The sequence below is a fragment of the Triturus cristatus genome, chromosome 7 (assembly GCF_964204655.1).
Source record: "Triturus cristatus chromosome 7, aTriCri1.1, whole genome shotgun sequence".
Taxonomy (NCBI): Eukaryota; Metazoa; Chordata; class Amphibia; order Caudata; family Salamandridae; genus Triturus; species Triturus cristatus.
The window spans coordinates 1,806,310,780-1,806,382,868 of NC_140590.1; positions in this window are offsets into that span (position 1 = coordinate 1,806,310,780).

The window sequence follows — 72,089 nt, forward strand, 5'->3', positions numbered from 1 at the left end:
TACTAGGCCGACCCGCACAAGTGAGGTACCATTTTTCTCGTAGGACTTTGGGGAACGCGGGGTGGGTGGAAATTTGTGGATCCACGCAGATTCCAGAACTTTCCATCACAGAAATGTGGGGAAAATGTGTTTTTTTTGTCAATTTTTTACGTTTGCAAGGGATTCTGGGTAACAGACCATGGTGGGAGGCAGTCAAGTCACCCCATCCTGGATTCCCCTGGGTGTCTAGTTTTCAGAAATGCATGGGTTTGGTAGGTTTCTCTAGGTGCCGGCAGGGCTAGGGTTCAAAATCTACAGCTAGTCACTTTGCCAAAAAAAGGGTAATTTTTCACTGCAAAACCACGTTGCGTTTTGCGCCGTTTCCTGTCGCGGGCACTAGGCCGACCCGCACAAGTGAGGTACCATTTTTCTTGTAGGACTTTGGGGAACGCGGGGTGGGTGGAAATTTGTGGATCCACGCAGATTCCAGAACTTTCCATCACAGAAATGTGGGGAAAATGTGTTTTTTTTGTCAATTTTTTACGTTTGCAAGGGATTCTGGGTAACAGACCATGGTGGGAGGCAGTCAAGTCACCCCATCCTGGATTCCCCTGGGTGTCTAGTTTATAAAAATGTATAGGTTTGCTAGGTTTCCCTAGGTGCCGGCAGGGCTAGGGTTCAAAATCTACAGCTAGTCACTTTGCCAAAAAAAGGGTCATTTTTCACTGCAAAACCACGTTGCGTTTTGCGCCGTTTCCTGTCGCGGGCACTAGGCCGACCCACACAAGTGAGGTACCATTTTTCTCGTAGGACTTTGGGGAACGCGGGGTGGGTGGAAATTTGTGGATCCACGCAGATTCCAGAACTTTCCATCACAGAAATGTTGGGAAAATGTGTTTTTTTTGTCAATTTTTTACGTTTGCAAGGGATTCTGGGTAACAGACCATGGTGGGAGGCAGTCAAGTCACCCCATCCTGGATTCCCCTGGGTGTCTAGTTTTCAGAAATGCATGGGTTTGGTAGGTTTCCCTAGGTGCCGGCAGGGCTAGGGTTCAAAATCTACAGCTAGTCACTTTGCCAAAAAAAGGGTCATTTTTCACTGCAAAACCACGTTGCGTTTTGCGCCGTTTCCTGTCGCGGGCACTAGGCCGACCCGCACAAGTGAGGTACCATTTTTCTCGTAGGATTTTGGGGAACGCGGGGTGAGTGGAAATTTGTGGATCCACGCAGATTCCAGAACTTTCCATCACAGAAATGTGGGGAAAATGTGTTTTTTTTGTAAATTTTTTGACGTTTGCAAGGGATTCTGGGTAACAGACCATGGTGGGAGGCAGTCAAGTCACCCCATCCTGGATTCCCCTGGGTGTCTAGTTTTCAGAAATGTGTGGGTTTGGTAGGTTTCCCTAGGTGCCGGCAGGGCTAGGGTTCAAAATCTACAGCTAGTCACTTTGCCAAAAAAAGGGTCATTTTTCACTGCAAAACCACGTTGCGTTTTGCGCCGTTTCCTGTCGCGGGCACTAGGCCTACCCGCACAAGTGAGGTACCATTTTTCTTGTAGGACTTTGGGGAACGCGGGGTGGGTGGAAATTTGTGGATCCACGCAGATTCCAGAACTTTCCATCACAGAAATGTGGGGAAAATGTGTTTGTTTTGTCAATTTTTTGACGTTTGCAAGGGATTCTGGGTAACAGACCATGGTGGGAGGCAGTCAAGTCACCCCATCCTGGATTCCCCTGGGTGTCTAGTTTTCAGAAATGCGTGGGTTTGGTAGGTTTCCCTAGGTGCCGGCAGGGCTAGGGTTCAAAATCTACAGCTAGTCACTTTGCCAAAAAAAGGGTCATTTTTCACTGCAAAACCACGTTGCGTTTTGCACCGTTTCCTGTCGCGGGCACTAGGCTGACCCGCACAAGTGAGGTACCATTTTTCTCGTAGGACTTTGGGGAACGCGGGGTGGGTGGAAATTTGTGGATCCACGCAGATTCCAGAACTTTCCATCACAGAAATGTGGGGAAAATTTGTTTTTTTTGTCAATTTTTTACGTTTGCAAGGGATTCTGGGTAACAGACCATGGTAGGAGGCAGTCAAGTCACCCCATCCTGGATTCCCCTGGGTGTCTAGTTTTCAAAAATGTATAGGTTTGCTAGGTTTCCCTAGGTGCCGGCAGGGCTAGGGTTCAAAATCTACAGCTAGTCACTTTGCCAAAAAAAGGGTCATTTTTCACTGCAAAACCACGTTGCGTTTTGCACCGTTTCCTGTCGCGGGCACTAGGCTGACCCGCACAAGTGAGGTACCATTTTTCTCGTAGGACTTTGGGGAACGCGGGGTGGGTGGAAATTTGTGGATCCACGCAGATTCCAGAACTTTCCATCAGAGAAATGTGGGGAAAATGTGTTTTTTTTGTCAATTTTTTACGTTTGCAAGGGATTCTGGGTAACAGACCATGTTGGGAGGCAGTCAAGTCACCCCATCCTGGATTCCCCTGGGTGTCTAGTTTTCAAAAATGTATAGGTTTGCTAGGTTTCCCTAGGTGCTGGCAGGGCTAGGGTTCAAAAACTACAGCTAGACTCTTCGCAAATAAAGTGTAAATTTTCAGTATGAAAATGTGGTGCGTTCACCTTAGGTTTTGAGCCACTTCCTGTCGTGGGCACTATGCCTACCCACACAAGTGAGGTACCATTTTTATCGGGAGACTTAGGGTAGTTCAAATTTGTAAAGCAACTGTTATTACCTATTGATTTTTGATGCATTTCTCCCTTCCAAATGAAAGACATTGTGTAAAAAAAAAGTCATTTTGAAAAATGACCAATAATTGTCATGCAAATATGAGTATTCCCAATTTCGAAAATGTGCAAATATGCACTGTTTCTAAACTCTGTAATTTGTTCCCATTTCAGAAATACATAGGTGACTTTCATACCGATTTTTCCATGTATACATTTTCCCACAATAATTGCTATATACCCGGAACAAAAAAAAAAACATTACAAAATGCTGCTCAGTTTTCTACTATGGGTTCGTTGGGCTCTTGGTGAACCTACAAGTCCTATATGTCCCCACAACCAGGAAGGTCCACCGGATGTAACGGTACATTGCTTTCAAAGAGATGTCATAACTCGAAGAAGTTACAGGTGAAAACGTTGACTCAAAATGCTGCTTTTTTCAACAAATTTTTAATTTTTCCTATATTTACCTGTAAGTTTCTATAAAGAAACCTTGATGGATCTACACAAATGACCCCTTGCTGAATTCAGAATTTTGTCTACTTTTCAAAAATGTATAGCTTTCCAGGATCCATTATTGTTTTTGTACCCATTTCTACCGTTAACTGGAAGGAGGTTGAAAGCACAAAAAATAGCAAAAATAGGGTATGTCCCAGAAAAATGCCAAAACTGTGTGAAAAATGTTAGTTTTCTGACAAAATTCTGTCATTCCCTAAAAGCTGGAGAAATGGTGATTTCAGCCCCACAAACCATTTTTTGATACTATTTGCAGAGAAAAACCCAAAAGCTTTCATTTGCAGCCCGTTTTTCCAATTTTTCACAAACAAAACAAAATGTTGCTGTATTTTGACTAATTTCTGGGAACCCTGTAAGAGAATCCACAAACCCTGGGTACCTTTAGAATCCCCAAAATGTTGGAAGAAAAGGACGCAAATTTGGCATGGATACCTAATGTGGTCAAAAAGTTACAGGGGCCTAAGCGCGCACTACCCCAAATAGCCCAAAAAAGGCTTAGCACAGGAGGGGAAAAGGCCTAGCAGCGAAGGGGTTAACACTTCTATCGGCAACTTAGCAAGCATAACACTGCACCATATTAACAAAGATATGGTACAGGCTTACATTTCATTATGGATGTACATAACCAAAAACAGATCAACTGTTAGAGAGAAACAGAAACGACCGACATGGGGATGGAGAGGGGGGATAGATTAAGTAAGGTGTCATTCCCATTTTGGTGATGTGCCAGCCCAGTTGTGTACGGAGCTTTAACACCAGCAGAAAACCTTGTAATTACGTTAATTTACATATACGTGTCCTTTAGTACTGCAAACAACACTTTGTGTCCCAGAGAGTACTGTTTATAAAAATAAACACACAGAGCTTTATTTAGTATAAAAATAGCACATAGTGGGAGTGATTCGTTCCCCCCCACGGACTGGCTCGTATAGGGAGAGCTGCGTGCCGGCTCACAGAGGGAGAGCTGAGGGCCGGCTCATAGAGGGACAGCTACGGGCCGACTCGCATAGAGTGAGCTGCGGACCGTCGGCTTGTAAAAGGATACATATGACCGGTGATGTGCAGCGAGGGAGGGTGAAGGGAGTATCTGGCAGAGGGAAAGCTGCGGTATATTTCCAGTATTGGTTTGCATAGATACAACTGCAGGCCCGACAGCTCGCAGATGAAGAGCTGCGAACCGACCGGTGGGTTGAAGAGAGAGACTTGCAAGCCGACGGGCTGGCTAGTAGAGGAAGAGCTGCGAGCTGAGTGGCTGGCTCGTAGAGAGAGAGCTGTGGCCCATCGGCTCGCAGAGGGAGAGCTGCGGGCTGGCTCGCAGAGGAACAGCTGCAGGCCAACTGGTATAAGGAAAGGTGCAAGCCGTCCGCTTGCAAACAAACGGATAGCTGCGGGACAGTGAAGTAGAGAGAGGGAGCGTGAAGGGGTATCTCGAAGAGAGAGAGCTTTGATATTTTTCCAGGCTTGGCTTGCAGAGGTACAACTGCGGGCCCGAGGACTTGCAGAAAAGAGCTGCAAGCCGACCTGTGGTTCGCAGAGGGAGAGTTGCAAGTCGGCGGGCTGGCTCATAGAGGAAGAGCTGCGAGTCGACTGGCTGGCTCGTAGAGAGAGACCTGCAGCCCATCGGCTCGCAGAGGGAGAGCTGCATGCCAGCTCACATAGGGATAGCTGAGGGCCAGCTCGTAGAGGGACAGCTATGGGCTGACTCGCATAGGGAGAGCTGTGGGCCGTCGGCTTCCAAAAGGATACGTATGACCGGTGATGTGCAGTTAGGGAGGGTGAAGGGAGTATCTGCCAAAGGGAAAGCTGCGGTATATTTCCAGTATTGGTTTGCAGAGGTACAACTGCAGGCCTGACGGCTCGCAGACAAAGATCTGCAAGCCGACTGGTAGTTCGCAGAGAGAGACTTGCGAGCCAGCGGGCTGGCTTGTAGCGGAAGATCTGTGAGCCGACTGGCTGGGTCATAGAGGGAGAGCTGCGGCCCGTCGGCTCGCAGAGGGACAGCTGTGGGCCGGCTCGCAGAGGAACAGTTGTGGACCGACTGGTATAGGAAAAGGTGTGGGCAGTCGGCTTGCAAAGGGATAGCTATGCGACAGTGATGTGGGGAGAGGGAGCATGAAGGGGGTATCTTGCAGAGAGAGAGAGCTGCGGTATATTTCCAGTCTTGGCTTCAGAGACACACATCCAAGTCCAAGTGGACAGTGATGCCAAATGTTGACTGATGGGCAAGTGCCTATAGAAGGGCCAACAACAAGTGCATAATGGTGCATAACGGTGCATATCGTGCGGTATATTCATCCCATGATCGCAGATTCTCCTGGGTAATAAGGTAAAGAAACTCCAGTCACAAAGAAAAGTCTAATGGGCAAGTGCCCCGGTCCCGTATAAACCAATTGGTTTGTGTGTAGGTGAGGTGTAATTACCAAAACAGGACAAAACAAATCAAAAACCAGAACTACACTGATTAAGGGGCAAGTGCCCTAAGGCTGGTGACATAAAATACAAAAAGTCCATCCAGAAACATGGTCCTACTGTGGTCAGTTGTGGAGACATAGCCCTGTCCCCAAACGGTCCAATGCATACATACAGGATACAGTCTCCCTTATGTGAAAAAGTGCCCAAAGGGAAAAAGGGTAGGCATCCCGTGCAGGTGATTACAGGTGAGTGGGCCCCTTCCTTTACTCTTGTGTGAGACACAAACAGAAAAAGTAAAAGTTAAAAGAGTGTGGACACAGGTATCCACATCAAGTAAAAAGGAATATTGTGGGTACATAACAAGCAATAAACTTAGATGTTACTGTTCTACTGCTGTGAGGGAGGAAAAGAGGAACAGAACAGCATGTATATACAATATAAGAAGTGCAAGAGAGCATACGAGTTGTATGCCCATAGGCCTGTCTCATGCGAAGATCTAGCAGTTCAGAGAAGCAAGAGAGAAAAAAGAGAGAGAGGAGAAATGTTCCTCCAAGGGCATGTAGGTACTTGATTAGCTCTCGTTATGAACTATGCAGGGAACTACTTATATTTGAGGTGTATAGCTAGTTCCTCGTCCTGGTTGTGTCCCCCAGGGGTCTTGGTTTGGAAGTTGATGATGTGTTTGGACTCCCTCTCTCTCAGTGAGAGAACCTTGTTACCACCCCGGGACTCTCTGTTCACCTGTTCAAGGATGAAGAAGCAAAGACTGGATGTGCTGGAAAAATGCCTATCCTGAAAGTGACGTGCTGCAGGGTATTTTTGGTCCTGATTGGTAATTACTCTGTAGTCCTCTAGAATGCATTTTTTGGCCATCAGAGTGGTAGAGCCAATGTACCTGAGATTGCATGTGCATTCTATGGTGTACACGACAAAAGTAAAGCTGCATGTAAGGAATTGTGATATTCCCTATCTCACCCCGTTGTGCTCAACATGGTTGCGGAATTTACTATTTTTGCAGGCCTTACAATGACCGCAGGGGGAAAAAACCCTGATACCCTATAGGTTTCTGTCAGGATAGATGGTGATGTCGCTATGTACTAACAGATCCTTGACACTTTTGCCTCTCCTGTATGTTATGTTAGGTCTATCGGGTAAAGTGTCACCGATGACGTTGTCGGTTTTAAGTATGCTCCAGTTTGATGTCACTGGAGTCTGAACTGAAAGTCATAATCATCCTGATGTTTTCTCCATCACTAATGGTGCCTGAACCGGGTGTGTCAGCAATGGTCAGAGATCTGTCCATAGCCTCAGCCCTCTCCTTGGCTTTCTTGAGCACCCAGTTAGGGTAACCCCTCTCCCTGAATCGTTCAACCATGGTGTCCCTTTCTAGTTGGTATGCCTCCTCAGTGTTGCAATTTATCTTAGCAGCAGCTCCCCTTAGGGGATGCTCCATTTGAGAGCCTCTGGATGGCTGCTGAGGGCATGGAGAACACTGTTGCCTGCTGTTGACTTCCTGTAAAAGGCTGTATGGACTTGATTATGCTTTATCTCTAAGCTGACATCTAAGTATTCAGTTTTCTTGTCACTTATGTTGCCACTCAGCTTGATGTTCCGTTCGTTAACATTGAGTTTGTCAATGAACGATTGAGCCTCCTGTTGGGGACCTACCTAGATGATGAACAAGTCATCGATGTAGCGTAGCCACATCGATACATGAATGAGGTAATTCTGGAAATTGGGGTCAGAGAAAATGTCTTCCTCCCAGCTTCCCATGAACAAATTAGCAAATCTGGGAGCAAAGCAAGATCCCATGGCGGCCCCGGTTGTTTGTCGGTATAGGGTACCATTGAACATGAAGATATTGTTTTTGAGACAATAATCTATCATGTCCATGATCATCCGGCTATGTTCACGGAATCTCAAGGGTCTGGTATTGAGATAATGTGCGCATGCCTCAAGTCATTGCTGGTGGTCTATGATAGTGTAAAGACAGTGTACATCAAAGGTGATGAACCAATGGTCATCCCCCCACTCTATGTTCTTTATTCTTTTGAGAAATTCCTTGGTTTCCCTGATGTAGCTCCGAAGTGTGCTGACATGGTCCCTAAGAAAATGATCCACATATTTGGAAATGTGTTCTGCTACACTCCCCCGTGATGAAACAATCGGTCACCCTGGGGGGTTGCAGGGGTCCTTATGTACCTTTGGTAGGAGGTAAAGGACAGGGAGTACTGGATGATCCTTCTTAAGATAACAAAATTCCTCCCATTCGAGAACACCCTTGTCTCTCCACACCAAGAGCAAATCCCAGATGGTAGTGATACTGGTATTGTAATCATCCATGCTGATGGGCACATAAAACTTGGTATCATCTAGTTGTCTGTGTGCCTCAGCTATGTATAGATCCCTGTCCATGATGACAACATTGCCACCCTTGTCCGCTGGACGGATGACAATGCTGTCATCCTCAGACAGAGATCTGAGTATTTGTCTTTGTTCTAATGTAAGATTGTTGTCACCATTGTGTCCCCTCCTGTTTGTTTGATATCTAAATTTGTAGAATGCTCTGCCGATACAATCCTGGAATGTATCAGTGCAGTCGTGGGGTGAGCTGGGCAGGAATGTAGATTTGGGTCTAAAGCCCGAGGAGGCCGCGGTATCAGTCCTGATGTCATGTTCAGCTAGTGTTTGTGTGGTGCTGATGGTAGGATCAGATCCATCATCGTCCTGGTCTAGTTCGATCATAGTGATCAGAGTGTCAATGTCACCTATGTTGAGACCTATTTGCTCTGTAGTAGTACTGGTGTTGGTGTCCCTGCTTGTACCTGACCTCGTAAGTGTGTGCCTCTTCTTGGGTTTCAATTTGCGGACAAATTTGAAGAGGTCAATTCTGGCATTTGTGTAATTAAAGGGGTAGGAAGGACAGAAAGAGAGTCCTAAACATAAAGTTTGTTTTTCAACATCTTTCATGGATCTTTTCGAAAGATTGATAATCGTTCTATTGAACGTGGTTAAATCCATTAGAAGGCTTTCCTGGTGACTGTTTGTTTGTTTCCCATGCCGCCACGTCCTCTGCCTCTTCTGCCGCCGTTGTCGGATTCTTGCCCGTCTGTACCTACGTTTCCTCATCCCCTGCCTCGTCCTCGACCTCTCTGTCCCCTTGTTTTTGGGATCGGGGTGTCCCTTGTAGTCTGGCGACCCCGGCGTAGGATCCGATACCCATCTAAAAAAGTCAGTGTTTGTGTGCTACGTTCTTCCACTGGGGCATTGTTCACTGACGCTTCAGATTCACTCTCGCTGGCTGTTGATTCTTCTGTGGTTGTTGGTTCCTTGTTGTTTGTTGCGGTGTCTACTACTGTGGCCTGCTGTCTATAAAGGTGGTCATATTTTCTGCTAAACTTCAAGATTCTGCCGCTTTCGTAATCCCCAGAATAACGATTGAGCTTCCTTTGTTTGTACGCTTAATGTCCTCCTCATATTTCTTGAGGCGATCCTTCATGCTTGTAAGTGATTTATCTCCGTTTTAACCTTCTGCATATTTTAGTGATGGAAGGGAAAAAGACAGCCATGAGAGAGAGGCTGCCATTCCATAGCATTTCTTACAAGAAATATGCCAACATGATGGGTCAACTTACGGGCGATCCAAGGGCAGGCAGCCCACCTGATGAGTCAATTTGCACCGTGGCCAAACCAATCGGTGCTAACCATTTTGGGGAATTTCCCCCTCACATCCTGTGGACCACCAGCCCACCAATTTACTCACGCCCTTTGAAGGGGCAGAGGGTATCCAGGTAAGCCCCCGGCTGCTCAGGTTTACTACCGCCCGAAGGACAAACGGGGCACCATCGTTTCTCCACGGTCAAGCTGTAAGGACTTCCTGGGGTGTTTGGCATATGCACCCTTCTTGTGCTCCTGAAGCGGGTACCATTCAGCCTCTGGATCACTCTGCAACTCTGCTATAGCTCTGGGTGTGGCACCCAACACACCCAGGGCCCCCCACCAAGGCAGGCAGCTTTATTAGTGACACCCTTCTAACTCTAGGGCGTCACCCAGTTCCAACAGAAACAGGTCCATGCCCACTCTAGACAGGTGGACCCTATACACATCAAAAGATCCCATGGTCTTGGCATGCAAGAGTCCGTGTCTGATAAAGCCAAAACCCCTCTGTTCTGTGGATTTACGCATGGTGCTGTTTACTCTCCTATGAGAAAGTTCAACGGCCTCTCCTGACCTGGCCCCAAGCCAGACTAGCTGTGGAATGATCTCGGACCACAAAAACTCACATGTGCCTAATTGGTTACGTGACTTACTCATTATGGCTTTCATTGCTTGTAGCAGAACCTTTATACCCATGAAAGTCATGTCATTGCCTCCCATGTGGATGACCAAAATGTTAGGAGGGATCCACCTCCTGCTAGTCTGTGCCACAGCTTCTTCAGCAACCTGTGCCATCAGATGCCTGGGAACCCCAACCAGACTATCTCAGTGATGGAAAACCCATGCTTCACTCCTGCTTTCTGCCCATTGCACCACAATAGCGATGCCTGCATGGCCGATCCCCACACCTTTGATCCTGGCAAAATACAAACTGTCTGGAATGGCAACATTAATCAAACCCTGTTAGATCTGGGGGTCTCTAGTTGGCAGAGGTAAGTACCTTTGTCCAAATAGGGACCCTTACTTCTAGTCAGGGTAAGGGGAATACACACTGTTGATAACCCCTGCTCACCCCCTTGGTAGCTTGGCACGAGTAGACAGGCTTATCCCCAAGGCAATGCATAAAGTATTTGCACCAACACCCACAGTAACCTAGTGAAACACCACAAATGGACAACACACAGGTATTCATAAAAATATCAATATCTTTATCTGATTAGGCAAGACAAATGACGACAGAAATCTAACATACAAAAATAATCTCTCTCTAGGAATGTTCTTTGGTAAAAGCTCACTTTAGCAATGTTCTTTGATAAAAAGTTCACTTGAAAAATGAATTGCGGTAATCCTCTGTACCGTGCTTGCAAGCGTGATCAAATGCCAATTATTTAAAAATAAATTGCAGTTATCCTCTGCACCGTTCTTGCAAGTGTGATCAAATTCCACTTCTTAGTTTGGTTTAACTTCCATCAATCACCCCACCTTAATGCGTGAGTGCGGGCCAGCCAATACAGTTTGTAACACCACGATGCGGCCTACCAGCAGCGCGCTCATTCACAACCGCCTTGGGCGGAAGCTGTGGTCCTGTATCGGAGCCATTTACATGAGAGCAAGAAGGGGGCTGGGCAGTCCGGGTTGTCCGCTCTTTTCTCTTGTGAGGCAGCTTTCACCTTTGTGGCGCTCCCCGGCCTCGTGCACAGCTCTGCTCTCATTGATGAGCGTGGGGAAGCCCTGGTTGCTGGGGGATGCCTCGTGCTTCACAGGACTCGGCGTGGCTCTGCCTGGACGAGCCTCCTCATTGCCGGGTAACCCTCAACGCTGGGGCCAATCCCAGCGCGACTCTGTGCTGACGTTGATGGATTCCGGGCCATCGGCCATGAATGCAGGCAAAGTGATATCTTGGCTCCCGGGCCAGTGGTGATGATTGGGGTGCACACAGCGTTTTCAAGCTCCCAGGCCGACGGCGGTGATTTTCGCCCCTTTTGAAGGTCTCTGGTAGTGCACTGACACACACTCTCGGACACCGAGATGATCCCTTGGAGGGTTCACGCTGGAGGCAAGACAGACCTCACAATGAGCACCCGCTGGGTGCCGACCAGCACACCGAGTCAACAAAACACGACACGGGCAGGCAGTGTAGAGTTCACAAGGCCACAGTCTAGGTGTGGGGACATTCACACAGTGCTGCAAGATGGTTTTTCCCAGAAACTTTTGGATCCCTGAGTTTTCAACAGGAGGCCAGCTCATCTCAGGCCCTTGGAGACAAGTACACTTCAGAGGGGACAAAGAACACAGCACAGCTCCTCTTCAAGCAAGGGGGACACAGCACACAGGAGAAAGTCCCTTAGTCCTCTTCCTCAGCAACAACAGCAACTGCAGGTCAGCCCCCCAACACACAGCAATCGCAGCACTTTTACTCAGTCTTCCTGGCTGTTCTTCTTTGGCAGGGATACCTTTTTGATCACAAAGTTATTCCTAGTCTAAAGTTTAGGGGTTTCAGCCCAGATATTTATACCCCAAAAGTCTTTGTTCTTCATGTGTGATGGGTCCTGGACCCAGTCCAAGCCAGTTCTGGGTACACTTGGCCAGTGCACATCGTCTTCCTTTGTGAGTGTGGGCCAGGGCCACCAGACGTACCGCAGGAGGTGGAGCCAGCATTGTGGAAGGCAGGCACAGCCCAATTCAGACCCAGGTGTTACTCCTCTCACCACTCTACATGCAGATAGGTCTATTCAGCCTAGTGCTAACTCACCCAGCCTCCTGGAGCCACCCCAGCCCCTGTCACTCACAAACCAGTCAATCCTCAAGCAGGCAGAGGCGCACAGCAAGTTTGAACAAGAAAATAGCCAGTTTCTAAAAGTGCTATTTCCAAACTTTGAATTTAAAAACCATCCTCCCTAAAAGATGTGTTATTAAATTCTGAGTTCAGGGATACCAGATTCCAACTTTCTATCTTGCTGCTATGGGAAGGTATGCAGGTAAACATGTTATATAGCATTCCCATTCTATCTTATGGGCAAGATAGTCTTTCAATAGTGAAAAATGAAATTGGCAGTATTTTACTATAAGGACATGTTACCCACACTAGTATATGTCCTACCTTTCACATACACTGCACCCTGCCCAGGGGGGTACCTTGGGCCTACCATAGGGGTGTCCAATGTGTAAGGAAGGGAAGGGTCAGGCCTGGCACGTGTGTACAGTGGCCAGGACAACATGGCAGTTAACAAACTGCGCACAGGAACTGCAGTGGCAGGCCTGAGACACCATTTTAGGGCTTCTCATGTGGGTGGCACAATCAGTGTTGCAGGCCCACTAGTAGCATTTGAATCACCAGCCCTAGCACACTCAGTGCACTTTACTAGGGACCTACTGGTAAAATAAATATGCCAATCATGGATAACCAATCACAATAATAACTTGACCAGGAAGCACTTGCACTTTGGCACTGATCAGCAATGGCAAAGTGCCCAAAGCATCTAAACCAGCAAAAATGAATTCCAGGACAGTGTCAAAAACACAGGAGGCAGAGGCAAAAAGTCAGGGGAAAGCATGCCAAGGATGCCAGGTCTAACAAACCCACTCTATATGCGTGTTCCTGGCACTGTACCCATCTGCCCATGAAAGGCCAAAACAACGCCTAAGGCATTTCGCCGGCCCGCCTCGTATTCTGCTTCATTACATGACCCTATTGCATACCAGCCCCTCACCTTCAGACTTCGCTATTTAGCTGCTGTGGATGTGGCAAATGTACAGAATACATTGTAGCCTATTGTGTTTTAACACCTTGTGTCACCCAACACTTTGGACAGCAGCACACTTGTTAGATGACAGTTTCCACAGCCGGCCTAGCTACTAAGGCTATCAGGACGGGGAATTTATTGCTTAACTGAAGCAACCTGGTTCCAGAGTGCACATGCATTGCTGAATTTGACCAGACAATTGCACCGAAATGTCTGATTGCTAAACCATGGCAAAGCATAATGGTGTCAAATCTAGTTTAAGAGGATGTTTGTATTGTGCCAACTATTGCAGTCACCGCACCTTTTTTGTAGTGACAACTTACACAGCTCAGCCGGCTTGATTAACTGCAGTTCGATCACAGGTCCACACTACCTGCTAACCAGCTGTGACCCGAAGTGACCCGAAGTGCCTAGTTCACTTTGTTATTACCTTCTAGTCATTATGTAATCAGAGAGAATTGTGTATTTATTATCCAATGAAAATGTCAGAATCTAAGATTCCCGGTTCCATGTTCTGCCACAGCCCACATTTTTTGGGTCTGCTGGGACCCCTCTGCCTCGCTGCAAGTAACCTGGTAACTTAATACCGCTACCTTAATGCACTTGCCTGTCACTAAAAGACACCTGTCAAAAAAATGACGCACTGCTGCTTGGAGAAGAGGGATTTGAGAGCCAAACGTACCCCAGGCCGCGTTCTTAGCATTTAACTTTTGTAGCGGCTCCAGTTCGTATGAAGTGTGTGTCCATGCCCTGGGAAGGCATACCCCATAGCCTGATCACATTGGTGACTGACCTAGTATGATGTAAAAAGGTTAAACTATCCGATGCTTAGACAATTTGTCCTTAATCGATGATGTCCTCATGTACTTGTCTTGTATCCCTACTTTCTTAAAGGAATTTTGCCTGTTCAGTTTAATCTGTGGTATTTGTCCACAGGCTTCCCAGGATGCTAACTGTTCACAATGTGAGCAGTTGCTTACACTACTGACGGAATCTCCCAGTTACAACTGGAAATTCTTCACCCCCCACCTTAATGTGCTACGTTGAAAGCACTTTGGTACCTAACTTGGATCTCTTCCTGCTGAAAAGATACCACTGCTTAATGTGCGTGACCTGGGTACAAGGTCCTGTTCGCTTGACGCACATGCATGTGACTCAAGTCTAACTAGCTCCCAACCGGGGGTGCTGCTGCTGGCTGAATCCCATCCATGACAGCACAACTTCCGATGGGATGGCCTAAAGTAATGGAAGCCCCTGTGCCCTGCTAGACTACCTTGAGTAATCCTAGGTCATAGTCTGAACTTCTTACTTGTACCTTCCTTAGACAGAGGTGCACCTCTCACTACATGTGATCAGGGTACACACCGGATGAAGCTTTATCCTCTGTTTGCATTTTTGAGCTACATTGCTAAACCATCATAACAATCCAGAGGTTTCCTGCTTGATACCCTCGAGAGAGGCCAGTAATGCTCTCACGAGGTGCCATCCTGGGAACCTGGAATAGCAGCCAATGGAGGACCATAGTGCCCACTACTACACTGTCTAATGTGATTTAGATGTCCCCACGGGGAAATGACAATCTGCAATTTAAATATCTTAATAATAGAATTGGGGTAAATCTAATAAAAGTGCTGGGAGCAAACTGGTGGGGTGCTGTGGGTCTACTGCCCGCAATCCTCCCATGCTCAATCTGGGTTTCGAAGCCCCAGCTTCCCACACCTCGTAATACCCCCTCGGCTTTCACCAATTGCGCATCGACCACTAGGTTCAGCTATACTTTTACCATAAACTCTGCTGTCCGTTTGTCTGTACGAGAAAAGGAGTTATTCAATTAGGCACTCTATGATATCACTCAACAATGATATTAATTGATCTTAAAATAAAGGTCTGGAACCAGTCCTTACACATATCCGGATCTCAACTCATAACCCAACTGTGCACAAAGATTTCCCCATTATGCTGTGCCCCCTGGCCACCGCAGAGGTGCTCTGTTATTCACATTAGGGGTCCCCCCGGTCTCTAAAATTTGGATGGCCTCCCTTTCACATCTGAACTGTTTTGGATCTTTGTTAGGGACATTAGACGGGTGATTATTTTTAATATCCTTTCCAAGGTGGGCACCCCTTACGTGTTACATCGTACTACCCCATTACTATGTACCCCATTCCATCCCAGATCAATGGCTGATCTGAGGCCTTGCCTCTTTAACTTTTTTACAATAGTGAACTAAGGATGTTAAAAAGACTGTTGGCCAAGCAGTAAGGTATCCGGACAAATATACCTGCCCTCCCCTTTTCCCAGCAGTATGCCCAAGTGGCATGCAGCACGAAGAGTTTGTGCCCGAGCATTTGTCCGTCCCGGTTTTGATTCAGTCAGAGAGGCAGCTGCAGTTTCCCTGTGGCTAAATGTACCTCGGCTCTAAGACACATCTGTATGCCTAAGCCCCTCCCAGCTATTGTCATCCCACCATCCAGACAATGTCATGTCAAAATCTCTCAGGCCACCTACCCCAGTTACCGTACTGCCCAAGTGCCGACGCTGCATGGATCCACGTGAACATAATGTGACAAACATCCCAACAAAGGTTTGCCCATAGTAGCAGTACTGTCGGCCGAAGGGAGGAACCACAGTGCATCAGTGCCATCTGGTGGCCTAAACACCTTATGGTACCATGGGAGGTGGAAGTTTACAAAGGGCTCCGTGTGGTAACCGGGACGCATAATAAAAATCGCGTGCGGTATGCTTTAAACCACTTATGAGTATGCACTGATGGGAAGTCAGGCTGATTTACCCCATCCCTGAGATGATTCCTATACCTTATACACATATGATTAACAAGAATTACAACTACATGCGTGACCCCGGAAGTACTAGAACTGTGAAAGCACTGCATCACCGACCAAACCAATGAATCTTCCCCACGCCATCGGGCCGATGCCATAAAATTCTCACACCATCCAGTCTGTCACAGGTTCCAAACCAATCAACAACTGCTTCCGGCCCGACAACTAGACCAAGTGACCTGCCCAGAATCACAGGATAGAGGGCCGACGCTGAGACCCAAACCCGGGTCTCCAGCTCCACAGTTTCAAAAGCCACTGCTCTCACACCAATCAATCCAACACCTCAAGCCAGTTACTGGCGGCACAGCCCCACACCGCCACCCCCCAACAGAGATACACCAACAAGTCCGCTCAGCGCCTCCACTGCTGGGGCTTGAACCGTAGTCTTAGGGGGTGGCTGAATCCAGCACTGAAGGCGTTATATGTGAGTACAGCTCTGGCCTAACAGATGCACCTTGTATCGGATACCAACCGTACCACATCTAGCTGTAAGCTGCTCAGTGCTTTTGATGCATCAGCGCTCCCTGACCCAAAGCCAGCTCACCATGACACAATCAGCTCATGACTAGGACTTATCAGTGCGATGAGAGCACAAGACATACTTGCCTTGCACTAGTTCTTCAACCAAAATCGCCCACAAGAGCCCACCACAAGCCATGTGGCCTCTTAACATTCCCCCTCTGGGGCAGTTGAAAATGGACTGCAAACAACTCCTAGGCATTCTCTACCAGTGTTATAAATGGAGTTTCTGGCTGGCTAGGGTGTACACCTGGCTGAACTCACCACTCTAGTCAGGATAAGGTAGTTACTCACTTCAGCTAACGCCTGCTCACCCCCTTGGTAGCTTGGCAGAGCAGTCGGGCTTATCCCAGAGGCACTGTGAATTGTATGTGCCATATGTACACCTATAGTGGCACACCACACACACCACAAAAGAGACTCCATACAAGGCTATTTAAAATTATCCTTTGTATCCTCCATAAAAATAAAAACTTAGCTCCAACTGCATATATTACACTGTGCTACAAGACCTCGTCATGACTTCACAGGGATTACAGAAATCACTAGGCAAATCGGGCCACTGTCCTACAGATCAGTTAGCACAACCCAGTAGTTACTGGTAGGAACTGTAATTAGCATAACACATTATGCATCTACTTAATAAGCAGTACCCTACTCAACACTTGTAGCAAGGAGCATATCTTAAGTACCTCATGCCCAACTTAGGCATATGCTGATCCCCATGGTGGTGAACTCAATTGTCTTCATACAGGGACTAGGGTGCAGCTTCTACACCCTCCTATTGCCCTTTCTCTGGTAATAATCTTTTACGGTCAATTGAGGTAATAACTGCTCCCAACCGGGACTTTCAATATTTCCCCGGTTTTCTGGCTGAGGAGCGGGCCCCGTTAAGGTTCCACCCGTGGGAGCAAGATAATGGGACCAAGAATCGGCACCTCAGGCAGCTACTCCTGAGCTTGTGTTAGAGGTGCCAACCACTTGTGGGAAACACCAAGGTTCCGAGCCGGCCTCTTCCAGCCTGGATGCTAGGTATGGCTGGTCACACATGGGGTCATGGGTCATGCAGGCTCTCCCTGGAGTTTGGTGCTTGGTCACACAGCAGAAGCTGTGCACTCAACTATGGTGGATGTCTCCCCTCATTAGGAGAGGAGCCCCCCGGGGCAGCACAGCAGCTCACAGCCTCCCTTGGATCATCCACCCATTTCCCGAAAAGATCCTGCTGGGGCGGCACAGCCATTGTACAGCTACCGGCAGGAGAACCAATGAGGCGGCGGCGTCATGCCTCGTCTGCCATACACTACTGGAGTGCCCGCCAGTACTCTCTAAAGCCCACTCTCTCTGGCAGTAGCTTGTGTCTCCCGCGGACCCGCTGGTGGCCCGTACGTGCAAACCAGCGGTCAGGTGCGGCATTGAGCACCAATTATAAATTGAACAGCCCCAGCCTTGCCGAGCCCCCTCATGTCCGACCTGCAGTAGGTTGCCAAACCGCGCATCCGATCGATTATGCATGCCACCCCAGCATTGCCACGAGTAGCTGAGGTGTCCACAGCCAGGACCTGGGACAGGTGGGAGGCCCGATTGTTCCTGAGGCCTGCTTGCTGCAGCTGCACAATCCGTCCTCTCTGATAGCTGCCTCAGCCTACCCAAGTTGCCAGGGCGGGGTGCAGCCAGGGCTACGGCCAGATAGTGCGAGCATTCTATTGTTCGTCACATGATGCACGCCCCGCAGGTAGGTCATGAGCAGGGAGGCCAGCGGCATGCGGGCCACTCCTCAAGCAGCTACTCCATTCACCGGATGCATCCCTGGACAATGCCACTGTGGTGAGCAGCCCCCACCGGAGAGGTGAGCGTCGAAGCCTTTGGCGGGCGCTAACTGAAGCAATTCCCCCAGCCGTCCAGGCCCGCAGCCTCATACCCAGGTGGACAACATCAGCTTCCTATTGATACCTGCCTTTGGCTCTCCTGCGTGGGACCGACGCACAGAGGATTTGGGGTTTGGATCGAGGGCAATGTATTGATCCTCACGCCAACTTCACATGCCATAAGGGGACAGGGGCACGCAGCCCCCAGACAAACAGCAGCAAAATGCCCAGACTCACCGCCGCAAACCACCGCCTAGCGACCCAAGGACCCCCTCCTCCGCCATTTGGACTGCACTGGCGACATGACAAGGAAGCCTGGAGATAATGGGGATTGAACCCAGGGCCCAATACATTCAAAGGATGCACCCTACCACTGAGCTACATCCCTACGCCCTTTAAGATTTTGCTGGTGCATAAATGCTGCCGTGACCAAACTGCCTGCTCCTTTCACCCTCGGTGCACTAGATTAAAAAAGTGAAGTGTGGGGCAGCGGAGAACACCGATTACAAATGCCTGAAGGTGGGGGCAGGGGCATCCTGCCCCAAAACACAGTCTCAGGTGGTGAGAGACACAGTCCCAAAGGGCCCCCAGACTCACCACAGAAAAAACACTGACTCTGTCTCTCGAGCCTAGAAACCGACACAACACGGTACCAGGGGTCGACCTAGATGGCGTGTCCCGAGCCGAAGTGACCTTGGCGCTAAAGGAATGCTGGATGGGCAGGAGGGGAATGTCAACCTTGCTCCCCCCACTCGGTGTGCCGGAAGTGACACAGGCAATGCGTCGGACCTCAGGACCCCACTGGACCGGTTAGGTTCTGCCAAATGTGGCACTAAGGTCGCCACCCTCTGAGGGGCACCCCCTGCAATGGCCACGGGCAGCGGAGAACACCGAATACAAATGCCTGAAGGTGGGGGCAGGGGCATCCTGCCCCAAAACACAGTCTCAGGTGGTGAGAGACACTGCCCCAAAGGGGCCCCAGACTCACCACAGAAAAAACACTGACTCTGTCTCTCGAGCCTAGAAACCGACGCAACACGGTACCAGGGGTCGACCTAGATGGCGTGTCCCGAGCCTAAGTGACCTCGGCGCTAAAGGAATGCTGGATGGGCAGGAGGGGAATGTCAACCTTGCTCCCCCCACTCGGTGTGCCGGGAGTGACACAGGCAATGCGTCGGACCTCAGGACCCCACTGGACCGGTTAGGTTCTGCCAAATGTGGCACTAAGGTCGCCGCCCTCTGAGGGGCACCCCCTGCAATGGCCACGGGCAGCCTCAAAACCTTGAATGACATAAGTATGGACACTGGGGTTATGTGGCAATGGAGGATCAGATAATGCAAGAGGTTGGATACAATTATGCGGCAAGAAAAGTTACATTATGAGACTCAAGGTGGTTTATTCTTTGGCCTTTTTGTCATTGTAACCAATATTATTACTCTATGGGCAAAAGTTTTACTGATTACCGTAATCAGCAACTAACCGCCTACCACTTAACTTTCAAAGCCACCCTCCACATTTTGGCACCAAAAGCTGCAATTTTTTGGGATTAGATCCCTTCAGGAAAAAAAAAAAAATATGTGTATAAACTTTTTTTATTGAGCAGAGCAGATGGGCAGTTAATACAATATACAATAATCAATGATCAGGAATAATAAAAAAAACTGTTTTAAAAACAAGTGAAGTTTGGTAGAATCCTTTGATCAGTAATATTTAGCATCAATATTGATATGAAACAGGAGAAGAAAAACAATGTTCATAGTACCATAATTTCTAAAGTGCAATCAGTGTTAGATGTTAAAATATAGCAGGGATGACCGGAAGCCTATATTATTGTTGTTATTAGACTTTGCCCCCTAGTCCAGGTCGTGTTAGTTAAATAGATAAACATTCTATCCATTCTAAAAAAAAAACTGGTACATTACAGTACCAACATATCTTAGCTTACATAAATAACAAGAAAGTGCCCAGTGCTAACATTTCTACCGTCCCAGTTTAAAAAAATGCTAACAGTGCAAATTGCTAGAATATTGCAGGGTTAATCAGCCTTATTGCTGTTATTTACCTTTGCCCACCAATAAAGATATATTTCTTGATTGAGTAGACATTCTGCTTAGGCAGAGAGCCCTGCAGCTTTCTGCTGTCCCAGTTTCAAAAGTGCTAACAGTGCAAAGTGCTAGAATATTGCAGGGTTAAAACAGCCTTATTGTTGTTATTTACCTTTGCCCACCAATATATATGCATTCCTTGATGAGTAGACATTCTGCCTAGGCAGAGAGCCCTGCAGCATTTAAGCGCAATCGTGACTATCCTAAAATTTATAACAATAAAGTGCTGAGTGCTAAAGTGCTAGGTATTGGTCAAGGGCTGCTCGCTATTGGAGAATTTCCAGACAGTAGTAAACTTTTTCATTGCCCCAACTCCTTTGGCGTAGGCCTCTTCAAACCTTCTTGTCCTTTACATTTTATTTACCCATTTTGAGTAAGATGGTACATCCTCTGACCTCCAATTTTGGAGGATTAGGAAATGGGCTACTAGGGAACAGATCGCCGTGTATGTCTCTTCGGCTTTAGTCAAGTCAGATCTTCTTTTGGAAATGCCAAAGAGAGCAACCTCGGCTTGGGGGTCTGTCCATCAACTGTTGTATTTGCATTTGTCACCCCGAGTGGGACGGGTATGCTCAGACGTGAGTCCTGTGCTCTCCATGCCACTAGAATCAAGCTATCCTGGCTGAAGAGGGGTGAAACCCAGAAACCGGTCCTAGGATGCTTGTTTCCAGTCCAGGGAGGACATGGCTTGGCAGTTTGGGCTGGACTGTTCACATGAGGCACAGGGTCAAGACTGATTTGCATATGGCTGGGTTCAAACAGGAATGGCATGTTGAGCAAAAAAACGATGGATTTAGGCCCAGATCTCTGTACTGGGGTGAATGTATGACATTGTTCTGCATTCTGTCCATCAACTGTTGTTTTTGCACTCGGCTTCGGGGTCAAGCATCTTATTGATGGCCTGGCTCATTGAAGAAAAGATCTTACCCCAAAATATTTTGAGCTTTGGACATGTAAAAAATATATGGAGCCAGTCGCCCCCGTCTCGAAGCTGGCAACGAAAGCATTTATTTTCTACTCCCGGAAAGCGTTTATTAAAGCTTTTGGGGTGAAATAGGTCAACCAATGAGATAAAAAAGACATCCTTTTAAAATTGGCTGCTCTAAGGCCCTTACTTCCTAACTGAGCAATCTCCTCCCACTCCTGCCTCGAGAAGGAACAATTCGTTTTGCGGATTATTTTGGCCAGAACTTCTTCAACCAAAGGGGACTCTTCACCCTTTCTCAGCAAGGAATACCAGTTTCCCACCCCCCTCAATTTGGCTTTATAAAGGACGTTGGCCTGAACTGATGGCATCCCACATGTCAACAGATTATATTTATTTATGAAGTTTACAATCTGGAGATATTCCAAAAACCCCGGTTTTAATCAATTTTCAGATCTATCTAAGACCTCTTGCCATGTGATAAGTTTCCGTGAGGTAAGGAAGAGACCCAATTCTCCTAGACCACAGTCATTCCATCTTTTGAGCCTACTGGAATGGATTTGAAGCCCAAAGATTTTACACTTCTCTAATTTCAATAAGTAAAAGCCAGCGAACCCAACTTGTTTAAAAAAGGACTGTAGTCTATCAGAGAAATCCCGGATAGTCTTGTGTCGGGTCTTTTTGGGTAATATAGCTGTTTTTAGAAAAGTAGGAACTTGCGATCCAGACTCCTGTATCATTCTTTCATAAAAAAACAAATCTAACAGACCATTAGGATCCAATAAACATGCTACCAGATACAGGATCTCTGCCATGTAATAAGTGCAAATATTTGGTAGCGCTAAACCCCCTTGAGCGGTTCCCAACTGTAATATAGGTAGCTTAACCCTGGAAGCTTTCCTATTCCAAACAAAATCCCTGATCATTGACTCAATCTCTTTAAAGAAATGGGAATTAATCTTTAGCGGTACATTTATAAAAAGAAATACCAATAGGGGAAGTATAGACATTTTAATAAGTGCTATGTGTCCAATCAAAGTTAATGGTAGAAGAATCCATCTATCGAGTAAAATTTAAATTTTATTGCGCATCGCTAAATAATTCAAACTAAATATTTGTTCAAATTGATTGGAGAAATAAATACTTAAGTATCTAATAGGTTCTGCCTTTAGGGCTTGGGATTTTAAGTTTAAGGGCAGAAAATTACAATCCACATTCAGGTGTCGATTCCGATCCTGAAAAAACCGGGTACGAATCGTCGGACGGAGCGTTTTCTCCATCCGACCCGTACCCGGGAAAAACACCTTACAAACCCGCAAGTACGATTCATACAGAAACACCGTTTCCGTACGATTCGTACAAAACACCGACCGGCAAAAAATAACATACAAATCGGATCCGGGAAACCGCGGACGTGACGTCCGGACGGAGTCAGGCAGCGTTTCACGAACAAGCAAGTACGGTCCGTGCCCACGTCACTCCGCACGGATAATATTTTACGGCAGCCAAAAACTGCCAGGAAATCAGGACGACGCACAGAAGGAGCACCTGTACGCGTCGGACAGCCATGGACCCCAACCTACGTGTCATCCCGGCCCTCATAGCAGTCCACCTGGTGTACAGGAACCGACGCAGACGCCGCAGAAGGTCAGAACAACACCCAGGGGCAAAGGGGGGGCAGGGGCAGGAAACATAACCCCCACCCAAGTCAAAATTCATACATGCCCTGTACATACCTGACCCCCAGGGCATGGTCACTTGGGGGGCGGGGGCGTCTCCACCAAGGCCTGCATCCGCCACAACGGAAGTCGACATGGACGTGAACCGGCAACACAACAATTGTGGTACGCACCGTACCCACGCCTTAAGAGCGTGGGTACGGGTCGTACCACGCCCACCCCTACGTCAACCCAACAATGGCGGTATGGCCCGTACCCACGTCCCAAAGCATGGGTACGAGCCGTACCGCCGTACCCCTACGTCTCCCCAAAAATGGAGGTATGGGCCGTACCCATGCCTGTGGGACGTGGGTACGGGCTGTACCGCCATTGTTGGGGTGCCGTAGGGGTACGGCCCGTACCCACGCCTCAAAAGCGTGGGTACGGGTCGTACCACGCCAGTGGACAGACACATAGGGGTGTGGCCATCAGCCCCAGCAGTGCCCAGACACAGGAGGGGTGGGTGCAGAGTCCTCCCAGCAGTGCCCAGACATAGGAGGGGTGGGTGCAGAGTCCTCCCAGCAGTGCCCAGACACAGGAGGGGTGGATGCAGAGTCCTACCAGCAGTGCCCAGACATATGAGGGGTGGGTGCCTATCACTCCCAGCAGTGCCCAGACACAGGAGGGGTGGGTGCAGAGTCCTCCCAACAGTGCCCAGTCACAGGAGGGGTGGATGCAGAGTCCTCCCAGCAGTGCCCAGGCATATGAGGGGTGGGTGCCTAACACACCCAGCAGTGCCCAGACACAGTAGGGGTGGGTGCAGAGTCCTCCCAGCAGTGCCCAGACATATGAGGGGTGGGTGCCTATCACTCCCAGCAGTGCCCAGACACAGGAGGGGTGGGTGCAGAGTCCTCCCAGCAGAGCCCAGACACAGGAGGGGTGGGTGCAGAGTCCTCCCAGCAGTGCCCAGACATATGAGGGGTGGGTGCCTATCACTCCCAGCAGTGCCCAGACACAGGAGGGGTGGATGCAGAGTCCTCCCAGCAGTGCCCAGACATATAAGTGGTGGGTGCCTAACACTCCCAGCAGTGCCCAGGTACAGGAGGGGTGGGTGCAGAGTCCTCTCAGCAGTGCCCAGACACAGGAGGGGTGGGTGCAGAGTCCTCCCAGCAGTGCCCAGACACAGGAGGGGTGGGTGCAGAGTCCTCCCAGCAGTGCCCAGACATATGAGGGGTGGGTGCATATCACTCCCAGCCGTGCCCAGACACAGGAGGGGTGGGTGCAGAGTCCTCCCAGCAGTGCCCAGACACAGGAGGGGTGGGTGCAGAGCCCTCCCAGCAGTGCCCAGACACAGGAGGGGTGGGTGCAGAGTCCTCTTAGCAGTTCCCAGACATATGAGGGGTGGGTGCCTATCACTCCCAGCAGTGCCCAGACACAGGAGGGGTGGATGCAGAGTCCTCCCAGCAGTGCCCAGACATATGAGGTTTGGGTGCCTAACACTCCCAGCAGTGCCCAGACACAGGAGGGGTGGGTGCAGAGTCCTCCCAGCAGTGCCCAGACACAGAAGGGGTGGGTGCAGAGTCCTCCCAGCAGTGCCCAGACACAGGAGGGGTGGGTGCAGAGTCCTCCCAGCAGTGCGCAGACATATGAGGGGTGGGTGCCTATCACTCCCAGCCGTGCCCAGACACAGGAGGGGTGGGTGCAGAGTCCTCCCAGCAGTGCCCAGACACAGGAGGGGTGGGTGCAGAGCCGTCCCAGCAGTGCCCAGACACAGGAGGGGTGGGTGCAGAGTCCTCTTAGCAGTTCCCAGACATATGAGGGGTGGGTGCCTATCACTCCCAGCAGTGCCCAGACACAGGAGGGGTGGATGCAGAGTCCTCCCAGCTGTGCCCAGACATATGAGGTTTGGGTGCCTAACACTTCCAGCAGTGCCCAGACACAGGAGGGGTGGATGCAGAGTCCTCCCAGAAGTGCCCAGACATATGAGGGTTGGGTGCCTAACACTCCCAGCAGTGCCCAGGTACAGGAGGGGTGGGTGCAGAGTCCTCCCAGCAGTGTCCAGACACAGGAGGGGTGGGTGCAGAGTCCTCCCAGCAGTGCACAGACACAGGAGGGGTGGGTGCAGAGTCCTCCCAGCAGTGCCCAGACATATGAGGGGTGGGTGCCTATCACTCCCAGCCGTGCCCAGACACAGGAGGGGTGGGTGCAGAGTCCTCCCAGCAGTGCCCAGACACAGGAGGGGTGGGTGCAGAGCCCTCCCAGCAGTGCCCAGACACAGGAGGGGTGGGTGCAGAGTCCTCTTAGCAGTTCCCAGACATATGAGGGGTGGGTGCCTATCACTCCCAGCAGTGCCCAGACACAGGAGGGGTGGATGCAGAGTCCTCCCAGCAGTGTCCAGACATATGAGGTTTGGGTGCCTAACACTCCCAGCAGTGCCCAGACACAGGAGGGGTGGGTGCAGAGTCCTCCCAGCAGTGCCCAGACACAGGAGGGGTGGATGCAGAGTCCTCCCAGAAGTGCCCAGACATATGAGGGTTGGGTGCCTAACACTCCCAGCAGTGCCCAGACACAGGAGGGGTGGGTGCAGAGTCCTCCCAGCAGTGCCGAGACACCGGAGGGGTGGGTGCAGAGTCCTCCCAGCAGTGGACAGAGACATGGTGGTGTGTACACCATCCTACAAGTAGCAAAACTCCATGGGTGCATGAAGGCATACACAAAGTGTGACTATATTGAGAGTGGCATGCCAACACATCACTGACAGCAGTGTCCTACTCCCTTGAGGGTGGATGTCCATCCTCCACTGCATGACACACCACATGTGGGTGTGATGACATATGAAACATGCTTACCCACCCCTGGCACTGGCAGCACAATACACACACTGAGAGCATGCAACAAGACTGTATATTCATGTGCCACCCTACTAAACTAAGAGACCCAAAGGGAACACACACTGTCACGCACATTCCAGGACTGATAGGAATGTACAGGTGCTGGGGCAGCCAACAAGTTGGTGCCTCCCATGGAAGGAAAAGGGTGGAGTACCCACAGATACAATGCCCACAAGCGTCAGACAGGTGCCCAAAGACCCTGCAGAACACGTAACACATGTGTGCGAGGCTGGGAGTACACACATGCCTAGTGCGTAAAGGGAACATGTCCACATGAAGTCATATCAATATACTCCATACACAAGTACAGTGACCACCAACGATGCCACAAATGATGCAGGTGGAGACATTGCCGAGCATGCATGTCCAAAGTTGAAGGGATCCGTCACACACCCAGGCAATGTAGACAGAGCTCAGCACAACAATTGGGAAACACCCTGCAGGGAAGATGTCAGGGTCCACACAGGAAGGAACACACCTTGGGACAATGTCACCATACAGTAAGAGCTTACATGACCAAAGATTTTTTGCAGATACCTTGTGATGGCCCACAGATACTAGGGTACACCCCATGAGCAGCACACTACAACATTTCCCAGACACCTAACACATTATCACCACCCCAAATCATGGAGCAGCACCACCAACAGCAAGACCAGTAAAGCATTTGTGTGCAAATGAAAAACAAAATGCTTTATTCAGCATGAAAAATCAGCTAAAGAAATGTCAACTATATACAGAGCCCATAGGCCAGGCCATGTGCCAAGTCCTGGTGGGGGACACTTGGGGACGCGTCTCCCCTAGCTTGCCTGCACAGTTCACACTTCCATATCATCCACAGAAGGGGGGGCATCATGTGGGGGGGAAGGACCAGGCACCGCAGGGACAGGAGGGGCAAGGGTAGGTGTCGTGGGTGCAGGGACGGACGACTCCACCACAGGGGGTGGGGCAGTGCCAAAGGTGGTGGTTAGCAGGGCGCTGCACATGGTTGCGAGCTCTTCCAGCGTCTCCCCTGCACCCAAATGAACCACAGGCCCCAAGGAGGGGGGGGGGGTCGGAGGGATGGGTTGCAGCGCTACTGGGGGAGGGTGTGGACAGGGGGGGGACTCAACTACCCTGGCCGGGCACTGCCTCCACCGCTTGCGGGGTGGTGCCTCACTGGGGCTGAGGGACACACTGGCCATGAAGGACTCCTTATCTGACAGTTGGCCAGGAGAGCTAAGGGGAGTGGATTTGGAGGAAGTGGGTTGTGAGGACTGCGCACTCCCACTGTGGCTGCGTGGCTGCCGTTTGCCCCCCGACCCAGTGGCTGTGCCTACTTCCCCCTGTGTGTGCGTGACAGGAGGTGTGCGCTTGGCCTTCCCTGGTGGTGTGCTGCCTGTGTCTGGTGGGGTGCGTGCATGGGGACGTCTGGGTGTGCGTGGGACAGGCATGGGAGTGGGAAGTGTGGATGGTGCAGGGGTGGGGGGGGACGGAGCGCTGCTGGAGATCCACTGCTGCAGTCAGTGATGAGTCTATGGACCTCAGCAACATCCGTTGGTCCGACATCGCTGCTGACATGCCCTCCATGTACGACACCATCTGTGTCAGCAGTGTGGTGTGGCCATGGAGGACATTAAGCAGCGATGTCTGACCAACCTGCAACTGCCGCAGAATGTCCAGAGACTCGGCATTGACGGCAGCAGGGGAGACAGGGGCAGGGGGTGCGGTGCATGGCACGAAGGAGACATGTTGTCGCCTAGCACGGAGGGAAGGGACCCGAGCAAGTGGGAGGCCGGTGATGGGAATGGAGGGGGCTGCGAGAGATGGAGTGTTGCTTTCAGCTCTGGGAGCAGCCTCCTCCCCCTCTGGGAGCTCAGCCTCGGACCCGTCAGCGTCAAAGTCGGTGGTGGGACTGGACAGGTCCTCCGCCTCACTCCCCTCGGCCTCCGTGCCACTCGCTGCGCCAGACTCGCCAGCACTGGTGGCACCGGTGCTGGATCCCTCCTCAAGGTCCGTGCCAGTGTCTCCCTCGGTTTCCCCCGACGATGCTGTGGGCAAGGTGAAGAGACAGGAATAATCAGACACCCATATACATATGACACATGATTCAAAACTACATAGGTCACAGTGCATAGCATGAAAAACAACATGAGTAACATCTACAATACTACGCACATATGTAGGCCCTGCACCACACAGTTGGTTGACCCACCATGCAACTGGGAAACAATGGAGAGCATGACACAACAGCAATTGACTTGATATCAAATTAGACAGAGGAGCCAGTCTCTGGGGACAGTCGAGCACAGCATCTGGACTACACACCGTTGCCAAAAAAGGGATAAGCAGGAACCATGTCTCCTAACTTTTGGCACATGCTGCTTAGCAAATACATGAAACCATGCCCAACATGACTGGGTCACTGCATGTTGAGTGTATGTTCGACCAATCATCACACACAGGCCAGACCTGGCAAGGAGACATAAGGTTTGGACATGTAGGCCTTCCCTGCACAAACCCCACCCTACCTGAGACAATGTGATTGAGACAGAGGAAGTACTTACACCTCCTACTCGGGGATTACAAACATGCCCTTCAATAAATCCTGAGTGTACACAAAGTACCCCTCGTGCGCCTGTCCACACATATAATTGACTAACAACCATCATCAGATAGTTGTACCAAGACACACAGGCACTGGCCACTGTGAGTATGCACAAGCCAAATTGGGTCACCCTGTACAGTGGACACATGTAGCACACTTTACGTAAATACAAATTAGGCCAGGGTACAATGCCACAGAGCCCAACCTATGCTGAAGACACAGAGAATGTCGACAGTGTTGGATGACACACATGATACCTAGGAAAAGGTGCCCCAGGGGACTGTAGTGGCCACACTCCTCCATGGTCCTGTATGGATATGACTGCAACAGAAGCGACCATCCCTGCACAATGCATATCTCACACTCATGCACATCATGTCTGAGGGCACAACATTGGTCATGCATGCTGTAAGGCAGTACACTTTAAAGACACACTCCTATGTCGGGACTCAGCAGCAGTGCCAACTAACATGGACCCCACAATGACTGAACTGGCCAGGGCACAGGCAAGCTCACAACACATGTAACACACCACCCCCACACATGATGTTGCAAGCATTGGGCACTTGGATTAACTGCCAGCCTAGATATCCTTGTGCAAGAGTGACTACCCACTGCCCCGGGAACACATGTCAAGGAGGGGAAGGGAGGAATAACAGCACGGGTTGACTTTGTGGAACAGGATATGCACTGCACATTTAAACCCTGGCAGTGTATCCATGCGACTGCGCACTTCCAAAAGCTGGTGACACACAACAAACACACATGTACCTACCCCCTTCCTGCTGCTGCTTCTCCAGTAAGCGCCTATCCACCTCTGGGAAGACCACCGCCAGGACACGCTTCATTAGGTGGGTCAGTCGGCGACTCCCGCTATGGGGGCGTGGTGGTGAGTCCCCCAGCAGGACCGGGGCGATCCTCCTGGTCCTGCACCGGATATCCTGCCAGCGTTTCCTCACCTGGGCCAGGCGCCGCTTCCGACCTCAAGGCCCTGACGGCCGCCTTCCAGATCTCCCCCTTGGCATAGGTGCCTACCTGTGAGGATGACAAAGTGAGACAACATCAATGCACCTGCTACATGTCACAGAGACACACATTTTAACAATTTGGCAGGTGTGAACAGGGCATAGTATGCAGCCAACTCATTGCACCTTTGTCATAGGGACATTATCCTCTGGGGAAGGCAAAATGCACTACGTGGCTTTTAAAGTACACAGGTGGCATGAGGGGTGTGGCAGAATCAATGATCATGGCTCACACTGTGCATCACAAGCTACACCAGGATTATGTGCAGCACCTCAAAGCAGTCACATGCCCCAGGCCACTGACGCAACCTCAGCAGAGTACACAGACACACACAGGCACAGGACAATCACCTGCCATTGGCAACTGCGGGTACAAACCTCACTCTGCACATGTGCCACTTGACTGGGGGGTGTCACAGGTGTTGGGCTAGCCCAGCACGTCAGACACACAGCACTGCTCCCTGCTCACATCAGATGGGTAGGGTATATGCATCCCTCATGCATCTGGGCAGTAACACTCCACATGGACACTCACCCACATGACAGGGGACTTACACACACACCAATGTCCAGGGGATGAACACATCATTTGGACACTCTAACCACAGGTACACTCAACTCACACACATCTGTGGGTACAGTCACTTGTCACACTGGGGGAACACAGAATCACATCAGGGCTGTAGAAACAACATTCCCAAGTGGATTAGCCAGGCTGAATGTGGCATGCACCATGCAGTGATTGTCACAGCAAGCACTATGCAAGTGAGGAGTGCAGACATGCACTACAGCATGCGCTGCATGGAAGACATGAGGCATTCCCTCCCTGGGACCCACTCTAAACAACATTGCATGTCTGTCACACCTGGACACAATGCCAGAAGTGACAGTCACAAAAAAGGGGCACAGTCTAAGCTAGTGGAGTCAGCACTCACCTGCTTCCCTGGTCTCCCATACAGGCTGGGGTACTGAGGGAGGATGACATCCAGCAATGCCACATTCTCCTCCAGGGTGAATGGCTGGGCCCTCTCCACAGACCTGGACATGGTGCCAGAGGAATCACGAGCAGCAGCAGTGGTGTGGAATGAAAGGTTGTGCAGGCAAGTGCTCTCTTATGGGACCTGGCTGCCTTATATTTGCCTTGCTGGCCTGTTTCATTTACAGGAGTACAGAGTGATTGGTCAATCTCATTTGCGTCCTACGTTTCCTCCAATCCCTTTAAACCTACCCTAGTCAGGGGCTTTGCATGGTTTAAAAATTGAGCATGATGTCAAGTCAACAACCACTTTGCAACATAGTATATTGTCTCCAACCGACTCTTGCTGGCCACCTGATGAAAAAATTTGAAATTGAAACTCGGTCTCCATGACAACCAGCATGCATTTAGGCCCTTATACTTGTCCCTCATGTGTCCTCTATGTAATTTCCCTATACACACACAGGAACGGTGCGTTCCACGCCCCTAGGGCACCACCACTTCAGTGATACGGTCCGTACACACGTGTGTAGGGTCCGTATCACTATGGTTGTGCTTCCGTAGGCGTACGCCATAGGGATACGGTCCGTACACGTGTGTGTAGGGTCCGCATCACTATGGTTGTGTTGCCGTAGGCGTACGCCATAGGGATACGGTCCGTACAGGCGTGTGTAGGGTCCGTATCACTATGGTTGTGTTGCCGTAGGCGTACGCCATAGGGATACGGTCCATACAGGCGTGTGTAGGACCTCAGCAGTGTGTCAGGGAAAGGGCAGGAATGCACTATATTTAAAATAATCCAGTATGGTGGATGAGGTCATTAGTGATGTCATAGCTAATGTAATAAATTATGTCATCATCATCATCATCAAATAACTTTATTCGATTCATATGAATCATAAAAGTATACATCATAAGTAAAACAAACAATAAAACTTGCTATACAACATTTAGTGTGGATAAATATATAGATTCATAATTGTACAAGTTAAAAAGAAAAGAAGAGAAAAAAAATAGTTAAAAGCATTCCACATTTACTGTATCAATCCAATATTTACAATATGAATTTTAGACCTATAGTCACGCGGCCCAGTTTCCCTAGCACGATTCATATATTTTCCTAATTAATAAAGCGGTTCTGACTAAATTAAGCACAGCACTACAAATGACAGCAGCCCTGAAACACCACACCCAGCAAGACCCCCTACACTGCCCGAACACCACTGCTCTGCTCTTTGTATAGGTACACCAATTGATGACACCATCCTTTTCAGTGCAGCACAGACACAATGATGTGATGTCGAAGGTACAGGTTTGTGCACTGAAGACCATGCAGAACAGGGTTAGAAACCCTGAAAAATTGCATGCTCTCCCTTCTTTTGGAAAGCTGAGAATATGTGAACTTCAATGAGATGAGGGTCAATCATTACAGCACATCTCCTGTAAGAGTGGAGATGCACACACCAATGCTACTATGGTGAGGCAAGAAAAAAGACCGTGACAGATTAAATATTCACTTGGAGGTAACTTGCTGAATTGGTGAAACTGTCTTCTTGCATGGGAAAGGGCATGCCAACAAAGCATTAGTCATTGCTCACTCATAGACCCCTTTTATGGATTTATTTCTTCGATTGAAAAAAAACCACCCTGGGTCTTCATAGGGAAAGGCATTGTGACTTGTACACCAAGAACTTATTTAAGACAATGTCATGCAGTGCAGCAAATCACCATGCTGCACTGTTTTGTGTGTCAGGGAAAGGGCAGGAATGCACCATATTTAAAATAATCCAGTGCACTCCTGCCTTTTCCCCTGCGCTGGCGTCCTTGTTGGCTGCCAACGCAGGAACCCTTGCACCATGGTGCAAGGGTGCCTGTACTGCATACAGGATTGTTTTTGTCCAGGAGGGAGCTCTTTCCTGCACAAAAACAATCCTGAGAGGCATATTCCTCTATCTATGTTGCACACATAGAAAGAGGAAGTAACAAGGAGGAATATAGATATTTCCCTTTCTTAGGCCTCTTCTGGGAAGGCATAGCTTTCCGGCACATTCCCAGGATTACCAGTTGTGGTAAATATGGGAATGTGTCAGAAACCATGAGCGGTGCATGAGAACACCCATACAACACCAATGGAGTGCCTCTCTAGTGCAGAGTAAGGCAATGCACTGATTCGCACTGTGTTGCTGTGCTTGGGATTTGTGAAGCCACACAGGGCCACGCAAGGTGGCCTTGCGTGACTTTACAAATTTAATTTCTGAGTTGCGACTCTCATGCACTAAATTGCATGATGCAAGAGCGATGCAACAGGACTCGTGAATATGCCCCCTAGTTATTCTTTTAACCTGTCTGTACTGATCCACTTTTTAATCTATGTTCTATAAAAGTCACACCTACCACCATGAGGCCTGATTCAGAGTTTGGTGTAACTAACAATCCTCCATAGTTGGGGTTGTCTCTCTCAACTTCATAATTATGCCTATCTTTCAAAAAATGTAGCAATTTAGATTTAATGTAAAATAATCAGTCACTTTACATTTACAGCACTTAAGCAGTTGCTTGCTCAGAATGCACTTTGATGCAAAGTGCCCAAAGTCAAACTCCTTTGAAACGTGATTTAGCTTTCATGTTTTAGATTTTGTTAAAAGTTACGTTATATTTCTTTCCAGATGGTAGATATCAATCAAACTTATGGTCAGAATTTGTTCTTGTGGGGGTACTCTGATCTTCCTAACTTGCGAATTCCCATCATTGTTGGATTCCTGCTCTTGTATCTAAAACAGTTTCAGGTAACCTTACCGTCATATCTTCTGTTTACTCAGACTCACACCTCTACACTCTCATATATTTCTTCTTTGCAAACCTTTTTTTTGTAGGCATCTCCTACACTACTGTAATGATCCCAGAAATGCTGGCCAGCATCTTTCTTTTGGAAACACATATTACTCTTCAGGAATGCCTGCTTCTGGTGTACTTTTTTACGGCCATGACTTCAACAAAATTTCTTCTACTGACCATTATGTTGTTTGATCGCTATGTAGGCATCTGCAATCCCTTACAGTGCACAATGATTATGAGTAGGTCTGAGTTTCTGTAAATTGCTACTTGAGCATGGATTTTAGGATTTTGAAGCCAATATTCCACACTGTTCTTTTATCAACATTCTCCTTCTGTAAGACTCGTGAAATATACCACTTATTCTGTGAAAACACCGTCCAGATGACACTTTCCTGTACCACAACTCGTACCATTGAAAGAATGACTTTCATCCTTGCTGTGATAGTGGTAATATTCTCATGGATTGTAATTATCACCTCATACATTAAAATCATCTCAGCCATTCAGAGACAAAAGGCCTTCTCTAATTGTGCGTCTCATATCACAGTGGTCATTTTATTCTATGGAGCCATCATGTTTGTCTATATAATGCCAGTCGTGAGAGCAAAATGTTCTTCTTGGTCAAAACTGGAGTGGTCCCAATGTGCAACCCCATAATCTATGCTCTTAAAAGGAAAGAGTTTAAAGATGCCTTGAAAAGAAGAACAGGTAGAAGATCACAAAATATGGAACAAGCTTGAAGATCAATTAAAATGTGCACTATGTTTAATATATAATTATTTATAATGAATTGTGTTTCGCACTCACAAGAATTTGGTCAATACTGGGTTTTACGTGTCATAAAAGTATTTTTCAGCCTAACACGCCAATGTGGGTATGGACACTGACAGGTTTTAAAGGCATTGTATAATGTGAGGCAGTCTGCATCTTAAATAAGGGATCAGATAACATGAGATGTCTATTTATTTTTCCTTATGCATGGTTTCATCATGGAGGGTTGATGCTCATGGTTCTACTTTTTAAATTAGTCATGAACATCAGAGTGGACAGTTCCATGGACAGGGCCTGGAATTGTTTAGAGTATAATATGAGTACAGTAGTTTTCAGGAAAATAAATAACAAAATGTGCATACAAGGGAATGTTTTCTGTTTTGAAAATACTACAGTTATATTTCATATAGCTACCATAATATAGGCCCTATTAACTTCATTACCCTTCACCTATATTCTTCCCTACATTACACTTGCCACGGTTTACAGGGACTGACCTTTTACCTAGATCCAACACTGCATTCAGAACGTGGGTTTTCCCTAGTTCGAAATCTCAAACATTATGTATGAGGCTTCTTGAAGTAGAGCGGGACTACCATCTCCTGTATAAAATCTATGTATAAAGTTCATGCCCAATGTCATCCTTAGGCCGACACAGTAATGCAGCAAGGTAGGACCCCTTGGGATACCTATGGTTATTTATGCATCACATCTTGCTAATATAGACAGAGGAGACCAAGGTTTCCCGGCCGACACACTGAACAGAGAAGCTGAGGTTCCTGCATCCAAACATTACAGCTCGGAGTGGTCTAACATCCCTCACGGGGTGTCAACCTCGAGACCAGGAAGGGGTTCCACCGTCTCACACTTCAGGCAATGGGGTTGACTAAATCCTAGAGAGATTCTTGGTGTAACATCTACACACATGCTAGGTACACTAAGGTACATCTAGTCAGGGAGGCATCGTAGGAGTACACATCTTTTTTTCATGTGTTTTATATATTTGTGTATATTCATGATTATTGTAAGATCGTAGAACTATAACATCAATTTACCGTCATAGTACTGCTAATCATTTATATCTTATACTGTCTAATGTTTGTGGCAGCTCATCTATTATGCACCAGAACAACAACTGTTCAATAAATACTTATTAAAAACGCCCATCCTGTTTATTCTGTGTATCTCTCTGAGACAGACTAAGTAAGCAAGAGTGACTGAGTGAAAGGTAGTATATTGTTTCCATTGTACTGAGGGATCAGGGTTGTCATGTTTGATGGTTGCCAAGAACTATTCTCTCCTTGGTAATGGGAGAGTCGAGTGTCACTGTGAGCTAGTTGGTACAAGATGCCAAAGTACCCGGTGGGGGTGTCCAGAATCAGTCTGACACCAATCCTACAGTGTATGTTGTCTAAACGTGCAGATCCTGTATATTCCTTATAGGAGCTACACGACAACACATGGTACTGTGGGTGCACCCTCTAATTTGCCATTCTGAAAACAAAGCACCTGAGTTTCAAACTGCACTTTATACTACATTTTGCATTAATACAAAATGTACTAGAAAACAAAATGTACTATATAAAAGACTACTAAGCAGAACCTTTGCCTTTACTTCTGTGTGGAGTTCTCTGCCCCAATATTTTAAACACAAATGTGGGAGGGACACAGGGGAGCAGGTGAGAAAAAGGGAAGACTTGCTATTAAATGCAATGGTATTAGGTAGGAGTAAGAGGGGTTTAGGGAGGGGCAGAAAGGGGGTTAGAGAGGGACGTCACCCACCTACACAATGCAAGTCATTTGTATTACTCTGGGGATAGTAACACGTAACTTACACTTTTCCTAGTATTTGTACCAGAATTAGTGTGTAGAGTACTGAAAGTAGTAAACTTACTACAAAGTGTAAATATACTCTAAAGTGAATCAAGCCCTGTAGAGAGATGAACAATTTTCACCCAAATCTGCAAATAAATTAAGAAGGACAAGAAGAAGATGAATTCTGGAAACTAGTTAAGAAAGTCGCTGCAGCAGCTATTGATATAAAAAGATGTCATATTTTAATGCTTGTAGAGGGTTTTAAAAAAGAGAATTGAAAATTGAAAATGTTTGCTGATAGCATGGAAAGAACATCATCTGTATACAAGACATTTCTGGGAATAGTAGTAGTTGACATACATTCTAACAATGGATGCTGCTCTGCTGAGAATGGATCTCAAAACATCTAGGTTAATCATATTGGCCTCCAAATACATCATCTCTACATATGGTATTATGGTGGTCCCTGGGACTTTACAAATACTGGGAGGGGGGCTGTGTGGCCCCCTTCCAGGAGCCTTTGATGGCCCTGGGAACCGCCACCTCCCATGCAAGCTCCTGCAATGTCCCAGGGGTGCCCAACCCCGGGACATTGCTATTTGCTATGGCAGGGCAGGAGCACAGCTTTTTCAATCCAAAATTCAATCTATTTACAAGGAATTAGAGGGGACAGGTCTTGCCCCCCAAATGTCATTTCTGCCTGGTCTAGAAGAAGGACCGTCAATTACTAACCATTTGACTAGTTTTTCACCATTTACGGTGGACGCAGTAGATGACCTTTTATTGACCATTAAGTCAGGCTCACCTGATGATTCTTGCCCTCCAGACACCATTCATGGTGTCTCGAACTTAGTCAGTCAGACCTTTGCCCCGTTACTAAAAACAGTTATAAAGTCAGAGGATTTTCCACTGTCTTGGAAGAAGGCCTGTATCAGACCGATCCTAAAGAAACCTACTCTGCTCCCCTATGATGTCACTAGTTACCGTCCAATTCCATGGCTGCTTCTACCATCTTTAAGTCAATTTTGAGTACAGCATTGTGGACTTTTGTCGTTTGTGGTCTTGTGTTAAGTCTATATAAAGAATAAATATTTTTATAAAACCTGTATGGTGCCCATCTGTAGTGTTTTCACTGTATTACTGTATATGTTCACAAATGCTTAACACACTGCCTCTGAGATAAGCCTGTCTGCTCGAGCCAAGCTACCAAGGGGGTGAGTAGGGGTTATCCAGTAGTATAATCCCCTTTCCCTGACTTAGAAGCAAGGGTCCCTATTTGGTCAATGGTACCTACCTCTGCCAACTAGAGACCCCCAGTTCTAACACCCTCCCATCTGGAATTCTGACTGGTGGCCCGGAGAAGCAGGAGCCTGTCCACTGCCTGTGACTAAAATGAGAAACCTGGGTGTGATGTTTGATACCCTGCTCATTTTTATGAGGCAGATAAAACCAGGTCACCTCAGCGTGTTATTTCACTCTAAGAATTCTGCGGAAGATTTTACAGTATCTCCCAATGGAGCTACAGAACCTAAATTGTCATAGCACTCACACGTTGCAATCCCTACAGAATCAAACAGCTTGGACCCCCATTGAATCTCCCTAAATATAACCATATATCAGGGATTATTAGAAAACTTCTTTGGCTCCCAGTTAAGGAGCTAATTGAATTTAAAGAGTTATGCTTGATTCATAAAACCTTACATGGAGGTGGGCCCATAGAATATTGTAAATTATTCCAATGGTATATTCCTGGTCGCTCCCTGCGCTCAACAATGCAAGCACTCTTTAGGACTCCAAGAATCAAGAAAACAAAGTGGGGTGGCAGAAGCCTCTCCTATCTAGCTCCTAAACAATAGAATAAGCTACCATTAGATATTAGATCCTCAACGGCACATGCACACTTCCGGGCCTTGTTGAAAACCTGGCTTTTTCCCATCAAGTAACCATTTCCTCCACTGCCTTTCATATCTCTACTATTCCAGCGCCAAGACGCCTCGGCAATATAGCGCTTTACAAACTTTTATTCATTCATTCATTCATTCATAGCAAACTCTGCTTTGGTTTTTGGACGCAAGAGCAGTTTGCTTTTGCATCTCAGCAGCTCCCCTTGTGCAAAAGCAATGCCGGCTCCCACAAGAGGTGGTGAATCGACGGAAACGTTTGGGCATTGGGGCTCCCTCCACTGTCCCCAACTTGAGGGCCGACCCCCGGGGATGGGGTCCCCAGGGCCAGAAATGGGCAGGGAGGGGGGCCACACAGCCCCCTCCCTTTTAATGTATTTTTTTGGGGGGTTTTTTAAAGGAAGGCTGGCCTCAGGAGATGGGGTCCCAGGGGCCAAAATTGGCCTAAGGAGGGGGCCACGTAGCCTCCCTCCTAAAAAAAACACAGGCTGGCCAGGCTCAGGGGGATGGGGTCCCTGGGGCCAGAAGGCGGATGGGGTTACCGTGGTAATTATAGGCCTCAGGAGGGGGGCCACGCGGCCTCCCTCCAAAATAAAAATTTTAAATTAAAAAAATGCTGGCCAGGCCCCGGGGCATAGGGCCACCTAGGCCAATAGCAGCCCAAGGAATGGAGGCCAAGCCCAGGGAAGGGAGGCCATCCCCAGGCCAGGCCCTGGGGTTGGGGTCTCCAGGGCCTACAAAATAGTAAAAGAAGGGGGCCACACAGCCCCCCTTATACAAATATTTAAAAAAAAAAGAAAAGCCGGCATCTCGCTGGAGAACCTGGCCCCTCCCTGCACCACTCTGCAAACGCGCCCCTTGGCGCGTTCAAAGTTGGGGAATTAAGTCCCCTTGAATACTGAAAGTCCCTGGGGGGCAAGAAGCCCACGAGGTCCGAGGCCATGCCCCTTTTTACACCACTCTGCATACGTGCCTCTTGGCACACTGCTGGTGGTGTGATGAGGTCCTCTTGTGTCCTATATGGGAGGGAGTGTCAGACAAACTTTGAAAGTGTCACTGAATGTGAAGCTTGTCAGTATATTGCTGGTATCCAACAAACTGCCTAAAATTTCACTCGGGCAACATACATTTGGCTACTGAGTTAGAGAGCTTCACCAAATGCATTTAGCCTTGTTTCCAGTTCTAGGTTAGTAAATAAGATTTTCTGTTCCAAATTAAAATACAACACATGACTTTTACAGCAAACTCAGATCTCTTTGCATGATGTGATCAATAAAGAAGTCAAATCAGACCCCGGTACACAAAGCTATTACATGATATATAGCCCTAAAATTCTGTCAGTTGCCAATAATAAACACAGGCTCAATAATGATACCAAGAGTGTTCTAATAAATGAAAGGATTGTCCCCGCCATTTAGTCTTGGAAATAACTACTTTATCATTAAAGGACCCGGCTGTGGCAAGTAAAATCCAGTTAAAATACTGATTGGGATATATTGTCATACTGTTCTTTTTTAATATAGTGTGTGGTAGGAGTTATCCCCCTTTAAAACTAGCACTAATAGAGCCAATAGGTTTGGCATTTCTATCATCTTCGACATGCTGACATGACTCACAGAGGCAGCAACACATATGCTTGCAAGAAATGTTGTGTACACCAAGCAGTTTGGAGTCTGCCCATTGCTTACCATTCATTAGCTTCATTGTCACTTTTACTTCCTAATTGGATCGTGCTTGCCAGCTTCACTTCCTCTTTTTTGCTTTGGAGCATGTACCAAGTACAGATTGATTCATCTTGGTTGGGGTACTTCCATTACTGGCATAGTGATTAAGGTACTATTTTTGTTTTTTTTCTTGTTCCTGTAGTTAATAGCCAAGTAACATGCATCTTGTCACTCCCGCCAGTGATCAATATAGGTTTGATTTCATTGCATCACTTACTGGAGCAGTTAGTGAAGGCATTATTCAAAAATCATTATTTTTATTTATCATGTATATTCCTTTAGGTTGCAGACTTGCCCTATTCGCTCATAAATTGCATTTTCAGTATTCATTAAATAATACACATTATTATTAAAAAAGACGTATAAAGTGTGCAGCTACCCAGAAAGGGTCTCTCGGTGAAAGAGCAAGGCAACGAGCAGATAAGCAGAAGACCGCAGATAGCACAAAAGCTGCCCATGTGACGCTGAGCTGAGTCCTGATAGTTGAATAGCACAGTCTTCAGATTCTGACAAAAGGTAAGTAGGGAATGACACTTCCTGAGAGCTACAGGTAGAGATTTCCAGAGTTTCGGGCCCAGGTAGGAAAACAAATGACCCTTCATGGGGGCAATAAGACACCTGGACATAATAAACAGTGAGAGGTTGGACGATCTCAGCAGTCGGGTGGGCACATAGGGTGACACCAGTCTCTGGATGCATAAAGGGGCCAGGCCATGTCTTGCTCAGAACATGTTACAGAAGGCCTTGAATTTAAAACGCTTGTCGACCTTAAGCCAGTGTAGTTTGTGGATCAGAGGAGAGACAGAAGCATAACTGGGCAGCTGGAAAAAAAAGGCGGGCTGACGCGTTCTGAATGATCTGCACAGACACAGATACAGTACATTCCCGTAGTCCAATCAGGATGATACGGGACCTGCAGACAAAGGAATCAGCCACATGGTCTTCCTGAGCAATTTGAGAATGGAGAAGCAGGAAGCTGTGAGCTTGGTCACCTGCGGCTTAAGGGAGAGGTTCTTATCAATGATGGAACCAAGATTCTTAACCTTATTTACCTGAGTGGGTAGTGGCTCCAGTAAACCAGGTCAATGATTGACTCCCCAGAGTTCGGGATTGTTTCCCAGAACCATGACCTCAGTTTTCTTGCCGTTAAGCTTTAGAGCATTTCTGTTCATCCAAAGGGCACCATTTGTCAGACCTAGCCTGAGTAGCGAGGGATCTTGATTTTGAGCATCTGATAATGAAAAAAAATAAGAATGAGAATCATTACCATAAGACAAAAAGGGTGAGACTACACTTCTCAATCACGTCCGCCAAAGGGCGAACATAAACGTTGAAGAGCAGAGGGCTCAGAATGGATCCCTAAGGAACACCGAAAGTCAGTGCTTGGGTCTTAGATGTAATATTAGCTGATGAGACCTGAAAATGATGATCTTTTAAAAAGGAGGTCATCCACCTCATAGCCAGGCCTTCAATGCCTGAAGCCTCCAGTCTGTCCAACAGGATGGAATGTTAAACCGTATCGAAAGCCGCACTTAAGTCAAGTAGGGTGAGGGCGGCCGTACCGCCAGAGTGGAGTTGTTGCCTAATGAGTTCAGTGACCCCCAAGTAAAGCGGATTCAGTACTATGAGCTGCCCTTAAGCCAGACTGATGCATGGCGATTCCTTTGAGACTCCTGAATATCCTCAGACCCTAACCCCCTCTCCCTATTTTGCCCCTTCTTTTCCTTCCCCTTTGCCTTTCCAACTCCTTCTCCTTTCCCCGTACTTCTCCCCGTCCCAGTCCACCCAACCCTTTTTTCCACTGCGCATGTGACTTCCCCCGATCCCCCTATTTGCCCCCTGTCCCAAGCCATTCCCCCCTTTCCTTCTTCTCCCCCCCTCCCTTACCCCCTCATCCTCCCCTCTTCAGGCAGGAGGCTGTCTCTTCACTTCGCTTATCCTTTGCCTCCTAATGGCACCAACTGCCCCCCTTACATGCCCACTACCCCTTAGGTCCAATCTTGCCTCCTCCTCTAAGGCACACCCTGACTGACCCACCCTGTGACTTTATACACCAACGGGTGATGGTCATTGCACACAACATGCTTCCAACCCAGCTTAGTCCTAACAGACGATTGCTTATCCCTACCTTCCTCCCTCTCCCATCCCATGCTCTCCCCCTTTTGAGGGTAATTAACATTACAGCCTACCATACAACATCCTCATTAGGATACAGATTCTCCATCATTGACTGTATTAAACCCCCAAACTCATACATTGTTTCCCACAGTTCCTCATATTGGGAACTTACCCCGCATTACCAACCTTATTGTTATATTATATGAACAGTGACTACCTCTTTGATGTTGATATGTGCCTCACATCTCCTCCCCCTTCCTTTCTCATCTCTCTACACCATCCCTCCCTTCTCTGCTCCTCTGTTCTTGTTACTTGTGTGCCCAACCCCCGCCTTCCCTACCCCTGTGCTCAGTGCAGTTTTCCTATTCAATAGCATACATGTATCTGTAATGATAACAGAGCCGATAAACTTCCGATAAAGAGTTTAAAAAAAAACCATAACACATTCATATTATAAAAACTTTACTCATGTAGAGAACTATCTCAATCTGGAATCTACCTAACATAGATTCCCTTCTCTGACCGTTTGCACCGCCCACAAGCAAGCCACGACCACTTACTACATAGCTATCTTCAAAGCTGCATAAGAATTCAGTTCAGGGCTAACACAAAATGCTATCATTTGTCCCAGGGAACTTGCTTGGCATTTAAGATATGTTTTATTCCCAATTGCCCTACAGTCACCGTATTAACAAACAGAAACTCAGCAACTTCTTATGTTCTTTTTTTTCTTTAAAAATGACAAAAAAATATCTTCTATAGAGTTTATCCTCCTCAATGTTTTCTAAAACTTCACTAAAACAAACAATGGCCTCATAGCATTTTCAATCAAAAGTCTCAAACCATGGACGAATGAGGAGTCCAGTCCTGACCTACAGCCAGCAATCCCAGGTAACTATGTCTGTAGACATGCACACAGGGTGGGCAAAAGAGGAGGTGGGGTTGCTATTATCTTTAGGAAGTCCTTCAAGTGTAAGAAATATAGTCTGGAGGAACTAAAGGGTGCTGAAGCCCTTAGGTTCACCATCTCCCCTAGTGCCAAACAGTCGTTCTCCGGGGTGTTGGTTTACTACCCACCAGGCCATGCAGGAGATTTCTGGCCTTCCCTGGACCAGGCTCATGCCCCATTTGCAATGATTATGTAAATTTCATGATACTACATGATTTTAAACTCACCCAGAGCAAGTAAGTGCCCCCTGGTCACTTCATTTCTTAGAATAACTAGTGTCTTTCAACTTAAAGTATGTTGACATGGGCCCCAAACATAAAGCTGGATATGCTATAGACTGTAATATTTCCAATGTAGGGGTACACTTCCTGCTCCCCTTCTACTGCCATATTTGGGATCAGTGGATAGAAGAGTCTCTAGTCTGGAGTAGGCCTGGGTGTAGTTTAAGGAGTTTTGCTACGCAGAACTCAGCGAAGTTACATAAAAACTCTGCGAAGTTCCGCGAGTGATGGAGTGCAGTGCGAACTGCAGTTTGTGCTGGTATTCCTGGCGCTCTGGTAGAAATTCTACCTGAGCGGCAGCTTGTGCTCGCGAACTTACAGTACGTGATTGCAAGTGGGAAAAAACTCCACTGCACATCACGATGCAGAGTTTTCTACACTCTGCGAGCTCCACGGAGTGCAGAGTGCAGAAAACTCTGCAAACTCCGCGAACGGAGCGAAGTTCACCGACCAGGCCTAGTCTGGACTCTGGAGCAGAGATCATGATCTTGGAATAAGGCCTCATCACCTATCTCACTCAGGCCCTAGATGAGTCTAGACCACTACTTTCGGGTAGCATCAACGACTGTGACAGAGAAACGTCAAATTGACTTTTCAAAGTGGCTGATTCAACAGTACTTCTGAGGTCCACTAGGAAGGGGTACAAAGCTCAGTAAGATGGATGGTCCACCCAGAACCTGTTCCGAGAGAGCGGAGAGGAACAAACTTGAGAGAGTGAGGCACTGTCATTACCTACAAGAAGATAAAATCTGTTATAAAAAGACCAAGGTTCTTTTGATACTAAGGGGCAGATTTATGAGCCCCTTGCGCCACTTTTCCGTCACTTTTAACATGGGAAAAGTGAGGCAAAAGTGGCGCAAGGGCCTCATAAATCTGCCCCTAAGTGGATTATCGAAGCTGACACTGACCGCAAGGAAATGTTTAGGACTGTCTCTATTTTTGTCTACCCCAACGCCAAAGCCAAATATGGGGAGTTTCAATTCTCCGGTATCTGTCACAGTGTCTGATGACTTTTTAGGGCCATCAGCAGAGACTATGTATTCATTTTATTGATTTATTCATTGATAAAGCGCGTGAATCACCCCTGGAGGGGTATCTCTGCGCTATGGAGGTGCTGCAGAAGGTCATGAAGGGGGGCATGTTAAAAATCAAAACTCACCATTAAATTGACAAAGTACAGTTAACTCTACAAACTATAACTTATGTCTCTTGAGAGGTAGGGTGAGAGCGGTGGCCAATCATCACTACTGACGTCAGTAGTAGGGGTTGTTAATGCAGGATGTCGGTCAGTGGTGGTTGCAGGTTTAGGAGCTCGATTTAGTATATAAAAAAAGACAACCAAAAACTCTCTGAAAAAATTGTTACGGGTGAGTTATGGGTTATCATATTCCATATATTTTTTTTTCTTACCAGATTTAAAGAGAAGTTTTGATTGTGACTGAAACCCCGTGGAGTGGTCAAATTACCACACAAACATGATTTGCACTCTCACCTTTAATTCCATAAATCACCGACAAATAGCTGCCCATGTCTCTACAATCTGAAGGACTTACCAACAAAACATCAGGGAGGAACAATATAACACCAAACAAAGAAATAGTGCCTTATTCAGTGTAAATGTCAATGTTAAGTTAATATGAAAAGTAATCAATAATGTCATCATTCTCACTGTGAATGACATGTGTGACGTCACGTGTGAAGTCATGGGAAGTCCTTTTGGATGAGAGCGATGGTTTCCATGGCAAGGGCTCGCTAGCTTCGAAGAGTGCCAGGGCACGGGTGCTAACAGCAGGATTAGTTTGAAGTCATTGGCGGTCAGGTTTTGTTCCTTGCAAATGTTTCCTTATTAGTGCAGATAATTACAAACGTCCTCAATATAGGGATGGACAGGTGTGTGTTCTTCAGGTGCACTGATGTTTGTTGTTCTCGGGTTAGTTCACTGTTGTGTAAGCAGGGATGTAACAGATGCCCCCGCAGTGCGGGGGGGCTGCATCTTAGGGGTCAGAGGGGGGGGGCCTGCTCCAGCAGTCCAGCTGCAGAGAATGTCTATCATTTAAAACAATGCTGCTTAAAAAAGCTGCAAAGACAGAAGCATGCAGAGGCCTATCATCAGTGAAAGAGGGGAATGGAAAATACATAATCCATGAAGAGTGCCTCTCACTTGAAAGCGAGGGCCTCTTGTAGGGTTTAAAACACATATTTAACTTTTTTCCTGCTGCACTTCCAATTTGCACCTCCAGAGCCTCACTGGAGAGAAAGCTGGAAAGCAATTTGCAGCGCCCTCTTTAAGACAGGCCAGATGGCAGCGGAGAAAAAAGCACCCTGCAGAAATCTTTGTGTGCACTGAACTTTCAAGGCACATTAGTAAGGAGAATATATGGTGAATAATGCACTTGATAGAGAGAGCTGATTTCTGTCTAGTTATTTTTTTCACTTATAAAGTAATAGAGAGGGTTAATGAGCTGGCTGCAAATGTGTGACAAGCAGAACACAGATAAGAATGTTATGGTGATAGCTCAGTGGGTTTCTATGGGAATCGGTGTTTTTGGCTGATTTGGCTGACCGATATTTCTTCCCAGAGTCTTGCCTCCATGCTGCCTTCCCGGAAATTGCGCGGTCTGTTACAAAGCTTGATGAACGCTGCAGCCTCGACACCATGATGATCTAATAGTCCAAGTTCAAGCCTGGCTTGAGCTGGTGATGACGATCTCGGCAAACGCCATGCTCGTTTGAAGATTTTTGTAGTTAATTTATTCAATGGGATGCTGTTAGTCTCCAACCTGATCTCGTGCCCGTATGATAGGGAATTAGTAATCTTTGCCTTCATTTGCGTTAACAATGGGGTTAGGCTTGGGCCAAGTAACTGTTTCGCCAGATAGCTAAATGCAAACAACAAGGCATATGCTTAGAACATTGTTCTTTCTCAAACTTTAGTTATTCTAATGTTGCTAAAAAGGGTTTATTTCAGTAGTGAAAACGTCCTATTGATATGGACAATCCCAACCACTGTTACATTTTATCCCCCCAGCAGTCTTAACACACATTGCCTATCAGTATGGCTGATCTAAATCCTACACTTTGAGGCTCACAAGTTCCTGAGATTGATTTACACATTTGTAGGATTCCTTGTCTCTGTTGACTAAGTGTATGTGACGTAAAGCCTACTCCGACACAATACATTGGGGTTATGGAGAGATGAGCTGCACAGATGGAGGGGGGAAGCGAGGGAATCCATGGGAAAGGAGGTCATGGGCAGTGGGGCACGGCGCCACTAATGCAAAACCCAGCTCTGTGTTTTTTGTGTGATCTGCCCACAGACTCCAGAAGTGAGACACAGTGCCAATGACCCATCCACATCTTATTTTGCATGGTGCAGAGTCCCCTGACTTATCTCTTTACCCTGAACACTTTTTCTCCAAACTAAGGGACTTATTTACAAGTCCATTGTGCCGCCGGTGTGTCACTTTTTTTGATGCAACAGCCGCAGAGTGTGCCTGCCCATATGTACAAGGTCACCAAAAGCCACCTTTCCTGACCTTGTAAATATGGCCCCTTTACACACATTGCTCTGTGTGAAAGGGGAGTTCAATGGGTGTTGCTGTGGGTGTTTCCACTTAACATTCATGGAACCTGACATAGTCCCAGATTTAAAAGGTTTTGTAAACCTGAAAATGCATCAGATTCCTATGCCTCCCTAGGGGAGATGTACGGGAGTTGCAACAAGGAGAAATTCCTTTATTTCTCATAGTTTTTTCTTCTTTTTCTGTGTGTGCTGAAGAATGAGCAAAACACCTCTGGTGATTGTTTTTGTGCAGACCTGCAGTGCAGACACTCTTGCACCATGACGCAAGGGTGCCTGCATTGGCAGCCCATTGTGCTCCAGCAAGAGAAGGGGAAAAGTACAGGAATGCGCCATATTTTGTAGATATGGTGCATTCGTGCCCTTTTCATTCGATGCACAGCAGCACAGCAGGAAGTCTTGCTGCGCTGCCGTGCATCAAAATATTGTAAATGAGGCCTTATGTTTTTTATGGTTTATTTAAATGGCCTGCATGGGTGATAAATATTATATATATGCCAAACAACACGTAACGAAAGTAAACCCATGCCTGCACCATAATGTGAATCAGAACCATTGGTAAAATGAAAAGGAAAGATCTTTAAAAAGAATATTTGATCTTGCGGATATCTCACAAACCTATATATTATTATTCTCACAATCCACAAGATTAAAAAAATGCTTCTTAAATGCATAACCCAAATGCAACTAATGTCACACTGAGATTGTATATTCCACCACATTTTATGATTTCAGCCTGGTAAATTTGATTTAGTGGCATGTACGTTTTCACACAGACCTACCCACTCCTGCCAACATAAGAGAAACCCCCAGCTGGTTCTCGCTTTTAAAGCAATAACACTGGGCATTCAGGAACATGTAGTTTTATGTTTAGCTTTTAAACATGGCATCAGAAATCCTGTTTGGGTGGTGCTTTTTGATAAAACGGCTGGCATGACTGACGTGTCACGTATGACATGTTGCCTGTTGGCACCTGTGCACACCTATCCCTTCATACTTCTTCACATGTATTGTGACATAGGCTTGCCCTGCTGCTGCGGTATTCTGCCTGTTTGGGTGAGAGGTGCTTGCACAGCTTCTGCTACGACTACTACTGCACCTCTCTGGTGAAGGTGGCTGCCATTGCTTCCTGTTTTCAATGGTGTATCCCTTGTGTGAGAGATGTTCGCTGTACACCTGTTTTGGGTGAGAGACCTCTACACCTGATGCTTATATTTTTCAATTTTAGTGCAAGAGAAAACTGCACATCTTCTGCCCATGCTGGACTTGTTCTTCTAGGGAAGCTTGCACTGCTGCTCACTGGAATGCACTGATGTAAGAGTGATTTCAATGCTGATGTCTGTATTGCACCTTTTTTATGCAAGGAAAGTTTGCTGAGCTGGTGCTTGTGGTGTGCCTATTCTTTGTGGGAAGGAAGCTTGCATAGACGTTGGCTCTGCAAGGCCTGTTTCGCATCATGGAAGCTTGCAGTACAGCTCTGTGTGCTATTCCTTTATTGTGTGAAGAAACCTTTCACCGGTACTGCCTGCACATATTATGCATAAATGAATTCTACTATCCTTTCCAATGGTTCTACCTGCGTAGTATTCACTGTGGGTGTGTGAATGAAGGTTGCACTGCTGCTACCTATGGGCAGCTTCTTGCAAATGTGAGAAACTTGACTTGATTCTGCTGGTACCGTACCTGTGGTTTGGGGAGAAGTTTGCTCGATTGCTGCTTTGGCTATTGCATTCTATTGCAAGTTTTGATAAGAATCCTATGCACTTAGGCAGAGGGTCACAAATAACCTAGCGAAGAGAAGAATACGGACAGAACTGAGGGCCTCATTGACAGTGTTTTGGCGCAGGGCATTGCCGCAAGGAATCTTGCTGCGCTACCCTGCATCAAAAGAACAGGGCAGGAATGTGCTGTATCTTGTAGATAGGGTGCTCCTCACTTTTACTTTTCCCCCTGTGTGGGAGCACAATGGGGTACCATGCACCAACGCAGGCACCTTTGCTCCATGGTGCAAGGGTGGCTGCATTGCATGGGCAATTGTTTTTGTACAGGAAGGGTCACCTTCCTGCACAAAAACAATCACAAAATTAATTTTCCTCTTTTTATGTCTGCTTCAGAATGCAGCACATGGAGAAATATTGATGTTTTTTCTTATTGCGCCCCCCTAACGCCACCCAGGTGGCATTAGAATCAGAAGAATTCCCAAGTTTACGATTCCTTGTAGACCTGGGAATGCTTCACATTCTTTGGGTGGTGAATGGGAACACCAACAGCAACACAAAGGGAATTCCCCTTTCAAGCAGTGTTCTGCATTAAAGTGGCTTATTTTTACAAGGTCATGAAAAGACATAGTAAGTGGCTTTGCCTGGACTTGCAAATATGCTGTGCACATTGCACCACAGGAGCATCAAAAAAGTAATGCTCTGGTGGCACAAGCGTGCTGCTCGGGTCCTTGTAAATGAGGCCCTGAGGGTGTATGAGTTAGGAATCAAGCATGGTGAGGAGAAAGGCTAAAAAATAAGAGTTAAAAAGAGGGAAGAAAGAAGAAAAGAAGCAGTGAAGGAAAAGGAACAATGAAGTGGAGGCGAAGGGAGAGATAACATACAGGGAGGGGAAATGTGAGAGGTAGAGGAAAGAAAAAGATTGGGAAACACCGCTAGAGGAGCAAATGAAAGGAATAGGAATAACACATTAGAAAGAAAGCTTGTGATAGATAAAGGAAAAGCAAAATAAATATTAGAAAGGTGGTAGTAACTAAGAAATACAAGATGAGGAAGAAATGACAAAAGAAAATGAAACAGACAGGAAAATACACGGAGTTGCACCAAGGAAGTAAGATGCTGAAATAGTTGTGAGATAGTTAGTGGTCAAAGGTATGGTTAAGCGTGAGAAAGAGAGTGTGTGCTATAGGTATTAGTGTGGTATGTGCAAGTTGAAGATGAGTATGAGGAGGGAGGTGGGAATAAGTGGTACGGATTGCAGTAACACTGGGAGAGATAAAGGTGAGCATGAAAAGTTAGAGATCTAGTTTAGGGAATGGGGCCCCCTTGCTGTACATTGCAGGGGGCCTCCTAAGGTGTTATTAGGCAACTCTGTCCACGTTGCTAGTTTTCTGGTTCTAATCAGGCTCTGCAGTAATTTTGGTTCATACGTTCAAGTTTGATTCATTTGTGGCACATAGGTGCACAGGAACTTTTAAATATAACGTATGGCTATTGTGTTCCATGTTTGTTGAAACACAAATATATTAACCCATGTGTATCTTTCCTTGCAGGTGTTAGTATGTAGGTCAGAAACGTTCTAAATCAGTGCAGAATAGCCTCTATCTGTTGTGGTGGCTGCCAGTCTTCTCACTATGTGGGTTATGAAGGCTTGGGAAGAAAAGCAAAGTTCTGGATGTGAGGTGGCTCACATATTTCTAGACCATGTCCAGGGAAGATAAATCATGTGCGGGTACAGTTATTGCAGGATTAGGTCATAGTAGCAGTAGGGTCTCTTGAGGGACAAAGGCAAGCGTATCTGCAAGGGTAGGTTTGTGGAGGTCAGGTAGTAATAGGTCTTGAGGCACATTGCATGACTGAGTGCAGCACTGATGGTGGCATTGTTCTTGCAAAAATGACAAAAACCTTTGAGTGACTGTGGGTGGAAAAGAGATATTGATCCATGCAATAGGAGGCCTTTGGATATTGTCCCTGCCAGGTGATACAGAGACATAGGCTCCATCAATGGAATGCGGGAGGAATCTTGAACATGTTCTGCATAGAAACCTTTCTAACGTTGAAAGATCTGCCCACATGTGGTCTGTTGGGATTTTAAACTTTTAGTAAACCCTGGCACCAATTGAAAGCCATGGATTGTGTACAAAAGCTGGAGACTCACTCCAGTGCACAGAAACCACCAGCACTTCCTGACCACGGAACAGAGAACTGCCTGCTTCCTCAAGGCTTGGACTAAGCCTAATGCCCAACATCTGCTGCTGACCTTGCGCAGAAAATAACCCAGAGTATAAGGAAAATCCAAACAGACCTTTCTAATCATCTGCAGAGACTTAAGCTGGATCCAAGGGTCATGGAAGTCCAGCTTGGTTCTTGGGTATGTTCTTTCCTCCTTTTTGCCCACTCCCATAATTACCTCAGTTCTCTGTCTGACCCCTTTGAGTACTTAGATCTGTCCCTCTATATATAGCTATTGAACAGGTGTCTCCAGCTGATTAGGACACATGCTATGCAAATTTAAAGTGACTGAATGCACTCATTCTGCATTCCCGAATTTGGCATTTCTTATATTTCCTCTTCCTGGAGATTGTGATCAGTTAGTGGCCTCCAACAGTGTAATAGGAGTCACAGTTATTGGCAGGAGGATCATACTCTCTGTGGCCTTCACACAGGACTGAGAGTAGCACAGTGATGATGAACAGCATAATGAACATGAGCAGCTTATTGTGATTCCAACCTAAGTACAGTGTTGGAACTTTCAGTATCTGAATATATTCTGTCTGTTGTGTTTACAATTTCTATGTTTAGCTGTGTACAAATCCATGTATTTCCATGATGTTATTAAAGTGGTGTTACGGCGGTGGTAACTGGTTCTTACTGCATTGAATCTCAACAACTTTGAGCTATTTACTGAGAGTCGAGGAATCTTTGAGAAAAACGTTCTATTACACAACCAGTACCAAGCACCCAGGTCAGTGTGGAACACCTACACCCTTACCTCTGATTATAACCTTGCCTCTTTGCACCTACACAGATATGGAGATAGCCTGATAGTCCTCATGAATCCTCTACCATTAAAAGGATTAGGATCAGGGGTGTATCAAGGAGGTGAATAACTCTTTCACCTTGAGTTATTCCAACTACTCTGTACATCCATGGGTAAATGAAAGCAAATGGCCTCTCCTATGTTATAGTAAAGGGAGCTTTGGATGTCAATCAAGAGAGGTATCATCTGGAAACTTCTCTGATATGTCACATGGTCATCTAGAGGATGTCAGTTTCAAGACCTGTCAAAATACTTCACATTTCCCTTACACACAATCAATACAGGTGAGACCCACCCTAAGACAATTATTACTTAATTATTGTAACCATATCCACTGACTTCAGGACATCATCTGCCTTCTGTCCTGAGAATTGCGCATCAATGACAAGGACACATCATGTTAATTGTGTTTAAAAATAATGATGCTATAAAATCTGTAACAGTTTGCAGTAGTAGATCTGGCCCTTGCAGCTCCAGGGACAGTGTCTCTGGAGAGCTCCCTGCAGAGTAAATGCTGCCTAAGCTTCATATAAGCAGGTGAGAAAAGAAGGGAGAGAGAGGATGGAGAACACATCGTGTGAATTCCATGGATGCTGTTGAGCCTCTTCTGTAGTGTGCAAGATTAAAAGTATTAAGAAGTTATAAGTGCATGTTCCTCCCCTCTTCCTATTCTAAATACCTCCTCATCCTCGAAAGTTGTACAACTTACCAATATTTTGATGATGGTGTTCGCACAGTAAGTGCTTAGAATCTATTTTAGCCTAACCTTCTACAGCATGCATTATGTATGGATTATTTACAAGTAGTATTAACAGTTGTGTTCATGGAGTGGTGTCAGTGTTGCTCATTATTGTGTCTGAACCCACACACTTCATGCAAATGTCCCCCCACCAGCTGCAGGGCTTCCATGTCACCTGTAAAGTCATGTTTGGCTCATGTAGGAACAGGTTCCTGCCCAGGAAATGCACTGATGCTATCAATATGCTGGATATAAAACACAAATTATGTTCACCTCTTCAAACAGATGCAGCACACAACAGGCATTGGTTATCAGATAGCGCCAAGATGATGTGCCAGTAGTTTATTCACCAACAGAACATGCAAAGAAAAGGCTGTCATACAAGGTGATCTCTCTGACACATATCTTCAAAAAACATATAACAATGATCTGGGGACATATGCACTACAGGGTTCATGCATTGTGTTCCAAGGCTTAAGCAACAATCCGGTTCATACCATTCCTTTCTAATAATGCCTCTATCCAGACTTTCAGTAGAAAAGAATGTGTACTGGGGGACAGTGTGCTTCTGCCGTAGCCCCTGTAGCTGGGATTGTTTGACATTCAAGATGAAGGTAAATAGATTCACTGTTATGTGCATGTAGTGGATGCTTTGTCCAAGTCTCTGATTGAAGCAGCACAGAAGTGATTTCATTGTACACAATCAGATCACACTGTGACCTCAGCTTTGAGTTCCCTTTAACTCAGCTCGGCGATACCGGCTGGTGTCTCACTGTGTGTTAATGAAGATCATGAGTTAAACTCCACCAAAATGGGTAATAACCTGCTCGATCAAAAATTACCAGGTTCTTTAAGGCAAGGTTTCCATGTCATCGGGGAGTTTATCAAAGACATTTGCAACCTGCGTTGAGTAGGTGGTACACATCTGTGGTAGGGCTGGAGCAGTTTTGGGGTGTTTGACCTGGGGAGTGTGTCTGTGGGGCTTCTGGGTGAGGAGGGCACGGGCCAGGTTTACTCCATTGACAGCAAACCCTGCACTCTTCACCTGTGGTGTTACCTACCATGTGCAGATCGACACCAGGTAACATTGGGCTTGGTGATTCTGGAACTGGACATTTTGGGTCTGGAAACACCTGACCACTTGCAGTTGCACATTAAAAACATTATCCCTCCTTGGATACCACTCTGGGCAATTTCTCTTCAGACATGCTACTCAACAAAGGCCTATGAGCCATGGACTATGCTGCTGCAGGTTTTAGTGAAGTGTATCAATAGCAAGCCTGTGTCTCTCTCTGTGAAGTTGAGACTGCACAGGAGTTCCATATTTTTGTGAACTGGAACCTGAAAATTATTGAGCACTGTGACCAGGGGAATTACACATCACTCCCTCTCTTGTATGTGTAGGATGGACTTCATCAAGACATGATGCCAGGAGGCTGAGCACTGAATAGTGTCATAACATTATAATTTCAAAAATGCCAACCAAAATATGGACAAGATAAGTGTACAATATGAATAGAATTTCCATGTATATATACTATGACCAAATATAAAATTTCAAGGTATGCACATAGGAATAGTAAATGTAATCTTATAAACGTACACTTACTACCCTCAATATTATTGTTGTCGATATTTGTGTATCACAATATTTACTAGTTGATAAATTGAGAATACACCCCATTACACTCCAAACTGTTAATCAGATGTATCAAGTGTTAAATTTGGATACAAACTTTAGTGGAAACTAGTCCTAAAGTGATGCAAAGTATCACCGTGCATCACTTTGTGCTTGCCATTATTCATGAAAGGGCATTCTATGGGTGGTATATGGTTTAACCCATGAAATCCCCCCTGCTTTTTGGAACAAAGCATTGTGAACTAAAATGTGCAGACAGAGCTTTGGTCTGAAAATGTAAACCTCCTTGAGGCAGGCCTAAAGTTGGAGAAATATTTTCTTTCCCAATCGTTTTAACTTTGTCCTGTGTGCTGTAGGATAAGCACACATATAATGATGGAAACTTTTAAACTATGTCCAAACATTGTCATTTCTATTGGAAGGATACCTGAAAGTGCACCCGCACATGGGAAAGAAAGCAACAGGGCTATATTTGAGTCGATATGACAGGGTCCCATCTCTCCTTTTCACGCAATGCAGCAACTCTGGTTAATGTACAGCATCACATGACTTTTTGGTAAATTTGCCCAAATGCCCCAATGAGGTGTCAACAGTAATTTTACTGAAATTTAGGGCCTGATTTAGAGTTTGGCAGATGTCCATCACAAATGTGATTTATTATCCATCCACCATATTTCAAGTGCATTGCATCCTCTGGCACGTGTAATGCAGCAGTTGGGATATCCATCAGGCTTGTGATGGAGTAACCCATCAGTCGAACTCTACATCAAGCCCTTATCCCGATAGATCATGTGCGTTTTGATTTCTGGTTGAAGACCACCACATACAGGTCTGACAGTACCACACACAAGTATTGATTCACCACAGCATGCAGAGGTTTGTGCTAATTGATAACCGCGCAACCTACCCACACTCGCTCAATCCATGGATAGTGTTTTTGATGGGGACATTTAACTGCTGATTGTTATAGGTATTTTATTCAGTTTGAGTCTTATTCCTTGGAAAACATCTTGCAATCTTCCTCACAGAGGTTGCAGATCCATTTCCCAAGTGCTCTCATGTCATTCTAGCCTATTTTTGTGGCAAATTGCACTTTTTTATGTTGTATATACAGTCATGGTAGGTTGTAAGGCAGTGCACCACCTCTTTGTGTGGTAGCAGACTGCACTATTTTATGGGGCAGTTCACCCCCCTCTAAAGTTTCCAAAAATTGAAGCGAACTCTCGGTAATGACTAAGTTCTTGACTGAATAAATTTGGGGAGGATGGAGGAGTTTGAAGATCAGGCTCTACCTTCAGGTTTCTAAAATGATGATTATGTTTTATGTGTTCATTGCATCCCGGTGGCTAGAGTCATTTTATGTATTTATTGGACGTCTTTTAAAAGTGTTTTAAAGTTCTTAATAATGTTGTGCATGTTTGCTGTGTTATTTTTTTATATTATTAAACAAGTTAGGTAAATACCATCACACATCTCCTACACAAGTATTTGCACAGGAACATACATTTGAATCTTGCATATGCTCAGGACACGTCATCCTTGTTGGGAATCCATCTGTCTGCCATGGGGTTCATTGCTATTTTTAGGAGATTTACCCATGGTGCTTCTACTAGGGAAAACACTGCATTTTGGGATATGTAGTTTATTTATATTTCAGTATGGGCTTCAGAACCTAGCATGCTCTGTGCTGAAAATAAAAAGCGAGGTCTGACTAAAGTTGCTAAACATCATAAGGGTGAAAATGGCAGCTGTGAAATGTGCATCCTGGGATGTTTAAACCCATATTTATGATGGAAACGTAGGGAAAAAAAAAGTCCCAGGATGCTACTTGCTGTTAGTTACAACAAAAACTGTCTGATGATGTCACACAACAGTGCACCACTTGGCAGCCATGGATGTGTGGTAAGGAGTTCTGCCAGCCATGGAAGTGTGTTAAGGAGTTCTGCAAAATTATGATGGCTGCAGTAATTGTACTGTTACCCACCCTCCTCCAGCGTTCTAGTCATGAGGACACGATAAGCCACAGGCGGCTGCAGGTTCAGCAGCTGTAGTGCCCAAGGCCAATGCCATACTGGGGGACTTTTCTGTTGAGTGGAGGCTGTGGTGGCTTCTTTCAGTGTTGGAAGGACTGCCCGCCAAGCCCTGTAAAGAACCCTACAGAAGTGGTGCTCCTCCAGCCTGTGACTATCACACATGAATTACACTCATTAAAGACCTGCACATGGTCAGTCTTTCTCTCCCAGACCACTGGAACTCCAGCTCAGGGTCTCTCCCACATCTGTGGTTAGTGAGCCGAGTAGGCACAAGGGACAGAGAAAGGACACAACACGATACCCCAGGTGACAAGTGACATACTGCACATGGGAGAAAAGCGAAGGTAAAGACTGGAGAAAAGGTGTGAGAATAAGAGAAGGAGAGGTGTGAAAGTAAGAGAAGGAGAGGTGTGAAAGTACAAGGAGAGGAGAGGAGGAAAAAAGAGATGCTAAGAGGACAGAGAATGATTAATGATGAGTGAAAGCAAGAAACATGACAAGGTGTAGGGAAGACAATACTGATTGAGAGACTGAGTGACAAGAGAATGGGAAATAAAAGGTGTGATATGAGACAGAACACAGAAAGTGTGGGCATGACCCATACGGCCTCGGATATTTCCCTTGAATCTCCTAATACACTCCGTTTGAGGACTCTGTCTCTCGCGCTGGGAGGCTTTTGGTAACCATGCGCTTTATAAGTGTATATTCATTCATTCATTCATATTGCAATATAAACTGGTGTCAAATTCAGGTGTTTCACTAACTCTCCTCCTAAAGCTGCCTATAGAAGAATACAACTTTATCTGGAGTTTCAGAATTACATGTGTTTGATGCAGGACCTTCATTATAACGTGTGTGTTTGAGGCAGGCTCCTCAGAACACCATGTGTTTGATGCAGGCTCCTCAGAATACCATGTGTTTGATGCAGGCTCCTCAGAATACCATGTGTTTGATGAAGGCTCCTCAGAATAACATGTGTTTGATGCAGGCTCCTCAGAATAATGTGTGTTTTTGCAGGCTTCTCAGAATAACCTGTGTTTGGTGCAGGCACCTCAGAATAACATATGTGCTTGATGCAGGCTTCTCAGAATAACATATGTGTTTGATACAGGCTCCTCAAAATACCAAGTGTGTTTGGTGCAGGCTCCTCAGAATACTGTGTGTTTGCTGCCGGCTCAGCAGAATAGCATGTGTTCTTGGTGCATGCCCATCAGAGTATCATGTGTTTGCTGCGGGCTCCTCAGAACAACATGTGTTTGGTGAAGGCTCCTCAGAATAACGTGTTTGCAGCTGGCTCCTCAGAATAAAATGTGTTTTTGGTACAGACTCCTTAGAATAACATGTGCGTTTGGTGCAGGCTCCTCAGAACAACATGTGTGTTTGGTGCAGGCTCCTCGGAATAGCATGTGGCTTAGGTGCAGGCTCCTCAAAATAACATGTGCTTGTGCAGGTTCCTCTGGATAACATGTGTGCTTGGTGCAGGCTCCTGAGAATAATGTGTGTTTGCTGCAGGCTCTTCAGAATGGCATGTGTTTTCTGCAGGCTCTTCAGAACGGCATGTGTAACATAACATGTGTGTTTAGGGCAGGCACCATAGAATCACATGTGTGTTTGGGGCAGACTCCTCAGAATGATGTGTGTGTTGCTGCACTCTCCTGATTTGAAACCAGCACTATTTAGTCAGGCAAGAGTGTCTCATCAAGCCCTGGGTTCTACTTTACCTTTGGGTACTCCCCCATGTTTTGCTCATTATAAATACAGGACTATAATTTCCTAAATGCCAAATAAAAAAACACTGCCTGACAAATGACTTCTGCATGACAAGTGGAGACCTGAACGTGTATGAGTTCTTCAGATAAAAATCCACGTAGACTGTCCTTCCAAGTCCCTGGATTTTCTTGTTTATTTGGGTGTTTTATGTAGTGCAAACATGCTACCTTTTTGTGAGCTTAGGAGGGCTATGTTTTACAGACTGTATACGTAAAGCCAAGATGACTATACATGGAGATAGTGTGTCTGTTGTAGCTGGTGTTGAAAGGATGACAGTAAACAAAAAACTGCATGAAGATGCAATTTTGACACTAGACATTTGGACCTATCTATGTGATGTCATCAGTCAGCCGGGCTTTATATTCAACAACACTATGCAAGCTTAAATTTTAATGCAAATACACCTAATAATAATAATTATAAAACTACAGTTCCAGAATGCAACATGAAGTTTGTAAAATGCCAGGACTGGATGAAGGTGTCCTAAATGGCATAGAATTATTTGACATAGTGATGGGAATAAAACTGAGGCAATCTTGATTTTATTTGCAGAGTGAATGGGTGAGGACAAGCTCTTAAAAACTCATCTACTCATCTAGCCATTCTACAACTGGCAGTACCCACTGGAGAGCATGCAGAGAGTGTAGCCACAACAAATGCACTGGTATTAAAGGGATTTGCTTGTGCAAAGCTGGTTCAGATCCTGGATTTTTAGTCAACAGCTTTGTGTAAGTATAATCAGCCCATGCTTACAATTCTTAAAGCACATGTCCCAGAATACAACTTTCTTTTCCTATAAAGTGAGGACTGGAAAAGCTAGCATGCATGACATGGGGTCTTATAGCTGCTTTTGAAGTCAGGGAAATTTGGTAAAGCTTCTTGTTGCCCACTCTACAATTCTGCCATCACTCCAATTGATGCGTTGATAACATCTTCTGGTGGCATTTTTTAATCCAATTTTGAGGCCTACTGAACTGGATTGATACGGAGAACAATGGACCCAGAGTACGAAAAACAATATATCGCTCTATAGTCACTGGCACAGGGGTCCGGTCCTAAAGTCTGCTCAGTGAAGTCACAGAGCCCTGAGGAAAAGTTTAATTATGCAAATGTGGGAGTAGGATTGATGCACAACCACATAGACAATAATGCAGGACCTCAGTGCATGGTATTCACCAGGCTGCAGTGTTTGGAAATCCCTCTTTCCAGGCTGTGCCTCCAACCTGTATGCCTTTCATCACTCTGTGAGGCATGGAGTCTCTCATACCTTCCACACAGTTATCTGATAGGAGTCCGCACAGAGAATGCACAGCACGTACACTGATGTTAGAACATGGAGAAGAGGCGTCAGAGCCTTTGAAGTAGGTCAGTCAATCCAGTGCTTAATTTTAGAAAAAACAGTAAGTGTCAGACTACCAGACTATTTGAGGCCCCCACAACGTTAAGAATGGCTTTTAGAGTTGCGTATTATTTGTTTTTATTGTATATTGATTTAACAAAAAAACTGTTGTTCTGCTCATCTCTAAATAACACAAACAGCCTCACCATGTGGCAGCTGCCATAAGGGCCAGTGTTGACAATTAAGAAGGGATGCCAAGCACCAGAAACTACCAGCTCAAGTTAAGCACTGTGTCAATCTATCCCACTATAGAAGGTACTTGTCCTATACACCTCACTCACAGGCAAGCGACTATAACATGGGAACTGCACACATTTAGATATTTAAGGATCCTAGATTTCCATAAAAACAACGATATACTAGAGGGCAATCTAGGGGCCTCAATTTCTCCCTGGGGCCACATGTTGCTTTCTATCGTATATTGACTCTTGCCCAGTGGGTTGCGTGGCAGTCGCCAAAATTATCTTGTTGCCCATATTGTTTTTCCTCTTTGCTAACCATTCATTACTAGTACTCTGAGTCACACTTAAAGAGCTGAATGGCCTCTTGGGGGAACTTATATCGGGGCTTGGAAGATGAGGAATCCCGCTGTCCAACTTAAAAATACTTCTACACGAGGACTTGCATCCCCATAGATGGAACTTTATTACTAAGGTGCCAATTCCGATCCGGTAAAAACCGGGTACGAACCGTCGGACGGAGCCTTTTCTCCGTCCGACTCGTACCCGGTGCGAAATCCATCCGAAAATGCAAGTACGATTCATACGGAAACACCATTTCCGTACGATTCGAACAAAACACCGACCGAACAGAAACTAAACACAATTCCGATCCTGAAAGGAGCCGACGTGACGTCGGTACGCATCCAGCCTACGTTTCACGAACCAGGAAGTACGATTCGAACCGACGTCATCCCGCACGGAAAATATTTACCGGCTGCCAAAAACTGCCGGGAAATCAGGACGACACACGCAAGGAGCAGCTGGACGCGACGAACAGACATGGACCCGAACCTACGTGCCATCCCTGCCCTCCTAGCAGTCCACCTGGCGTACAGGAACCGACGCAGACGCCGCAGAAGGTCAGCACAACAACCAGGGGCAAAGGGGGGGGCAGGGGCAGGACACACAACACCAACACATGGTACCAAATCACACATGGCCTGGACATACCTGACCATCAGGGCCTGGTCACTTCCAGGGGGTGGGGGCAAGGCCAGCAACGCAAGCGTCCGCCACAACGGAAGTGGATGGTCACGCGAACCGGTACGTACCCTACCCAGGCCGCAAGAGCGTGGGTACGGAACGTACCACGCGTCCCCCTACGTCACTCCAACAATAGCGGTACGGCCCGTACCCACGTCAGAAAGGCCTTGGTACAGCTCGTACCAGCATTGCTGGGGTCATGTAGGGGTACGCGTGGTACGACCCGTAGCCACGCCCCCAAGGCCTGTGTACGGTGCGGACCCCACGGCCCGCAACAATGGTGGGACGCACCGTACCCACACACCAAAGGCATGGGTACGGCCCGTACCCAGGCACGCAGAGCGTGGGCAGGGGTATGTACGGACCGTACCCCCACCCGTGGAAGTACGGCCCGTACCCCCACCCGTGCATGTACGCCCCGAACCCCCACTCGTGTATGTACGCCCCGAACCCCCACCCGTGTATGTACGCCCCGAACCGCCACCCGTGTATGTACGCACCCAAGCGCCACCCGTGTATGTACGCCCCGAACCCCCACCCCACCCTGGTATGTACGCCCCGAACCCCCACCCGTGTATGTACGCACCCAAGCGCCACCCGTGCATGTACGCCCCGAACCCCCACCCCACCCTGGTATGTACGCCCCGAACCCCCAGCCGTGTATGTACGCACCAAACCCCCACCCGTGTATGTACGCACCAAACCACCACACCAGCCGTGTATGTACGCACCAAACCCCCACCCCAGCCGTGTATGTACGCACCGAACCACCACCCGTGTATGTACGCACCGAACCACCACCCGTGTATGTACGCCCCCGAACCCCCACCCCAGCAGAGTATGTACGCCCCGAACCCCCACCCGTGTATGTACGGACCGAACCCCCACCCCAGCCGTGTATGTACGCCCCGAACCCCCACCCGTGTATGTACGGACCGAACCCCCACCCCAGCCGTGTATGTACGCACCAAACCACCACCCGTGTATGTACGCCCCCGAACCCCCCCCCAGCCGTGTATGTACGCACCGAACCACCAGCCGTGTATGTCCGCACCAAACCCCCACCCCAGCCGTGTATGTACGCACCGAACCACCACCCGTGTATGTACGCACCGAACCACCACCCGTGTATGTACGCCCCCGAACCCCCCCCAGCCGTGTATGTACGCACCAAACCCCCACCCGTGTATGTACGCACCTAACACCCACCCCAGCCGTGTATGTACGCACCGAACCACCACCCGTGTATGTACGGACCGAACCCCCACCCCAGCAGAGTATGTACGCCCCGAACCCCCACCCGTGTATGTACGGACCGAACCCCCACCCCAGCCGTGTATGTACGCACCAAACCACCACCCGTGTATGTACGCACCAAACCCCCACCCGTGTATGTACGCACCAAACCACCACCCCAGCCGTGTATGTACGCACCAAACCACCACCCGTGTATGTACGCACCAAACGCCCACCCGTGTATGTACGCACCAAACCACCACACCAGCCGTGTATGTACGCACCAAACCCCCACCCCAGCCGTGTATGTACGCACCGAACCACCACCCGTGTATGTACGCACCGAACCCCCACCCCAGCAGAGTATGTACGCCCCGAACCCCCACCCGTGTATGTACGGACCGAACCCCCACCCGTGTATGTACGCACCAAACCACCACCCGTGTATGTACGCACCAAACGCCCACCCGTGTATGTACGCACCAAACCACCACACCAGCCGTGTATGTACGCACCAAACCCCCACCCCAGCCGTGTATGTACGCACCGAACCTCCACCCGTGTATGTACGCACCGAACCCCCACCCCAGCAGAGTATGTACGCCCCGAACCCCCACCCGTGTATGTACGGACCGAACCCCCCCCCAGCCGTGTATGTACGCACCGAACCACCAGCCGTGTATGTACGCACCAAACCCCCACCCGTGTATGTACGCACCTAACACCCACCCCAGCCGTGTATGTACGCCCCGAACCCCCACCCGTGTATGTACGGACCGAACCCCCACCCCAGCAGAGTATGTACGCCCCGAACCCCCACCCGTGTATGTACGGACCGAACCCCCACCCCAGCCGTGTATGTACGCACCAAACCACCACCCGTGTATGTACGCCCCCGAACCCCCCCCCAGCCGTGTATGTACGCACCGAACCACCAGCCGTGTATGTACGCACCAAACCCCCACCCCAGCCGTGTATGTACGCACCGAACCACCACCCGTGTATGTACGCACCGAACCACCACCCGTGTATGTACGCCCCCGAACCCCCCCCAGCCGTGTATGTACGCACCAAACCCCCACCCGTGTATGTACGCACCAAACCCCCACCCCAGCCGTGTATGTACGCACCGAACCACCACCCGTGTATGTACGCACCGAACCCCCACCCCAGCAGAGTATGTACGCCCCGAACCCCCACCCGTGTATGTACGGACCGAACCCCCACCCGTGTATGTACGCACCAAACCCCCACCCGTGCATGTACGCACCGAACCTGCTATAAGAATGGGGTGTGCAAAACACCCCCAGCAGTGCCCAGACACAGGAGGGGTGGGTGCAGGGTCCTCCCAGCAGTGCCCAGACACAGGAGGGGTGTGTGCCTATCACTCCCAGCAGTGCCCAGACACAGGAGGGGTGTGTACCTATCACTCCCAGCAGTGCCCAGACATCGGACAATATACCCCATCAACAAGTTCAGTGACCTACAAGGGTGATACCCCAGATGCAGGCGGAGCCATCGCTGAGCCAGCATGGCTATATTGAAAGGCAACCCTCACACATCCAGGAAATGTAGACACAGCACAGCACAGCATTTGGGAGACACCCTGCAGGAAAAATGGCCTGGGCCACAGAGGACGGAACACACCTTGGGACAATGTCACCATACAGTGAGAGCAAACATGACCAAATACCATTTGCAGAGACCTTTGTGATGGCACGCAGATGGCAGGGTACACCCCATGAGCAGCACACTCCAACATTTCACAGACCCCTAACACATTATCACCACCCCAACGCAGGGAGCACCAGCACCAACAGCAAGTCCAGGAAAGCATCAGTGTGCAAAACAAAAAGAAAAGGCTTTATTCAGCAGGAAAATATATCAGAGAAAATGTCCACTATGTACAAGGGCCATGGGCCAGCCCAGCAGCAATGTCCGGGGGGGGGGTACACATCGGGACGTGTGTCCCCTAGCTTGCCTGCACAGTTCACAAGTCCATTTCATCCACAGAAGAGGGGGCATCAGGGGGGAGGGTGGAAACAGGCACCGCAGGGACAGGAGGGGAAAGGGTAGGTGTTGTGGGTGCAGGGAGGGATGAATCTGCCACAGGGGGGGTGCCAGCGCCAAAGGTGGAGGACAGAATGGCGCTGCACACGTCGGCAAGTTCCCCCAGCGACTCCCCCGTACCCAATCCAACCACAGGCCCCAAGGAGGGGGGGGGGGCAAAGGGATGGGTCGCAGCGCCACTGGGGGAGGGTGTGGACAGGGTGGGGGACTCAACTCCCCTGGCCGGGTCCCGCCTCCACCGCTTGCGGGGTGGTGTCATCCTGGGGCTGGGGGGCACACTCGCAGTGGATGATGCTGTCACTGACTGTTGGCCAGGAGAGCTAAGGGGAGTGGATTTGGAGGGAGTGGGTTGTGTGGAATGCGGACTCCCACTGTGGCTGCGTGTTCTACGTTTCCCCCCCGACCCAGTGGGTGTGCCTTCCTCACCCTGTGTGTGCGTGACAGGAGGTGTGCGCTTCGACTTCCCTGGTGGTGTGGTGCCTGTGTCTGTTGGGGTGCGTGCACGCTGACGTCTGGATGTGCGTGGGACAGGCACGGGAGTGGGAATTGTGGATGGGGCAGGGGTAGGGGGTGTTACGCAGCGCTGCAGGAGATCCAGTGCTGCAGTCAGTGTGGAGTCTATGGACCTCAGCAACTGCCGTTGGTCAGACTGCGCAGCCGACATGCCCTCCATGTATGCCTCCATCTGGGTCAGCACCTGGGTGTGGGCATGGAGGACATTTAGCATCGCAGTCTGACCAACCTGCAACTGCCTCAGGATGTCCACAGACTCCGCACTCACCGCAGCAGTGGTGACAGGGGCAGGGGGTGCGGTGCCTGGCAGGAAGGAGACATGTGGGGACCGAGCACGGAGGGAAGGGCCACGAGCATGTGGGAGGCCGGTGATGGAACCTGAGGTGGCGGGGGGATGTGGAGGGCTGCCATCAGCTGGGGGGGCAGACTCCGCCACCTCTGGGAGCTCAGCCTCGGACCCGTCTGCGTCATAGTCTGTGTTGGCAGTCAACAGGTCCTCCGCCTCACTCCCTTCGGCCTCCGTGCCACTCCATGTGCCAGACAGGACAGCACTGCTGGTACTGGTGCTCAATCTCTCCTCCCGGTCCGTGCTAGTGTCTCCTTCCGTGTCCCCCGGCGATGCTGTGGGCAAGGTGAAGAGACAGGAGAAAATCAGACACCTGTACACTTATGTCACATGAGTCAAATATACATAGGTCACATTGCATAGCCTGAAAAGCAACAGGAGTAACACCTACAAAACAATGTACACATGTAGGCCATGGAACACACAGTTTTTCTACCCACCATGCCACTGAGACACAATGGAGATCATGACACAACAGCAAATCACTGCACCTGAAATTTTAGAGAGGAGTCAGCCTCTGGGGACAAATGTGCACAGCACCTGCACCACACTGCGTCGTCAAAAAGGGATGAGCATGAATCATATCCATTTACTCTTGCCGCATGCTGCAAAGGCAATACATGAAACCAGGCCACACATGACAGGGTCACTGCACCTTGAGCGTATGTCCAGTCAAACATCACACACAGGCTAAACCCAGCAAGGAGGATGAAGCTTCTGACATGTAGGCCTTGTACGCACAAACCACCCACACCTGAGACAATCTCATTGAGACGGAGAAAGTATGTACACCTCTTACTCTGGGATGGAAACACATGGCCTCCACTAATTCATGACTGTAAACACACAGCCCCTGGTGGCCATGTCCACACATCATTGACAGGCAAACATCATCAGATTGTCTCAACAACACACACAGGTAATGCCCACTGTGAGTATGCACAAGCAAAATGGGTCCCCCTGTACAGTGGACACATGTAGCAACCTGTAGGTCCTAACAGTTGAGCCCAGGGTACAATGCCACCCTACGCAACCCATGGCAAAGACACAGTGAATGGCCATATTGTTGGATGACGCACATGATACCTAGGAAGAGGTGCCCCAGGGCACAGTAGTGCCCACACTCCTCCATGGTCCAGGATGGACATGACTGCAAATTAAGCAACCGTCCCTGCACTTAGCAGGCCTCCCACTCAGGCACATCATGTCAGAGGGCACACAATTGGACATGCATGCTGGAAGGCTGTACATTTTGGAGACACACCCCTATGTCGTGATTCACAATCAGTGCCAAGTGACATGGACACCACAATGACTGAAATTGGCCATGGCACACGCAAGGTCCCCATACCTGTGGCACATCACCCCCACACATGATGCTGATAGCATAGGGCACCTGCATGAACTGCCTGCATAAATAACCTTGTGCAAGAGTGGCGACAGACCAGGGAACACATTGCAAGGAGGGGAAGGGAGGGAGTGAGAACAGCACTGTGCTACTTTGTGGAGAAGTTGACGCACTGCACAATCAAACCCTGGCAGTGTATCCATGCAACTGCACACTTACATTGGCTGGGGACACACAACTGACACACATGTACCTACCCCCTTCCTGCTGCTGCCTCTCCTGTAGGCGCCTGTCCATATCGGGGAAGACCACCGCCAGCACACGCTTCTGGATGTGGGTCAGACGACGGCGGCCACGGTTCTTACGGCTCTCAGGTGAGTCCCCCAGCAGGAGCCGTGCAATCCTCCTCGTCCAGCACCGGATGTCCTGCCAGCGTTTCCTCACCTGAGACAGGCTCCGCCTCCGACCCTCTGTACCCCTCACGGCACTGACGGCTTCCCTCCAGATCTCCCCCTTGGCAATGGCGCCTACCTGTGAGGATGCAAAAGAGAGAATACATTAATCCACATGAGCAAAGACACAGAGACACACATATAGAACAATCCTCATTATGAACAGGCCATGGTATGCATGCAACTAATTGCACCTTTGTCATAGGGACATTATCCACTGTGGAAGGCCAAATGCACTACGTGCCAGTGGAAGCACACGGGTGGCATGAGGGGTACCACACACTCACTGACCAGGGATCACACTGTGCCTCACAGGCTACACCAGGATTATGTACAGCACCTCACAGCAGTCACCTGCCCCAGCACACTGATGCTACCTCAGCAGAGTACACAGACACACACAGGTACAGGACAATCACATGGCATTGCCAACTGCGGGTACACACCTCACTCTGCCCATGTGCCAGTAGACGGGGGTGTCACAGGTGTGGGGCTGGCTCAGCACGGCATGCACACAGCACTGCTCCCTGCTCACATCCGATGGCCAGGCCATATCCATCCCTCATGCTGCTTGTGTGCAACACTCCCCATATGCACTCACCCACATGACAGGGGACTAACACACACACCAATGTGCAGGGGACGAACACGGCCTTTGGACACTCACAGCACAGGTACACTGAACAAACACACATCCATGGGTACTGACACCTGTCACACTGGGGGGAACACAGGATCACATCAGGACTGTGGAAACAACATCCCCAGGAGGAGTATGCAGGCAGAATGTGCCATGCACCTTGCATTCATTGTCACAGTAGGCACTATGCAAGTGAGGAGTGCACACAGGAAACACAGCATGCTCTGCATGGGTGACATGAGGCCTTCCACACCCTGGGACCCACTCCAAACAACAGTGCATGTCTGTCACACATGGACACAATGCCAGAAGTCACTGTCACACAAAAGGGGCACAGTCTAAGCTAGTGGAGTCTGCACTCACCTGAACCCCTGGTCGACCATACAGGCTCTGGAACTGTGGGAGGATCACATCTATCAGGGCAAGGTTCTCCTCCTGGGTGAATGGCTGTGACCTCTCCACAGTCCTGGACATGGTGCCAGAGGAATCACTATCAGCAGCAGTGGTCATGGATGAATGGATGTGCAGGCAAGTGCTCTCTCATGGGACCTGGCTGCCTTATATATGCCTGGCTGGCCTGTTCATGTATAGGAGTACAGATTGATTGGTCAGTCACATTAGCATCCTACGTTTCATCCAATCCCTTCAAACCTACCCCAGTGTGTGGCTTTGCATGGTTTCAGTTTTGATAATGATGTCAAGTCAACATCCACATTGCAACAATGTAGATTCTTTCAAACTGACTTCTGCTGTGCACCTGGTGCTCAAATTCAAAAATTTAACTCAGTCTCCATGGCAACCATCAGGCATTTCGGCCCTTATACTTGTCCCTCATGTGTCCCCTATGTGTTTTCATACATTTACACACAGGTACGGTGCGTTCCACGCCCTAGGGCACCCCACAAGCAGTGATACCGACCGTACATGCGCTTGTACGGTCCGGATCACAATATTGCCGCTGGCGTATGCGTACGCCACAGTAGTACGGACTGTACACGCGCTTGTACGGTCCGGATCACAATATGGGCGCTGGCGTATGCGTACGCCACAGTAGTACGGACTGTACACGCGCTTGTACGGTCCGGATCACAATATGGGCGCTGGCGTATGCGTACGCCACAGTAGTACGGACTGTACACGCGCTTGTACGGTCCGGATCACAATATGGGCGCTGGCGTATGCGTACGCCACAGTAGTACGGACTGTACACGCGCTTGTACGGTCCGGATCACAATAAGGGCGCTGGCGTATGCGTACGCCACAGTAGTACGGACCGTACAAGCGCGTGTACAGTCCGTACTACTGTGGCGTACGCATACGCCAGCGCCCATATTGTGATCCGGACCGTACAAGCGCGTGTACAGTCCGTACTACTGTGGCGTACGCATACGCCAGCGCCCATATTGTGATCCGGACCGTACAAGCGCGTGTACAGTCCGTACTACTGTGGCGTACGCATACGCCAGCGCCCATATTGTGATCCGGACCGTACAAGCGCGTGTACAGTCCGTACTACTGTGGCGTACGCATACGCCAGCGCCCATATTGTGATCCGGACCGTACAAGCGCGTGTACAGTCCGTACTACTGTGGCGTACGCATACGCCAGCGGCAATATTGGCCCAGGGACCCTATACACGCGCTCCGAGCGTATGTACGGTGCGTATAACAACTGTCAGTGGTGACAGGCGGCACACAGACAGGAATGGAGCGGACAGGTATTGCCAAGGGTGGACACCAATGCATTGTCTGTGCAATACCACCTGTGTGTGACACAGGTGTGTCAGGATGTGATGTGGCACTTTACCCCTGAGGTGTGGGCAAAGCACATGTACGATGAGCTGTGTACACATGTCGTGTGTGATGGTGCGCATTGTACCACACATCCCCTGCACTCCTTTGACATGTGTGCATGTCGTACACACTAGTGGAGCCATGAGTCACTTGCATGTCCCAGTCACGGACACCCGCACCTGTCCCCTGATGCCAGGTACACGGAATATTACATATGACACGTGTATGGCTGCGTTGCATGCTGCAACCATGTCATGTGTGTGGCATGTCTTTCCATGATTTTGCTGTAGGTGTGTGATTCAATGTGTCAGCAGTTGCTGCTGCCAACATGTGTCTGTGTGTCGATGGGCATGGCACACTGTTCCGCACACCAGCCCACATATGTGATTTGCCATGAGGTGTGTATGTATCCAACTACACGGAGTATCAACACAAGTACATATCCACATGCTCCCTATGTATGTTCTGTCTCGACATGTACTCCTCAAAGGCAATGTGTGTGGCCTGTCCTATTCCTATGACATGTGACCAGTGCATATCGCATCCAACTACCTGTCTGTACCATACGCATACTACTTCTGCACATGTGTGGATGTCTGTGAATCCTGTGATGCGTGTGCATGTTCACTTACACTGGCCCACAGCTAGTCTCATGCCATGTCATCGTGATCTTGCCCCCCTCCGTTAGTGGCTGTCCCTTGGTAGGAGTGTAACCTGACTGGCGTTCGTGTCCAGGAACTGTGGCACAGACCTGACTCACAACGTGGCATATGTGTATTGGCTGTGTAACATGTGCTCAGTGCATTGACGATGTTGTTGTACAGTGCTCACTCTTAGGTGTTCCTTCCATTTCACTGCAGGGCTCCGCCTCTCCCTCGACGTATGCCAGACATTGCTGCCCTGCATGAACGGGACTGTATACGCCGCTACAGATTCAGCCAACGGTTGATTGATGAGTTGACTGGCCGGCTGGAAGCACAACTCCTCCCGCGCCACAGGTATCCAAGTGCACTGACACCCAAGTTGAAGGTGATGGCAGCCCTACATTTCCTTGCCACGGGTACGTTCCAACATACCATTGCTGATGTCGGGGGCATGTCCCAGACGATGTTCAGCCGTGTTCTGCATGATTTCTTAGAGGCCATGTTGGTTCACCTGGATGAGTACATTAAATTCCCAAATCGTGAGCAGTTGACAGATGTCAAGCGTGAGTTCTATGCCCTGGGAGGGATGCCCCATGTCATTGGGTCCATAGATGGGACACATGTTGCGTTGGTACCACCACAGGCACAGGAGGTGGTGTATAGGAATCGCAAACATTATCACTCCATTAATGCCCTTGTGGTGTGTCTGTCCAACATGGTGATTTCACATGTCTGTGTTCGCTTTCCAGGATCAGCACACGATGCCTTCATCATGAGGCGTAGCAGGGTGCCAGAAATGATGCTGCAGCTGCGGAACGAGCGAGCATGTATTGTTGGTGGGTAGACTCTGGCAGTTCAGTGTTTGGCGTCATCTTCCAATCTCACTGCCTGTGCTGACACACTTCTGTCCATGATGTTTCCTTGTAGGGGACGCTGGCTATCCCAACATGCCATGGCTGATGACGCCTGTCCGCAACCCCAGCACGGCTGCCGAGCACCTCTACAACAACGCACATGGGCGGACCAGGAGAGTCATTGAGAGGACGTTTGGACTTCTGAAGAGCCGATTCCGGTGCCTCCACAAGACCGGCGGAGCACTCCCATATGCCCCGGTGAAGGTGTGCAAGATCATCATCGTCTGCTGCATGCTGCACAACATGGCAGTGGAGGAAGCTGTTCCACTCATACTGGATCAAGATGACCAGGACCATCCACCCGTGGAGGATGAAGGGCTTGGTGACGGGGCAAGTGATGTGGAGGAGGAGGAGGCTGTGGAGGACATGCGGAGTCGGCTCATACGCAACTTCTTTGCTTAGTGGTGAGTTCCAGTGTCTGAGTGTGCACGCATTGGGCCGTGTGTGGCATGTGTTGCAATGTGTGTGTCCATCTGCATGTCTGCCAAGTGAGTCAGTGGTGTGTATTGAAGTGTCACTCAAGTGATGGCGCAATGGAAGGATGTTGTCTGAGGGTCATCATTGTCACCTGTCATGTTAACAACATGATACGTGTTAAGTACATGCTTGCGGATGTGCTCCTTTGTGCTGAATCCTTGTGTGTCTCTCTTCCACAGGTCCATGTGCATGCTGTCTGCTGGTGGCATTGTTGTGCTCCTGCTACTCCTCATGAACACAGCGACATGTGCTGATTCAGCGTCACATGCACGGGCAAGTGTTGAAATCTCCTCAGGGTAAGGGATGCCTCACGTCGTTTTGGGTGTGTGAATTGTTTGTAGTCTGTGTGCACTTCTCCGGTTCATGTGTGTTCCATTTGCATACATGGTGATCCTACATGGGGAACATGACATGGGGCAGGCTTCACCTGGAGCCATGCTCAGACTTGGTGACTGTCATGTGGCAGGGGATTGGGGATTGTGATGAGGCCATCATTGTGTGTAACACTGGCCTCGGAAACATACAGGTTGCACCGGGTTGACATGGTGTGTGATTGCCCCATCAGGGCCTCAATGGTGTATAGCGGCCTCTCCGTGGCAGCAGGGGGTGTTTAGCTGTTATCCGTCACTTGTGTGCCAGGTCAATGGGATGCCAGCATCTGTGTTGCAATGGGGGGTGCCAGTGTTGCTCCCACATGTACATCCACATGACCTGTGTATGTGTTGACAGAGTATCATTGTCATTCCAACACACATGACTAATAAATTTGTCCCTCTGTCTCCAAGGTGCCTCTTCCCTGTCAATGGTGCCCTGTTGCCACTGTGCGTGCCGCAGGTCTGGCATAGTTTTCATAGGTGGTGCATATGTGTCTATGTGTAGAGTGACAAGATGCTAGGGGTTTGTCAGGGAGTGGGAACTGTATTATGCACAAGATGCACAGTTCCATCCACCTCAAGGCAAGAGAGACCATCCCCCAGGGAAACTACAACATCTGTGTAGAATCCTACCCTGCAGTCTACGGACATGTGCCTCACGACTCCCATGGTACTTGTCCATATCCGGAGTGCATCTGCACAGCTCTGCTACTGCGTCGGGCAACCAGGCCACATCAACGTCCTAACGGGATGGGGGGAATGTTTCACAGCCAGCTGCAGGATGACCTTCTAGATCCACGCCCACACTCATGATGCAGCCCACAACCCCAACACAACCATGTGGCACAGTGATCCTAAACTGCATTCTGGCATCTCCATGCATCCAACCTTGGCCTAGCCACCATTCTCAACATCCGCCTGACGCAAGCATGCTGCACATTGTAGGGACACATGTCTAGACATACCTGGGAGCGGCAAGCCAGGTCACTCCACATGATCCCTGACCTCTGCGCATGACTGTTGCTCCCCTGAATGTGTCTGTAGCCACAGTTGTGCGGGAACCACTCAGCTGGTTGGGCCCAGCACAGGTGAGTTTGGTACTCCATGTCTGTATCAGATGAGACATTGGGACCCATGTGTGTCCTGGGCAAGACTGCGACCCCACGGTTTGGATGGTTGGAGTTAATTCTGAGATCAGGCATGCTTTGACTGTACGACACACACATGTATTGTAATAATGTAGAATCACGGCATCATCTTGTAAGTGTGATTAATTTATTTGTGGTGGGGTACGGGTTTGTGGGGATGACAAGAGGTGCACAGCGGGAGTGTAGAATCCAAAGT